Genomic DNA, 72,089 nt, shown 5'->3' with positions numbered 1-72,089 from the left:
GCCCTGGGATGTCCATGTAAAAGGGAAGGGTCTTTAAAGGGATAGAGTTTATGTTCATGACGCCACCTGTGGTATTCGGTCACAGTGACCGACGCTGCTTTATGGGGTCCGCTGGGGTGATGTTATGGCAGCTGGATGGTATACCTTCTCACAGGTGAAGTGCATCCCCAGGGCTTCCCAGTGTGTAGATAGTGGAAGGTGTGAGGCGCAGAGAAGAACGAGGACACAAGGCTGCAGTCTCTTTACCTTTACTGAAGGCTTCAGCATCTATAGTCCAGAGCACAGATCACAGGGCAGGCAGAGTCTGGCCGGTCTGAAGGCAAATCCAGAGTCCCCTTGTCCAGGCGGAAATCAGTAGCCTTCCTCTAGCGCTGCAGTGATGTAGTCCACTATGGCTTCACATAAGGGTCTCACAGATGCAGTGTTTCGTTCTCTCTGTCCCCCGTATAGGATAGGACAATACCCGTATGACTGGTGACTTGAGCCTGTTTATAGGGTCACTTAGATATCCCGGCTCTGTAGGTGTCACCGTGCCTCCTGGGTGTAAGTGCAGACAGATAACCTGCAATTAGCTGTCCTGCCGGTCTCTGAAATAAGGTGTAGAGGTCCTTACTCCCTCAGTGTTCCGGCTACCGGGATGTTGCGCCTCAGAAGGAGACAGCCTGGGCGGGGCTGGTCCCCTTTTGGTATCCTCTCCTTTGCTTCGACTTCCTTGACGCTCGCTGCAATACAATTCTGCTTTTCAATGTCTCTTTTTGGGAGCTGCAGCTCTGAGGGCATGCACAGCTCCTTTAACCTTCTGTCCTCCTCAGACTCTGGTCTGGAACTGACTGAGCTGAGCGCAGCCAGCAACTAACTTCTGTCTGGAACTGACTGACTTTCCTTACAGACTACCAGTTATATATATGTGGAGAGTGACCTAATAAATAGGAGCAGAAGCTCCCCCTGGTGATCTGGAGTGTGATTGTGTTGCATGTTTGTGATACCTGGATGCAGTTATCCTTCTTTACCTCCAAACGTAGCATCACTCTCCCTGAGAGGAAAGCAATAGCAATACCACTGCGACATTGCATAGACTGATAGAAGATTAGCCGGTAATTAATTTGTCGGCTTCTGTAAAACCACTGCAGGAGCCGACAGGATAGAAGACATGGATTACATACAGTAAATACATATAGAATAGTTAGATATATATATGTCCATTGACCAATACATTTAGTATTTTCGGGCTCCAGCGCAATTTTCTGCGCCAGAGAGAGAAAGCCAGCGACTGGGTGCTGTTTATAGATTAGGAAGGGGTTAATACCCATGGATCTTCCCAGGCTATGAATCTCAGCCCGCAGCTGTATATTCAGTCTTTACTGGCTATTAAAATTGGAGGACCCCCCCAAATATGACATGGGGTCCCCCCATAATTAATAGCCAGAAAAGGTTATGCAGCCAGCTGTGGGCTGATATTCATAGCCTAGGAAGGGACCATGGATATTGCCCCCCCATTGCTACAAACTCCAGCTCACAGCCGCCCCAGAAATGGCGCATCTGTAATATGCGCCAATTCCAGCACTTAGCCTCTCTCTTCCCACTGCCCTGTAGCAGTGGCTTATGGGGTAATATTGGGTTAATGTCACCTTTGTATTGTAAGGTGACATGAAGCCAGCTTAGTACTAGAGAGTTGTCAATAAACCACCTGTGCACTTGACCCGATCCCTTCCCACTTCATCCCAAACCTCGCCACAATCTTCATCCCAACCCTAACCCATTTCTTCAACCTATCACTAACAACTGATGTTTTCCACTCAAGCTTTAAACATGCCTCAATCACACCTATCCTCAAAAAGCCCTCTTTTGACCCATCCTCTGTATCTAGCTATCGCCCAATATCCCTTCTCCCCATGCCTCAAAACTACTGGAACAACACGTCCATCTTGAACTATCCTCCCATCTATCTTCCTGCTCCCTTTTCGACCGCTTACAATCAGGCTTCCTGTGACACCACTCCACTGAAACTGCCCTAACTAAACTAAGGCCACCAATGACCTATTAATTGCCAAGAGCCAGTGACATTACTATCTCCTCCTCCTCCTGGACCTGTCCTCTGCATTTGACACAGTGGACTATTCCCTATTACTGCATTTTTCCAACCATAGGACGCACTTTTTTTCCTCCAAATTTGGGAGGAAAGTGTGGGTGCGTCTTATGGTGGGAATGTAGCATGTGGGGAGGGGGCAGCAGCGAATGGGATCGCACTGTGATCCCACTTGCAGGAGGCAGAAAAATGTCCCTGCTGCCCAGAATCCAGCGCTGGGGAAACCATGTGGTCCCGATGATTAAAGTGCAGTGAATATTCATTAGCCACTTCCTGCCCACCTGTCAGCTGAGCAGGAAGCAGCCATTGAATAGTCCTTCACTGAAACACACATGGTTTCCCCAGCACTGGATTCCTGCAGCTGCTGGGGAGATCTGTATGTCCAGTGGAGGAGAGGGCAGCAGCAGAGGCCGGAGGAGGCAAGATGGCTGCACACCTGCCTGGCTGTGCTGGATGCTGAGGCATAAGGACCTGTGTGATGTCATGAAGAGGGCGGGCTGGAGCATCACATGATGGCACAGAGCCCTCCCTCTTCTGATGTCATCACTGATCCTTTAGACTCCCCACTAGAATCTGCAGCTTCCTCTTATGACCAGTGCTGTGGAAAGGCAACAAGAGGGAGGACTCTGTGTGTGCGGTCATGGGATGCTCCAGCTTTTCACCTCACCACTGTGGCTGGCTGGCACAATTAAAAGGTTAGTCTTTACAACACACAATAACGCACGCTGCCACTCCTGTGGTGCACTAGAACTCCCACCATGCCATAGGATCTGCAGGACATGCTGGGAGTTAAAGTTCTCCCAATGGGATCTTAAAGCAGCACTCCAGTGTTATTTTTCAGTTCTGGAGTGGTGCCTTAAATATTAGCCGTGTTCCCTCATTCTTATACTCACCCTCCAGCGTCTTCGTATAGTACTTTACAGACAGCACACTGGTCCTGCAGCTCCATCTTCTACCTGCAGCTTCCAACATAATAACATACTGTTATATATAGTAACACCACATATATTAGTATGTTATTCAATTTTACCACTTTTTTTTTTTTTTGCTTCAAATATTTTTTTCCCTATTTTCCACCTCTGAAACCTGGGTGCGTCTTATAGTCCAGTGCATCTTATAGTCTGAAAAATACGGTATTACAGACCCTCTCATCCCTTGGCATCACAGACTTGGCCCTATCCTGGATCTCGTCATACCTAAGGGTACTTTCACACTAGCGTTTTTTTAAATCCGTCACAATGCGTCGTTTTGCAGAAAAAACGCATCCTGCAAAAGTGCTTGCAGGATGCGTTTTTTCCCCATACATTTCTATTGACGACGCATTTGCGACGGATTTGCACACTTCGCATCCGTCTTGCGACGAATGCGTCGTGCTTTGGCAGACCGTCGGGAGAAAAAAACCCTACATGTAACGTTTTTTTCTCCCGACGGACCGCTTTTTCCGACCGCGCATGCGCGGCCGGAACTCCGCCCCCACCTCCCCGCACCTTACAATGGGGCAGCGGATGCGCCGGAAAAATGCAACCGCTGCCTCCATTGTGCAATGCAGCAAACGCTAGCGTCGGAATCTCTCCCCGACGCATTGCGACGGGGAGATTCCGACGCTAGTATGAAAGAAGCCTTACAGACCGGACATTCAGTGTCTCCCACTCACACACCACCTCCTCACCTCGCCCCCTATCTGTCGGAGTCCCACAAGGTTCAGTTCTAGGGCCCCTGCTCTTCTCCATCTACACCTTTGGCCTGGGACAGCTCATAGAATCTCACGGTTTTCAGTATCATCTCTATGCTGATGGCACACAGATCTACATCTCTGGACCGGATATCACCTCCCTACTAACCAGAATCCCTCAATGTCTGTCTGCTATTTCATCCTTCTCCGCTAGATTTCTAGAACTTAACATGGACAAAACAGAATTCATTATCTTTCCCCCATCTCACGCGACCCCCCCAACGAACCTATCCATTACAGTAAATGGCTGCCCACTCTCCCCAGTCCCACAAGTTCGCTGCCTCGAGGTAATCCTTGACACTGATCTCTCCTTCAAACCACATATCCAAGCCCTTTCCACTTCCTGCCGACTTCAACTCAAAAATATTTCACGAATCCTCAACCAAGAATCTGCAAAACCCCTAGTCCATGCCCTCATCATCTCTCGCCTTGACTACTTCAACCTCCTGCTCTGTGGCCTCCCCTCTAACACTCTCGCACCCCTCCAATCTATTCTAAACTCTGCTGCCCGACTAATCCACCTGTCCCCCCGCTATTCCCCGGCCTCTCCCCTCTGTCAATCCCTGCACTGGCTCCCCATTACCCAGAGTCTCCAGTTCAAAACCCTAACCATGACGTACAAAGCCATCCACAACCTGTCTCCTCCATACATCTGTGACCTCGTCTCCCGGTACTTTCCTGCACGCAACCTCCGATCCTCACAAGATCTCCTTCTCTACTCCCCTCTTATCTCCTCTTCCCACAATCGCATACAAGATTTCTCGCGCACATCACCCCTACTCTGGAACTCTCTACCACAACATATCAGACTCTCACCTACCGTGGAAACCTTCAAAAAGAACATGACCGATCTCCCCCGACAAGCCTACAACATCGAGTAACCACCGATCCACCAAACCGTTGCACGACCAGCTCTACCCTCGCCTACTGTATCCTCACCCATTCCTTGTAGATTGTGAGCCCTCGCGGGCAGGGTCCTCTCTTCTCATGTACCAGTCTTGACTTGTATTGTTTAAGATTATTGTACTTGTTTTTATTATGTACACCCCTCCTCACATGTAAAGCACTATGGAATAAATGGCGCCATAATAAATAGTAACATAGTAACATAGTTAGTAAGGCCGAAAAAAGACATTTGTCCATCCAGTTCAGCCTATATTCCATCATAATAAATCCCCAGATCTACGTCCTTCTACAGAACCTAATAATTGTATGATACAATATTGTTCTGCTCCAGGAAGACATCCAGGCCTCTCTTGAACCCCTCGACTGAGTTCGCCATCACCACCCCCTCAGCCAAGCAATTCCAGATTCTCACTGCCCTAACAGTAAAGAATCCTCTTCTATGTTGGTGGAAAAACCTTCTCTCCTCCAGACGCAAAGAATACCCCCTTGTGCCCGTCACCTTCCTTGGTATAAACAGATCCTCAGCGAGATATTTGTATTGTCCCCTTATATACTTATACATGGTTATTAGATCGCCCCTCAGTCGTCTTTTTTCTAGACTAAATAATCCTAATTTCGCTAATCTATCTGGGTATTGTAGTTCTCCCATCCCCTTTATTAATTTTGTTGCCCTCCTTTGTACTCTCTCTAGTTCCATTATATCCTTCCTGAGCACCGGTGCCCAAAACTGGACACAGTACTCCATGTGCAGTCTAACTAGGGATTTGTACAGAGGCAGTATAATGCTCTCATCATGTGTATCCAGACCTCTTTTAATGCACCCCATGATCCTGTTTGCCTTGGCAGCTGCTGCCTGGCACTGGCTGCTCCAGGTAAGTTTATCATTAACTAGGATCCCCAAGTCCTTCTCCCTGTCAGATTTACCCAGTGGTTTCCCGTTCAGTGTGTAGTGGTGATATTGATTCCTTCTTCCCATGTGTATAACCTTACATTTATTATTGTTAAACCTCATCTGCCACCTTTCAGCCCAAGTTTCCAACTTATCCAGATCCATCTGTAGCAGAATACTATCTTCTCTTGTATTAACTGCTTTACATAGTTTTGTATCATCTGCAAATATCGATATTTTACTGTGTAAACCTTCTACCAGATCATTAATGAATATGTTGAAGAGAACAGGTCCCAATACCGACCCCTGCGGTACCCCACTGGTCACAGCGACCCAGTTAGAGACTATACCATTTATAACCACCCTCTGCTTTCTATCACTAAGCCAGTTACTAACCCATTTACACACAATTTCCCCCAGACCAAGCATTCTCATTTTGTGTACCAACCTCTTGTGCGTCACGGTATCAAACGCTTTGGAAAAATCGAGATATACCACGTCCAATGACTCACCGTGGTCCAGTCTATAGCTTACCTCTTCATAAAAACTGATTAGATTGGTTTGACAGGAGCGATTTCTCATAAACCCATGCTGATATGGAGTTAAACAGTTATTCTCATTGACATAATCCAGAATAACATCCCTCAGAAACCCTTCAAATATTTTACCAACAATAGAGGTTAGACTTACTGGCCTATAATTTCCAGGTTCACTTTTAGAGCCCTTTTTGAATATTGGCACCACATTTGCTATGCGCCAGTCCTGCGGAACAGACCCCGTCGCTATAGAGTCCCTAAAAATAAGAAATAATGGTTTATCTATTACATTACTTAGTTCTCTTAGTACTCGTGGGTGTATGCCATCCGGACCCGGAGATTTATCTATTTTAATCTTATTTAGCCGGTTTCGCACCTCTTCTTGGGTTAGATTGGTGACCCTTAATATAGGGTTTTCATTGTTTCTTGGGATTTCACCTAGCATTTCATTTTCCGCCGTGAATACCGTGAAGAAGAAGGTGTTTAATATGTTAGCTTTTTCCTCGTAATCTACAACCATTCTTTCCTCACTATTTTTTAATGGGCCTACATTTTCAGTTTTTATTCTTTTACTATTGATATAGCTGAAGAACAGTTTGGGATTAGTTTTACTCTCCTTAGCAATGTGCTTCTCTGTTTCCTTTTTGGCAGCTTTAATTAGTTTTTTAGATAAAGTATTTTTCTCCCTATAGTTTTTTAGAGCTTCAATGGTGCCATCCTGCTTTAGTAGTGCAAATGCTTTCTTTTTACTGTTAATTGCCTGTCTTACTTCTTTGTTTAGCCACATTGGGTTTTTCCTATTTCTAGTCCTTTTATTCCCACAAGGTATAAACCGCTTACAGTGCCTATTTAGGATGTTCTTAAACATTTCCCATTTATTATCTGTATTCTTATTTCTGAGGATATTGTCCCAGTCTACCAGATTAAGGGCATCTCTAAGCTGGTCAAACTTTGCCTTCCTAAAGTTCAGTGTTTTTGTGACTCGGACCCTGACAAGTCCCCCTAGTGAAAGACAGGCGAAACTGTACAATATTGTGGTCGCTATTTCCTAGATGCCCGACCACCTGCAGATTTGTTATTCTGTCAGGTCTATTAGATAGTATTAGGTCTAAAAGTGCTGCTCCTCTGGTTGGATTCTGCACCAATTGTGAAAGATAATTTTTCTTGGTTATTAGCAGAAACCTGTTGCCTTTATGGGTTTCACAGGTTTCTGTTTCCCAGTTAATATCCGGGTAGTTAAAGTCCCCCATAACCAGGACCTCATTATGGGTTGCAGCTTCATCTATCTGCTTTAGAAGTAGACTTTCCATGGTTTCTGTTATATTTGGGGGTTTGTAACAGACCCCAATGAGAATTTTGTTACCATTTTTCCCTCCATGAATTTCGACCCATATGGACTCGACATCCTCATTTCCTTCGCTAATATCCTCCCTTAAAGTGGACTTTAGACAAGACTTTACATAGAGACAAACCCCTCCTCCTCTCCGATTTTTACGATCCTTTCTAAACAGACTGTAACCCTGTAAGTTAACTGCCCAGTCATAGCTTTCATCTAACCATGTCTCGGTTATTCCCACTATGTCAAAGTTACCTGTAGATATTTCTGCTTCTAGTTCTTCCATCTTGTTTGTCAGGCTTCTGGCGTTTGCGAGCATGCAGTTTAGAGGATTTTTTTTTTGTTCCAATCTCCTCGCTGTGGATTGTTTTAGAAATGTTCTTACCTCCCTTCTGAGTATGTTTTCCTGGGTCTTCTTTGTTCAAGTCTAATGTTTTTCTTCCCGTCCCCTCTTCTTCTAGTTTAACGCCCTCCTGATGAGTGTAGCGAGTCTTCTGGCGAATGTGTGTTTCCCTGGTTTGTTGAGGTGTAGTCCGTCTCTGGCGAGGAGTCCATCGTACAAGTAATTCACACCGTGGTCCAGGAATCCGAATCCTTGTTGTCTGCACCATCATCTTAGCCAGTTGTTTGCATCAAGGATCCTGTTCCATCTCCTGGTGCCATGCCCGTCTACTGGAAGGATAGAAGAAAAACCTACCTGTGCATCCAGTTCCTTTACTTTCTTCCCCAACTCTTCAAAGTCCTTGCAGATTGTCGGTAGGTCCTTCCTTACCGTGTCATTGGTGCCAACATGTATCAGAAGAAATGGGTGGACATCCTTGGAGCTGAAGAGCTTTGGTATCCTATCGGTCACATCCTTGATCATCGCACCTGGAAGGCAGCATACTTCTCTTGCAGTTATGTCCGGTCTGCAGATGGCTGCTTCTGTCCCTTTCAGTAGTGAGTCTCCCACCACCACAACTCTTCGTTGCTTTTTGGCTGTACTTTTTGCTGTCACATGTTGCTGTGTGCCCTTTTCTTTTTTGCTTGCTGGTATTGCTTCATCCTTAGGTGTGCCATCTTCATCCTCTACAAAGATTTGATATCGGTTCTTCAGTTGTGTGGTTGGTGATTTCTCCATGGTCTTCTTGCTTCTTTTGGTCACATGCTTCCACTCATCTGCTTTTGGAGGTTCTCTGACACTTTTTTCACCTTCTGTGACCAGTAGAGATGCTTCTGTTCTGTCTAGAAAGTCTTCATTCTCTTTGATGAGTTTCAAAGTTGCTATTCTTTCTTCCAGACCCCGCACCTTTTCTTCTAAAAGGGCCACTAGTCTACACTTCTGACAGGTGAAATTGGATTCTTCTTCTGGTCCATCTGTGAACATGTAGCACATGCTGCAGCTCACCATGTAGGTTGTCACATCTGCCATGTTGCTCCTAGATCCTGCTGACTTGCTGTGTGTTTTCCTTCTTGTGTAATCTACTCAGCCAAGCTCTCTTGCAATAATGTCCTACAGGCAAAAATTCTTACGGCGCTTTACGGCGCGCGGTTTGGTGATGCTTTCCAAGCAGCTGGTCCCGGCTGTACCCAACGATCTTCTAGCTTAGGGAGACTCTTCGCTTTTCCCAGAAGGCACCTGGAATATGCAAATTAGCCTCCTCAAGCAGCTTGAATCCCTGGTTTGGTGATGCTTTCCAAGCAGCTGGTCCCGGCTGTACCCAACGATCTTCTAGCTTAGGGAGACTCCTTGCTTTTCCCAGAAGGCACCTGGAATATGCAAATTAGCCTCCTCAAGCAGCTTGAATCCCTGGTTTGGTGATGCTTTCCAAGCAGCTGGTCCCGGCTGTACCCAACGATCTTCTAGCTTAGGGAGACTCCTTGCTTTTCCCAGAAGGCACCTGGAATATGCAAATTAGCCTCCTCAAGCAGCTTGAATCCCTGGTTTGGTGATGCTTTCCAAGCAGCTGGTCCCGGCTGTACCCAACGATCTTCTAGCTTAGGGAGACTCCTTGCTTTTCCCAGAAGGCACCTGGAATATGCAAATTAGCCTCCTCAAGCAGCTTGAATCCCTAGTAATAATAATCCTAGTAATAATAATAATAATATGTGGTGCGTACGGAGTATAGAGTGTGTGTGTGTGGTGCGACAGTGTTCCGCTGGTGGGACCGCGTAAGAGGCTAGTACCAGCAGCAGTTTCCATATTGAGACATCCATCACCTGGGTGTCCCAATATGGCGGTCGGTGAAATTCCGCCGCTTGGAATTCTGGGATCCGGACACATCTGGATGGAACAGGATGTGAAGAAATTACAAGGTAAGTATATATTAAGATATACTGTATATATATATATACACTGTTCAAAAAAAGTAAAGGGAACACTTAAACAACAGAATATAACTCCAAGTAAATCAAACTTCTGTGAAATCAAACTGTTCACTTAGGAAGCCACACTGATTGACAATTTCACAGGCTGTTGTGCAAATGGAATAGATAACAGATGGGAATTATTGGCAATTATCAAGACACCCTCAATAAAGGAGAGGTTCTGCAGGTGGGGACCACAGACCACATCTCAGTACCAATGCTTTCTGGCTTATGATTTGGTCACTTTTGAATGTTGGTCGTGATTTCACACTCGTGGTAGCATGAGACGGACTCTACAACCCACACAAGTGGCTCAGGTAGTGCAGCTCATCCAGGATGGCACATCAATGTGAACTGTGGCAAGAAGGTTTGCTGTGTCTGTCAGCGTAGTGTCCAGAGGCTGGAGGCGCTACCAGGAGACAGGCCAGTACACCAGGAGACGTGGAGGGGGCCATAGGAGGGCAAGAACCCAGCAGCAGGACCGCTACCTCAGCCTTTGTGCAAGGAGGAACATGAGGAGAACTGCCAGAACTCTGCAAAATAACCTCCAGCAGGCCACAAATGTGCATGTGTCTGCACAAAAGATTAGAAACCAACTCCATGAGGATGGTCTGAGTGCCCGATGTTCACAGATGGGGGTTGTACTCACAGCCCAACACCGTGCAGGACGCTTGGCATTTGCCACAGAACACCAGGATTGGCAAATTCGCCACTTGCGCCCTGTGCTCTTCACAGATGAAAGCAGGTTCACACTGAGCACATGTGACAGACGTGACAGAGTCTGGAGACGCCGTGGAGAGTGATCTGCTGCCTGCAACATTCTTCAGCATGCCAGTTTGGCAGTGTGTCAGTAATGGTGTGGGGTGGCATTTCTTTGGAGGGCCACACAGCCCTCCCTGTGCTCGCCAGAGGTAGCTTGACTGCCATTAGGTACCGAGATGAGACCCTCAGACCCCTTGTGAGACCATATGCTGGTGCAGTTGGCCCTGGGTTCCTTCTAATGCAGGACAATGCCAGACCTCAAGTGGCTGGAGTGTGTCAGCAGTTCCTGCAAGATGAAGGCATTGAAGCTATGGACTGGCCGCCCGTTCCCCAGACCTGAATCCGATTGAGCACATCTGGGAGTCTGGGACATCATGTCTCACTCCATCCACCAACGTCACATTGCACCACAGACTGTCCAGGAGTTGGTGGATGCTTTAGTCCAGGTCTGGGAGGAGATCCCTCAGGACACCATCCGCCGCCTCATCAGGAGCATGCCCAGGCATTGTAGGGAGGTCATACAGGTACGTGGAGGCCGCACACACTACTGAGCATCATTTCCTTGTCTTGAGGCATTTCCACTGAAGTTGGATCAGCCTGTAACTCCATTTTCCACTTTGATTTTGAGCATCATTCCAAATCCAGACCTCCGTGAGATATTAGTTGTGTTTTACATTGATCATTTTTAGGTTTTATTGTTCTCAACACATTCCACTATGTAATGAATAAATAATATTTCATTCAGTGATATCTAGGTTGAAGGATTTTAGTGTTCCCTTTATTTTTTTGAGCAGTGTGTATATGTATATATATGTATGTATGTATGTATATATACAGTGGGGCAAAAAAGTATTTAGTCAGTCAGCAATAGTGCAAGTTCCACCACTTAAAAAGATGAGAGGCGTCTGTAATTTACATCATAGGTAGACCTCAACTATGGGAGACAAACTGAGAAAAAAAAATCCAGAAAATCACATTGTCTGTTTTTTTATCATTTTTTTTTTTGCATATTATGGTGGAAAATAAGTATTTGGTCAGAAACAAACAATCAAGATTTCTGGCTCTCACAGACCTGTAACTTCTTCTTTAAGAGTCTCCTCTTTCCTCCACTCATTACCTGTAGTAATGGCACCTGTTTAAACTTGTTATCAGTATAAAAAGACACCTGTGCACACCCTCAAACAGTCTGACTCCAAACTCCACTATGGTGAAGACCAAAGAGCTGTCAAAGGACACCAGAAACAAAATTGTAGCCCTGCACCAGGCTGGGAAGACTGAATCTGCAATAGCCAACCAGCTTGGAGTGAAGAAATCAACAGTGGGAGCAATAATTAGAAAATGGAAAACATACAAGACCACTGATAATCTCCCTCGATCTGGGACTCCACGCAAAATCCCACCCCGTGGGGTCAGAATGATCACAAGAACGGTGAGCAAAAATCCCAGAACCACGCGGGGGGACCTAGTGAATGAACTGCAGAGAGCTGGGACCAATGTAACAAGGCCTACCATAAGTAACACACTACGCCACCATGGACTCAGATCCTGCAGTGCCAGACGTGTCCCACTGCTTAAGCCAGTACATGTCCGGGCCCGTCTGAAGTTTGCTAGAGAGCATTTGGATGATCCAGAGGAGTTTTGGGAGAATGTCCTATGGTCTGATGAAACCAAACTGGAACTGTTTGGTAGAAACACAACTTGTCGTGTTTGGAGGAAAAAGAATACTGAGTTGCATCCATCAAACACCATACCTACTGTAAAGCATGGTGGTGGAAACATCATGCTTTGGGGCTGTTTCTCTGCAAAGGGGCCAGGACGACTGATCCGGGTACATGAAAGAATGAATGGGGCCATGTATCGTGAGATTTTGACTGCAAACCTCCTTCCATCAGCAAGGGCATTGAAGATGAAACGTGGCTGGGTCTTTCAACATGACAATGATCCAAAGCACACCGCCAGGGCAACGAAGGAGTGGCTTCGTAAGAAGCATTTCAAGGTCCTGGAGTGGCCTAGCCAGTCTCCAGATCTCAACCCTATAGAAAACCTTTGGAGGGAGTTGAAAGTCCGTGTTGCCAAGCGAAAAGCCAAAAACATCACTGCTCTAGAGGAGATCTGCATGGAGGAATGGGCCAACGTACCAACAACAGTGTGTGGCAACCATGTGAAGACTTACAGAAAACGTTTGACCTCTGTCATTGCCAACAAAGGATATATTACAAAGTATTGAGATGAAATTTTGTTTCTGACCAAATACTTATTTTCCACCATAATATGCAAATAAAATGTTAAAAAAACAGACAATGTGATTTTCTGGATTTTTTTTTCTCAGTTTGTCTCCCATAGTTGAGGTCTACCTATGATGTAAATTACAGACGCCTCTCATCTTTTTAAGTGGTGGAACTTGCACTATTGCTGACTGACTAAATACTTTTTTGCCCCACTGTATATATATATATATATATATATATATATATATATATATATATATATATATATATATAAATATACACATGTATTCTACTTTTTCTATTCTAACTTGTCAGTGTGATTTTACAGTGCCCGCATATGAAAGGACACCGGTGCATAAAAATCGCACAGCTGTACGATTTCTATCTCACCCATTGACTTCTATTGTAGGATGCGATCCGTTTTTTATTACATTCGCAGCATGCTGCGATTTATTTTTTTTCCAGCCTGATCGTGCTCCGATCCGAGCTGGAAAAAAAATGCAGATGAGCGCACAATCATAGACTAACACTGGTCCGAATTTAATCTGATGTGTTATCAGATTGAATTTGTCCAATTTCATCGTAAGTGGGAATGAGCCCTAAGACCTATAAGACCCCTGTGAATCCTTCACTGCATTTATTATTACATCGCACCCACCTGCCAGAGCCTCAGGTTCTATAGGTCACTGCGCATCCTGCAATTATCAGTCCTCATCCCTGCACAGAAGGTGGCATAGTAAAGAAAAAGGAAACAGAGACCCCGAGATCCACAAGGTGTAAGAGAGAGTTATAGAAAGTTATTATTTACTAGATTGTGGCCCGATTCTAACGCATCGGGTATTCTGGAATATGCATGTCCCCGTAGTATATGGACAATGATGATTCCAGAATTCGTGGCAGACTGTGCCCGTCACTGATTGGTCGAGGCAACCTTTATGACATCATCATCGCCATGCTGTGCCCGTCGCTGATTGGTCGAGGCCGCCAGGCCTCGACCAATCAGAGATGCGGGATTTCCAGGACAGACAGACAGACAGAAAAACCCTTAGACAATTATATATATAGATTCATGTAAGCCCATCATTATTCTATCAATAATATGTATCTATGAAAATGATTCCTCATATCACAGGCCAAAGCTGGAAATAGGGAACACATATTCAAGAGATCAGTATTATAGTAGTTATATTCTTGTATATAGGAGGCAGTATTATAGTAGTTATATTCTTGTATATAGGAGGCAGTATTATAGTAGTTATATTCTTGTATATAGGAGGCAGTATTATAGTAGTTATATTCTTGTACATAGGGGCAGTATTATAGTAGTTATATTCTTGTACATAGGAGCAGTAATATAGTAGTTATAGTCTTGTACATAGGGGCAGTATTATAGTAGTTATATTCTTGTATATAGGAGGCAGTATTATAGTAGTTATATTCTTGTACATAGGGGCAGTATTATAGTAGTTATATTCTTGTGCATAGCGGCAGTATTATAGTAGTTATATTCTTGTACATAGGGGCAGTATTATAGTAGTTATATTCTTGTACATAGGGGCAGTATTATAGTAGTTATATTCTTGTGCATAGCGGCAGTATTATAGTAGTTATATTCTTGTACATAGGGAGCAGTATTATAGCAGTTATATTCTTGTATATAGGGGCAGTATTATAGTAGTTATATTCTTGTACATAGGAGCAGTATTATAGTAGTTATATTCTTGTACATAGGGGCAGTATTATAGTAGTTATATTCTTGTACATAGGGGCAGTATTATAGTAGTTATATTCTTGTACATAGGGGCAGTATTATAGTAGTTATATTCTTGTACATAGGAGCAGTATTATAGTAGTTATATTCTTGTACATAGGGGCAGTATTATAGTAGTTATATTCTTGTACATAGGGGCAGTATTATAGTAGTTATATTCTTGTACATAGGGGCAGTATTATAGTAGTTATATTCTTGTGCATAGCGGCAGTATTATAGTAGTTATATTCTTGTACATAGGGAGCAGTATTATAGCAGTTATATTCTTGTACATAGGGGAGCAGTATTATAGTAGTTATATTCTTGTATATAGGAGGCAGTATTATAGTAGTTATAGTCTTGTATATTGGAGGCAGTATTATAGTAGTTATATTCTTGTATATAGGAGCAGTATTATAGTAGTTATATTCTTGTATATAGGAGGCAGTATTATAGTAGTTATATTCTTGTACATAGGAGCAGTATTATAGTAGTTATATTCTTGTACAGGTCCTTCTCAAAAAATTAGCATATAGTGTTAAATTTCATTATTTAAAATAATGTAATGATTGCAATTAAACTTTCATATATTATAGATTCATTATCCACCAACTGAAATTTGTCAGGTCTTTTATTGTTTTAATACTGATGATTTTGGCATACAACTCCTGATAACCCAAAAAACCTGTCTCAATAAATTAGCATATCAAGAAAAGGTTCTCTAAACGACCTATTACCCTAATCTTCTGAATCAACTAATTAACTCTAAACACATGCAAAAGATACCTGAGGCTTTTATAAACTCCCTGCCTGGTTCATTACTCAAAACCCCCATCATGGGTAAGACTAGCGACCTGACAGATGTCAAGAAGGCCATCATTGACACCCTCAAGCAAGAGGGTAAGACCCAGAAAGAAATTTCTCAACAAATAGGCTGTTCCCAGAGTGCTGTATCAAGGCACCTCAATGGTAAGTCTGTTGGAAGGAGACAATGTGGCAGAAAACGCTGTACAACGAGAAGAGGAGACCGGACCCTGAGGAAGATTGTGGAGAAGGACCGATTCCAGACCTTGGGGAACCTGAGGAAGCAGTGGACTGAGTCTGGTGTGGAAACATCCAGAGCCACCGTGCACAGGCGTGTGCAGGAAATGGGCAACAGGTGCCGCATTCCCCAGGTAAAGCCACTTTTGAACCATAAACAGCGGCAGAGGCGCCTGACCTGGGCTACAGAGAAGCAGCACTGGACTGTTGCTAAGTGGTCCCAAGTAATTTTTTCTGATGAAAGCAAATTTTGCATGTCATTCGGAAATCAAGGTGCCAGAGTCTGGAGGAAGACTGGGGAGAAGGAAATGCCAAAATGCCTGAAGTCCAGTGTCAAGTACCCACAGTCAGTGATGGTGTGGGGTGCCATGTCAGCTGCTGGTGTTGGTCCACTGTGTTTCATCAAGGGCAGGGTCAATGCAGCTAGCTATCAGGAGATTTTGGAGCACTTCATGCTTCCATCGGCTGAAATGCTTTATGGAGATGAAGACTTCATTTTTCAGCACGACCTGGCACCTGCTCACAGTGCCAAAACCACTGGTAAATGGTTTACTGACCATGGTATTACTGTGCTCAATTGGCCTGCCAACTCTCCTGACCTGAACCCCATAGAGAATCTGTGGGATATTGTGAAGAGAAAGTTGAGAGACGCAAGACCCAACACTCTGGATGAGCTTAAGGCCGCTATTGAAGCATCCTGGGCCTCCATAACATCTCAGCAGTGTCACAGGCTGATTGCCTCCATGCCACGCCGCATTGAAGCAGTCATTTCTGCCAAAGGATTCCCGACCAAGTATTGAGTGCATAACTGAACATTATTATTTGTTGGTTTTTTTGTTTGTTATTAAAAAACACTTTTATTTGATTGGATGGGTGAAATATGCTAATTTATTGAGACAGGTTTTTTGGGTTATCAGGAGTTGTATGCCAAAATCATCAGTATTAAAACAATAAAAGACCTGACAAATTTCAGTTGGTGGATAATGAATCTATAATATATGAAAGTTTAACTGTAATCATTACATTATGGTAAATAATGAAATTTAACACTATATGCTAATTTTTTGAGAAGGACCTGTACATAGGGGCAGTATTATAGTAGTTATATTCTTGTACATAGGGGCAGTATTATAGTAGTTATATTCTTGTGCAAAGCAGTATTATAGTAGTTATATTCTTGTGCAAAGCAGTATTATAGTAGTTATATTCTTGTACATAGGGGCAGTAGTATAGTAGTTATATTCTTGTACATAGGGAGCAGTATTATAGTAGTTATATTCTTGTACATAGGGACAGTATTATAGTAGTTATATTCTTGTACATAGGGGCAGTATTATAGTAGTTATATTCTTGTACATAGAGGCAGTATTATAGTAGTTATATTCTTGTACATAGGGAGCAGTATTATAGTAGTTATATTCTTGTACATAGGGGCAGTATTATAGTAGTTATATTCTTGTACTTAGGGGCAGTATTATAGTAGTTATATTCTTGTACATAGGGGCAGTATTATAGTAGTTATATTCTTGTATATAGGAGGCAGTATTATAGTAGTTATATTCTGGTACATAGGACCAGTATTATAGTAGTTATATTCTTGTACATAGGGGCAGTATTATAGTAGTTATATTCTTGTACAAAGGAGCAGTATTATAGTAGTTATATTCTTGTATATAGGAGGCAGTATTATAGTAGTTATATTCTTGTATATAGGAGGCAGTATTATAGTAGTTATATTCTTGTACATAGGACCAGTATTATAGTAGTTATATTCTTGTACATAGGGGCAGTATTATAGTAGTTATATTCTTGTACATAGGGAGCAGTATTATAGTAGTTATATTCTTGTACATAGGGGGCAGTATTATAGTAGTTATATTCTTGTACATAGGGGCAGTATTATAGTAGTTATATTCTTGTACATAGAGGCAGTATTATAGTAGTTATATTCTTGTACATAGGGAGCAGTATTACAGTAGTTATATTCTTGTACATAGGAGCAGTATTATAGTAGTTATATTCTTGTACATAGGGGCAGTATTATAGTAGTTATATTCTTGTATATAGGAGGCAGTATTATAGTAGTTATATTCTTGTACATAGGACCAGTATTATAGTAGTTATATTCTTGTACATAGGGGCAGTATTATAGTAGTTATATTCTTGTACATAGGGAGCAGTATTATAGTAGTTATATTCTTGTACATAGGGGCAGTATTATAGTAGTTATATTCTTGTACATAGGGAGCAGTATTATAGTAGTTATATTCTTGTACATAGGGGGCAGTATTATAGTAGTTATATTCTTGTACATAGGGGCAGTATTATAGTAGTTATATTCTTGTACATAGAGGCAGTATTATAGTAGTTATATTCTTGTACATAGGGAGCAGTATTATAGTAGTTATATTCTTGTACATAGGGGCAGTATTATAGTAGTTATATTCTTGTACATAGGGGCAGTATTATAGTAGTTATATTCTTGTACATAGGGGCAGTATTATAGCAGTTATATTCTTGTACATAGGGGACAGTATTATAGTAGTTATATTCTTGTACATAGGGGCAGTATTATAGTAGTTATATTCTTGTATATAGAGGCAGTATTATAGTAGTTATATTCTTGTACATAGGGAGCAGTATTATAGTAGTTATATTCTTGTTTGTAGGGGCAGTATTATAGTAGTTATATTCTCGTACATAGGGGCAGTATTATAGCAGTTATATTCTTGCACATAGGGGCAGTATTATAGTAGTTATATTCTTGTACATAGGGGCAGTATTATAGTAGTTATATTCTTGTACATAGGGGCAGTATTATAGCAGTTATATTCTTGTACATAGGGGCAGGATTATAGCAGTTATATTCTTGTACATAGGGGTAGTATTATAGTGGTTATATTCTTGTACATAGGAGCAGTATTATAATAGTTATATTCTTGTACATAGGGGAAGTATTATAGTAGTTATATTCTTGTACATAGGGGCAGTATTATAGTAGTTATATTCTTGTACATAGGAGCAGTATTATAGTAGTTATATTCTTGTAAATAGGAACAGTATTATAGTAGTTATATTCCTGTACATAGGGGCAGTATTATAGTAGTTATATTCTTGTACATAGGAGCAGTATTATAGTAGTTATATTCCTGTACATAGGGGCAGTATTATAGTAGTTATATTCCTGTACATAGGGGCAGTATTATAGTAGTTATATTCTTGTACATAGGAACAGTATTATAGTAGTTATATTCCTGTACATAGGGGCAGTATTATAGTAGTTATATTCTTGTACATAGGGGCAGTATTATAGTAGTTATATTCCTGTACATAGGGGCAGTATTATAGTAGTTATATTCCTGTACATAGGGGCAGTATTATAGTAGTTATATTCTTGTACATAGGAGCAGTATTATAGTAGTTATATGCTTGTACATAGGGGCAGTATTATAGTAGTTATATTCTTGTACATTGGAGCAGTATTATAGTATTTATATTCTTGTACATAGGGACCGTATTATAGTAGTTATATTCTTGTACATAGGGGCAGTATTATAGTAGTTATATTCTTGTACATAGGAGCAGTATTATAGTAGTTATATTCTTGTACATAGGGGCAGTATTATAGTAGTTATGTTCTTGTACATAGGAGCAGTATTATAGTAGTTATGTTCTTGTACATAGGGGCAGTATTGTAGTAGTTATATTCTTGTACATAGGAGCAGTATTATAGTAGTTATGTTCTTGTACATAGGGGCAGTATTATAGTAGTTATATTCTTGTACATAGGGGCATTATTATAGTAGTTATATTCTTGTACATAGGGGCATTATTATAGTAGTTATATTCTTGTACATAGGGGCAGTATTATAGTAGTTATATTCCTGTACATAGGAGCAGTAGTATAGTAGTTATATTGTTGTACATAGGAGCAGTATTATAGTAGTTATATTCTGGTAGATAGGGAGCAGTATTATAGTAGTTATATTCTTGTACATAGGAGCAGTATTATAGTAGTTATATTCTTGTTCATAGGGGCAGTATTGTAGTAGTTATATTCTTGTACATAGGGGGCAGTATTATAGTTGTTATATTCTTGAACATAGGGGCAGCATTATAGTAGTTATATTCTTGTACATAGGGGCAGTATTATAGTAGTTATATTCTTGTACATAGGGGCAGTATTATAGTATTTATATTCTTGTACATAGGGGGCAGTATTATAGTAGTTATATTCTTGTACATAGGAGCAGTATTATAGTAGTTATATTCTTGTACATATGAGCAGTATTATAGTAGTTATATTCTTGTACATAGGAGCAGTATTATAGTAGTTATATTTTTGTACATAGGGGGCAGTATTATAGTAGTTATATTCTTGTACATAGGAGCAGTATTATAGTAGTTATATTCTTGTACATAGGAGCAGTATTATAGTAGTTATATTCTTGTACATAGGGGCAGTATTGTAGTAGTTATATTCTTGCACATAGGGGCAGTATTATAGTAGTTATATTCTTGTACATAGGAGCAGTATTATAGTAGTTATATTCTTGTACATAGGGGGCAGTATTATATTGGTTATATTCTTGTACATAGGGGCAGTATTATAGTTGTTATATTCTTGTACATAGGAGCAGTATTATAGTAGTTATATTCTTGTATATAGGAGCAGTATTATAGTAGTTATATTCTTGTACATAGGGGCAGTATTGTAGTAGTTATATTCTTGTACATAGGGGGCAGTATTATAGTTGTTATATTCTTGAACATAGGGGCAGCATTATAGTAGTTATATTCTTGTACATAGGGGCAGTATTATAGTAGTTATATTCTCGTACATAGGGGCAGTATTATAGTAGTTATATTCTTGTACATAGGGGGCAGTATTATAGTAGTTATATTCCTGTACATAGGAGGCAGTATTATAGTAGTTATATTCTTCTACATAGGAGCAGTATTATAGTAGTTATATTCTTGTACATAGGAGCAGTATTATAGTAGTTATATTTTTGAACATAGGGGGCAGTATTATAGTTGTTATATTCTTGTACATAGGAGCAGTATTATAGTAGTTATATTCTTGTACATAGGAGCAGTATTATAGTAGTTATATTCTTGTACATAGGGGCAGAATTGTAGTAGTTATATTCTTGTACATAGGGGCAGTATTATAGTAGTTATATTCTTGTACATAGGAGCAGTATTATAGTAGTTATATTCTTGTACGTAGGAGCAGTATTATAGTAGTTATATTTTTGTACATAGGGGGCAGTATTATAGTAGTTATATTCTTGTACATAGGAGCAGTATTATAGTAGTTATATTCTTGTACATAGGAGCAGTATTATAGTAGTTATATTCTTGTACATAGGGGCAGTATTGTAGTAGTTATATTCTTGTACATAGGGGCAGTATTATAGTAGTTATATTCTTGTACATAGGAGCAGTATTATAGTAGTTATATTCTTGTACATAGGGGGCAGTATTATATTGGTTATATTCTTGTACATAGGGGCAGTATTATAGTTGGTATATTCTTGTACATAGGAGTAGTATTATAGTAGTTATATTCTTGTATATAGGAGCAGTATTATAGTAGTTATATTCTTGTACATAGGGGCAGTATTATAGTAGTTATATTCTTGTACATAGGAGGCAGTATTATAGTAGCTATATTCTTGTACATAGGAGCAGTATTATAGTAGTTGTATTCTTGTACATAGGAGCAGTATTATAGTAGTTATATTCTTGTACATAGGAGCAGTATTATAGTAGTTATATTCTTGTACATTGGAGCAGTATTATAGTAGTTATATTCTTGTATATAGGAGCAGTATTATAGTAGTTATATTCTTGTACATAGGAGCAGTATTATAGTAGTTATATTCTTGTACATAGGAGCAGTATTATAGTAGTTATATTCTTGTACATAGGGGCAGTATTATAGTAGTTATATTCTTGTACATAGGGGCAGTATTATAGTAGTTATGTTCTTGTACATAGGAGCAGTATTATAGTAGTTATATTCTTGTACATTGGAGCAGTATTATAGTATTTATATTCTTGTACATAGGGGCAGTAGTATAGTATTTATATTCTTGTACATAGGAGCAGTAGTATAGTAGTTATATTCTTGTACATAGGAGCAGTATTATAGTAGTTATATTCTTGTACATAGGGGCAGTATTATAGTAGTTATGTTCTTGTACATAGGAGCAGTATTATAGTAGTTATATTCTTGTACATAGGGGCACTATTATCGTAGTTATATTCTTGTACATAGGGGCAGTATTATAGTAGTTATATTCTTGTACATTGGAGCAGTATTATAGTATTTATATTCTTGTAAATAGGGGCAGTAGTATAGTAGTTATATTCTTGTACATAGGAGCAGTAGTATAGTAGTTATATTCTTGTACATAGGAGCAGTATTATAGTAGTTATATTCTTGTACATAGGGGCAGTGTTATAGTAGTTATATTCTTGTACATAGGGGCAGTATTATAGTAGTTATATTCTTGTACATAGAGGCAGTATTATAGTAGTTATATTCTTGTACATAGGGAGCAGTATTATAGTAGTTATATTCTTGTACATAGGAGCAGTATTATAGTAGTTATATTCTTGTACATAGGGGCAGTATTATAGTAGTTATATTCTTGTATATAGGAGGCAGTATTATAGTAGTTATATTCTTGTACATAGGACCAGTATTATAGTAGTTATATTCTTGTACATAGGGGCAGTATTATAGTAGTTATATTCTTGTACATAGGGAGCAGTATTATAGTAGTTATATTCTTGTACATAGGGGCAGTATTATAGTAGTTATATTCTTGTACATAGGGAGCAGTATTATAGTAGTTATATTCTTGTACATAGGGGGCAGTATTATAGTAGTTATATTCTTGTACATAGGGGCAGTATTATAGTAGTTATATTCTTGTACATAGAGGCAGTATTATAGTAGTTATATTCTTGTACATAGGGAGCAGTATTATAGTAGTTATATTCTTGTACATAGGGGCAGTATTATAGTAGTTATATTCTTGTACATAGGGGCAGTATTATAGTAGTTATATTCTTGTACATAGGGGCAGTATTATAGCAGTTATATTCTTGTACATAGGGGACAGTATTATAGTAGTTATATTCTTGTACATAGGGGCAGTATTATAGTAGTTATATTCTTGTATATAGAGGCAGTATTATAGTAGTTATATTCTTGTACATAGGGAGCAGTATTATAGTGGTTATATTCTTGTACGTAGGGGCAGTATTATAGTAGTTATTTTCTCGTACATAGGGGCAGTATTATAACAGTTATATTCTTGCACATAGGGGCAGTATTATAGTAGTTATATTCTTGTACATAGGGGCAGTATTATAGCAGTTATATTCTTGTACATAGGGGCAGTATTATAGCAGTTATATTCTTGTACATAGGGGCAGGATTATAGCAGTTATATTCTTGTACATAGGGGTAGTATTATAGTGGTTATATTCTTGTACATAGGAGCAGTATTATAATAGTTATATTCTTGTACATAGGGGAAGTATTATAGTAGTTATATTCTTGTACATAGGGGCAGTATTATAGTAGTTATATTCTTGTACATAGGAGCAGTATTATAGTAGTTATATTCTTGTAAATAGGAACAGTATTATAGTAGTTATATTCCTGTACATAGGGGCAGTATTATAGTAGTTATATTCTTGTACATAGGAGCAGTATTATAGTAGTTATATTCCTGTACATAGGGGCAGTATTATAGTAGTTATATTCCTGTACATAGGGGCAGTATTATAGTAGTTATATTCTTGTACATAGGAACAGTATTATAGTAGTTATATTCCTGTACATAGGGGCAGTATTATAGTAGTTATATTCTTGTACATAGGGGCAGTATTATTGTAGTTATATTCCTGTACATAGGGGCAGTATTATAGTAGTTATATTCCTGTACATAGGGGCAGTATTATAGTAGTTATATTCTTGTACATAGGAGCAGTATTATAGTAGTTATATGCTTGTACATAGGGGCAGTATTATAGTAGTTATATTCTTGTACATAGGGGCAGTATTATAGTAGTTATATTCTTGTACATAGGAGCAGTATTATAGTAGTTATATTCTTGTACATAGGGGCAGTATTATAGTAGTTATGTTCTTGTACATAGGAGCAGTATTATAGTAGTTATGTTCTTGTACATAGGGGCAGTATTGTAGTAGTTATATTCTTGTACATAGGAGCAGTATTATAGTAGTTATGTTCTTGTACATAGGGGCAGTATTATAGTAGTTATATTCTTGTACATAGGGGCATTATTATAGTAGTTATATTCTTGTACATAGGGGCAGTATTATAGTAGTTATATTCCTGTACATAGGAGCAGTAGTATAGTAGTTATATTGTTGTACATAGGAGCAGTATTATAGTAGTTATATTCTGGTAGATAGGGAGCAGTATTATAGTAGTTATATTCTTGTACATAGGAGCAGTATTATAGTAGTTATATTCTTGTACATAGGGGCAGTATTGTAGTAGTTATATTCTTGTACATAGGGGGCAGTATTATAGTTGTTATATTCTTGAACATAGGGGCAGCATTATAGTAGTTATATTCTTGTACATAGGGGCAGTATTATAGTAGTTATATTCTTGTACATAGGGGCAGTATTATAGTATTTATATTCTTGTACATAGGGGGCAGTATTATAGTAGTTATATTCTTGTACATAGGAGCAGTATTATAGTAGTTATATTCTTGTACATATGAGCAGTATTATAGTAGTTATATTCTTGTACATAGGAGCAGTATTATAGTAGTTATATTTTTGTACATAGGGGGCAGTATTATAGTAGTTATATTCTTGTACATAGGAGCAGTATTATAGTAGTTATATTCTTGTACATAGGAGCAGTATTATAGTAGTTATATTCTTGTACATAGGGGCAGTATTGTAGTAGTTATATTCTTGCACATAGGGGCAGTATTATAGTAGTTATATTCTTGTACATAGGAGCAGTATTATAGTAGTTATATTCTTGTACATAGGGGGCAGTATTATATTGGTTATATTCTTGTACATAGGGGCAGTATTATAGTTGTTATATTCTTGTACATAGGAGCAGTATTATAGTAGTTATATTCTTGTATATAGGAGCAGTATTATAGTAGTTATATTCTTGTATATAGGGGCAGTATTGTAGTAGTTATATTCTTGTACATAGGGGGCAGTATTATAGTTGTTATATTCTTGAACATAGGGGCAGCATTATAGTAGTTATATTCTTGTACATAGGGCCAGTATTATAGTAGTTATATTCTCGTACATAGGGGCAGTATTATAGTAGTTATATTCTTGTACATAGGGGGCAGTATTATAGTAGTTATATTCCTGTACATAGGAGGCAGTATTATAGTAGTTATATTCTTGTACATAGGAGCAGTATTATAGTAGTTATATTCTTGTACATAGGAGCAGTATTATAGTAGTTATATTTTTGAACATAGGGGGCAGTATTATAGTTGTTATATTCTTGTACATAGGAGCAGTATTATAGTAGTTATATTCTTGTACATAGGAGCAGTATTATAGTAGTTATATTCTTGTACATAGGGGCAGTATTGTAGTAGTTATATTCTTGTACATAGGGGCAGTATTATAGTAGTTATATTCTTGTACATAGGAGCAGTATTATAGTAGTTATATTCTTGTACGTAGGAGCAGTATTATAGTAGTTATATTTTTGTACATAGGGGGCAGTATTATAGTAGTTATATTCTTGTACATAGGAGCAGTATTATAGTAGTTATATTCTTGTACATAGGAGCAGTATTATAGTAGTTATATTCTTGTACATAGGGGCAGTATTGTAGTAGTTATATTCTTGTACATAGGGGCAGTATTATAGTAGTTATATTCTTGTACATAGGAGCAGTATTATAGTAGTTATATTCTTGTACATAGGGGGCAGTATTATATTGGTTATATTCTTGTACATAGGGGCAGTATTATAGTTGGTATATTCTTGTACATAGGAGTAGTATTATAGTAGTTATATTCTTGTATATAGGAGCAGTATTATAGTAGTTATATTCTTGTACATAGGGGCAGTATTATAGTAGTTATATTCTTGTACATAGGAGGCAGTATTATAGTAGCTATATTCTTGTACATAGGAGCAGTATTATAGTAGTTGTATTCTTGTACATAGGAGCAGTATTATAGTAGTTATATTCTTGTACATAGGAGCAGTATTATAGTAGTTATATTCTTGTACATTGGAGCAGTATTATAGTAGTTATATTCTTGTATATAGGAGCAGTATTATAGTAGTTATATTCTTGTACATAGGAGCAGTATTATAGTAGTTATATTCTTGTACATAGGAGCAGTATTATAGTAGTTATATTCTTGTACATAGGGGCAGTATTATAGTAGTTATATTCTTGTACATAGGGGCAGTATTATAGTAGTTATGTTCTTGTACATAGGAGCAGTATTATAGTAGTTATATTCTTGTACATTGGAGCAGTATTATAGTATTTATATTCTTGTACATAGGGGCAGTAGTATAGTATTTATATTCTTGTACATAGGAGCAGTAGTATAGTAGTTATATTCTTGTACATAGGAGCAGTATTATAGTAGTTATATTCTTGTACATAGGGGCAGTATTATAGTAGTTATGTTCTTGTACATAGGAGCAGTATTATAGTAGTTATATTCTTGTACATAGGGGCAGTATTATCGTAGTTATATTCTTGTGCATAGGGGCAGTATTTTAGTAGTTATATTCTTGTACATTGGAGCAGTATTATAGTATTTATATTCTTGTAAATAGGGGCAGTAGTATAGTAGTTATATTCTTGTACATAGGAGCAGTAGTATAGTAGTTATATTCTTGTACATAGGAGCAGTATTATAGTAGTTATATTCTTGTACATAGGGGCAGTATTATAGTAGTTATGTTCTTGTACATAGGAGCAGTATTATAGTAGTTATATTCTTGTACATAGGGGCAGTATTATAGTAGTTATATTCTTGTACATAGGGGCAGTATTATAGTATTTATATTCTTGTACATAGGGGCAGAAGTATAGTAGTTATATTCTTGTACATAGGGGCAGTATTATAGTAGTTATGTTCTTGTACATAGGAGCAGTATTATAGTAGTTATATTCTTGTACATAGGGGCAGTATTATAGTAGTTATATTCTTGTACATAGGGGCAGTAGTATTGTAGTTATATTCTTGTACATAGGAGCAGTATTATAGTAGTTATATTCTTGTACATAGGGGCAGTATTATAGTTGTTATGTTCTTGTACATAGGAGCAGTATTATAGTAGTTATGTTCTTGTACATAGGGGCATTATTATAGTATTTATATTCTTGCACATAGGGGCAGTATTATAGTAGTTATATTCTTGTACATAGGAGCAGTATTATAGTAGTTATATTCCTGTACATAGGGGCAGTATTATATTAGTTATATTCTTGTACATAGGACCAGTATTATAGTAGTTATATTCTTGTACATAGGAGCAGTATTATAGTAGTTATATTCTTGTACATAGGGGCAGTATTATAGTAGTTATATTCTTGTACATAGGAGCAGTATTATAGTAGTTATGTTCTTGTACATAGGGGCAGTATTATAGTAGTTATATTCTTGTACATAGGGGCATTATTATAGTAGTTATATTCTTGCACATAGGGGCAGTATTATAGTAGTTATATTCTTGTACATAGGAGCAGTAGTATAGTAGTTATATTGTTGTACATAGGGGCAGTGTTATAGTAGTTATATTCTTGTACATAGGGGGCAGTATTATAGTAGTTATATTCTTGTACATAGGGGGCAGTATTATAGTAGTTATATTCCTGTACATTGGAGGCAGTATTATAGTAGTTATATTCTTGTACATAGGAGCAGTATTATAGTAGTTATATTCTTGTACATAGGAGCAGTATTATAGTTGTTATATTTTTGTACATAGGGGGCAGTATTATAGTTGTTATATTCTTGTACATAGGAGCAGTATTATAGTAGTTATATTCTTGTACATAGGAGCAGTATTATAGTAGTTATATTCTTGTACATAGGGGCAGTATTGTAGTAGTTATATTCTTGTACATAGGGGCAGTATTATAGTAGTTATATTCTTGTACATAGGAGCAGTATTATAGTAGTTATATTCTTGTACATAGGAGCAGTATTATAGTAGTTATATTTTTGTACATAGGGGGCAGTATTATAGTAGTTATATTCTTGTACATAGGAGCAGTATTATAGTAGTTATATTCTTGTACATAGGAGCAGTATTATAGTAGTTATATTCTTGTACATAGGGGCAGTATTGTAGTAGTTATATTCTTGAACATAGGGGCAGTATTATAGTAGTTATATTCTTGTACATAGGAGCAGTATTATAGTAGTTATATTCTTGTACATAGGGGACAGTATTATATTGGTTATATTCTTGTACATAGGGGCAGTATTATAGTTGGTATATTCTTGTACATAGGATTAGTATTATAGAAGTTATATTCTTGTATATAGGAGCAGTATTATAGTAGTTATATTCTTGTACATAGTGGCAGTATTATAGTAGTTATATTCTTGTACATAGGAGGCAGTATTATAGTAGCTATATTCTTGTACATAGGAGCAGTATTATAGTAGTTATATTCTTGTACATAGGAGCAGTATTATAGTAGTTATATTCTTGTACATAGGAGCAGTATTATAGTAGTTATATTCTTGTACATTGGAGCAGTATTATAGTAGTTATATTCTTGTATATAGGAGCAGTATTATAGTAGTTATATTCTTGTACATAGGAGCAGTATTATAGTAGTTATATTCTTGTACATAGGAGCAGTATTATAGTAGTTATATTCTTGTACATTGGAGCAGTATTATAGTAGTTATATTCTTGTACATAGGAGCAGTATTATAGTAGTTATATTCTTGCACATAGGGGCAGTATTGTAGTAGTTATATTCTTGTACATAGGAGCAGTATTATAGTAGTTATATTCCTGTACATAGGGGCAGTATTATAGTAGTTATATTCCTGTACATAGGGGCAGTATTATAGTAGTTATATTCTTGTACATAGGAACAGTATTATAGTAGTTATATTCCTGTACATAGGGGCAGTATTATAGTAGTTATATTCTTGTACACAGGAACAGTATTATAGTAGTTATATTCCTGTACATAGTGGCAGTATTATAGTAGTTATATTCTTGTACATAGGAGCAGTATTATAGTAGTTATATTCTTGTACATAGGAACAGTATTATAGTAGTTATATTCCTGTACATAGGGGCAGTATTATAGTAGTTATATTCTTGTACATAGGAGCAGTATTATAGTAGTTATATTCTTGTACATAGGAGCAGTATTATAGTAGTTATATGCTTGTACATAGGGGTAGTATTGTAATAGTTATATTCTTGTACATTGGAGCAGTATTATAGTATTTATATTCTTGTACATAGGGGCAGTAGTATAGTAGATATATTCTTGTACATAGGAGCAGTAGTATAGTAGTTATATTCTTGTACATAGGAGCAGTATTATGGTAGTTATATTCTTGTGCATAGGAGCAGTATTATAGTAGTTATATTCTTGTACATAGGGGCAGTATTATAGTAGTTATGTTCTTGTACATAGGAGCAGTATTATAGTAGTTATATTCTTGTACATTGGAGCAGTATTATAGTATTTATATTCTTGTACATAGGGGCAGTAGTATAGTAGTTATATTCTTGTACATAGGAGCAGTAGTATAGTAGTTATATTCTTGTACATAGGAGCAGTATTATAGTAGTTATATTCTTGTACATAGGGGCAGTATTATAGTAGTTATGTTCTTGTACATAGGAGCAGTATTATAGTAGTTATATTCTTGTACATAGGGGCAGTATTATAGTAGTTATATTCTTGTACATAGGGGCAGTATTATAGTAGTTATGTTCTTGTACATAGGAGCAGTATTATAGTAGTTATATTCTTGTACATTGGAGCAGTATTATAGTATTTATATTCTTGTACATAGGGGCAGTAGTATAGTAGTTATATTCTTGTACATAGGAGCAGTAGTATAGTAGTTATATTCTTGTACATAGGAGCAGTATTATAGTAGTTATATTCTTGTACATAGGGGCAGTATTATAGTAGTTATGTTCTTGTACATAGGAGCAGTATTATAGTAGTTATATTCTTGTACATAGGGGCAGTATTATAGTAGTTATATTCTTGTACATAGGGGCAGTATTATAGTAGTTATATTCTTGTACATTGAAGCAGTATTATAGTATTTATATTCTTGTACATAGGGGCAGTAGTATAGTAGTTATATTCTTGTACATAGGAGCAGTAGTATAGTAGTTATATTCTTGTACATAGGAGCAGTATTATAGTAGTTATATTCTTGTACATAGGGGCAGTATTATAGTAGTTATGTTCTTGTACATAGGAGCATTATTATAGTAGTTATATTCTTGTACATAGGGGCAGTATTATAGTAGTTATATTCTTGCACATAGGGGCAGTATTATAGTAGTTATATTCTTGTACATTGGAGCAGTATTATAGTATTTATATTCTTGTACATAGGGGCAGTAGTATAGTAGTTATATTCTTGTACATAGGAGCAGTAGTATAGTAGTTATAATCTTGTACATAGGAGCAGTATTATAGTATTTATATTCTTGTACATAGGGGCAGTAGTATAGTAGTTATATTCTTGTACATAGGGGCAGTATTATAGTAGTTATATTCTTGTACATAGGGGCAGTAGTATAGTAGTTATATTCTTGTACATAGGAGCAGTATTATAGTAGTGATATTCTTGTACATAGGGGCAGTATTATAGTAGTTATTTTCTTGTACATAGGAGCAGTATTATAGTAGTTATGTTCTTGTACATAGGGGCATTATTATAGTAGTTATATTCTTACACATAGGGGCAGTATTATAGTAGTTATATTCTTGTACATAGGAGCAGTATTATAGTAGTTATATTCCTGTACATAGGGGCAGTATTATATTAGTTATATTCTTGTACATAGGACCAGTATTATAGTAGTTATATTCTTGTACATAGGAGCAGCATTATTATGGTAGTTATATTCCTGTACATAGGAGCAGTATTATAGTAGTTATATTCTTGTACATAGGGGCAGTATTATAGTAGTTATATTCTTGTACATAGGAGCAGTATTATAGTAGTTATGTTCTTGTACATAGGGGCAGTATTATAGTAGTTATATTCTTGTACATAGGAGCAGTATTATAGTAGTTATGTTCTTGTACATAGGGGCAGTATTATAGTAGTTATATTCTTGTACATAGGGGCATTATTATAGTAGTTATATTCTTGCACATAGGGGCAGTATTATAGTAGTTATATTCTTGTACATAGGAGCAGTATTATAGTAGTTATATTCTGGTAGATAGGGAGCAGTATTATAGTAGTTATACTCTTGTACATAGGAGCAGTATTATAGTAGTTATATTCTTGTACATAGGGGCAGTATTGTAGTAGTTACAGTATATTCTTGTACATAGGGGGCAGTATTATAGTTGTTATATTCTTGAACATAGGGGCAGCATTATAGTAGTTATATTCTTGTACATAGGGGCAGTACTATAGTAGTTATATTCTTGTACATAGGGGCAGTGTTATAGTAGTTATATTCTTGTACATAGGGGCAGTATTATAGTAGTTATTTTCTTGTACATAGGAGCAGTATTATAGTAGTTATATTCTTGTACATAGGGGGCAGTATTATATTGGTTATATTCTTGTACATAGGGGCAGTATTATAGTTGCTATATTCTTGTACATAGGAGCAGTATTATAGTAGTTATATTCTTGTATATAGGAGCAGTATTATGGTAGTTATATTCTTGTACATAGGGGCAGTATTGTAGTAGTTATATTCTTGTACATAGGGGCAGTATTATAGTAGTTTTATTCTTGTACATAGGAGCAGTATTATAGTAGTTATGTTCTTGTACATAGGGGCAGTATTATAGTAGTTATATTCTTGTACATAGGGGCATTATTATAGTAGTTATATTCTTGCACATAGGGGCAGTATTATAGTAGTTATATTCTTGTAAATAGGACCAGTAGTATAGTAGTTATATTGTTGTACATAGGAGCAGTATTATAGTAGTTATATTCTTGCACATAGGGGCAGTATTATAGTAGTTATATTCTTGTAAATAGGAGCAGTATTATAGTAGTTATATTCTTGTAAATAGGAGCAGTATTATAGTAGTTATATTCTTGTAAATAGGAGCAGTATTATAGTAGTTATATTCCTGTACATAGGAGCAGTATTATAGTAGTTATATTCTTGTACATAGGGGCAGTATTGTAGTAGTTATATTCTTGTACATAGGGGGCAGTATTATAGTTGTTATATTCTTGAACATAGGGGCAGCATTATAGTAGTTATATTCTTGTACGTAGGGGCAGTATTATAGTAGTTATATTCTTGTACATAGGGGCAGTATTATAGTAAATATATTCTTGTACATAGGGGGCAGTATTATAGTAGTTATATTCTTGTACATAGGAGCAGTATTATAGTAGTTATATTCTTGTACATAGGAGCAGTATAATAGTAGTTATATTCTTGTACATAGGAGCAGTATTATAGTAGTTATATTTTTGTACATAGGGGGCAGTATTATAGTGGTTATATTTTTGTACATAGGAGCAGTATTATAGTAGTTATATTCTTGTACATAGGAGCAGTATTATAGTAGTTATATTCTTGTACATAGGGGCATTATTGTAGTAGTTATATTCTTGTACATAGGGGCAGTATTATAGTAGTTATATTCTTGTACATAGGAGCAGTATTATCGTAGTTATATTCTTGTACATAGGGGGCAGTATTATATTGGTTATATTCTTGTACATAGGGGCAGTATTATAGTAGTTATATTCTTGTACATAGGAGCAGTATTATAGTAGTTATATTCTTGTACATAGGAGCAGTATTATAGTAGTTATATTTTTGTACATAGGGGGCAGTATTATAGTTGTTATATTCTTGTACATAGGAGCAGTATTATAGTAGTTATATTCTTGTACATAGGAGCAGTATTATAGTAGTTATATTCTTGTACATAGGAGCAGTATTATAGTAGTTATATTTTTGTACATAGGGGCAGTATTATAGTGGTTATATTTTTGTACATAGGAGCAGTATTATAGTAGTTATATTCTTGTACATAGGAGCAGTATTATAGTAGTTATATTCTTGTACATAGGAGCAGTTTTATAGTAGTTATATTTTTGTACATAGGGGGCAGTATTATAGTAGTTATATTCTTGTACATAGGAGCAGTATTATAGTAGTTATATTCTTGTACATAGGAGCAGTATTATAGTAGTTATATTCTTGTACATAGGAGCAGTATTATAGTAGTTATATTCTTGTACATAGGGGGCAGTATTATATTGGTTATATTCTTGTACATAGGGGCAGTATTATAGTTGGTATATTCTTGTACATAGGAGTAGTATTATAGTAGTTATATTCTTGTATATAGGAGCAGTATTATAGTAGTTATATTCTTGTACATAGGGGCAGTATTATAGTAGTTATATTCTTGTACATAGGAGGCAGTATTATAGTAGCTATATTCTTGTACATAGGAGCAGTATTATTGGAGAAATCACCAACCACACAACTGAAGAACCGATATCAAATCTTTGTAGAGGATGAAGATGGCACACCTAAGAATGAAGCAATACCAGCAAGCAAAAAAGAAAAGGGCACACAGCAACAAGTGACAGCAAAAAGTACAGCCAAGAAGCAACGAAGAGTGGTGGTGGTGGGAGACTCACTACTGAGAGGCACCGAAGCAGCCATCTGCAGACCGGACATAACTGCAAGAGAAGTATGCTGCCTTCCAGGTGCGATGATCAAGGATGTGACCGATAGGATACCAAAGCTCTTCAGCTCCAAGGACGTCCACCCATTTCTTCTGATACATGTTGGCACCAATGACACGGCAAGGAAGGACCTACCGACAATCTGCAAAGACTTTGAAGAGTTGGGGAAGAAAGTAAAGGAACTGGATGCACAGGTAGTTTTTTCTTCTATCCTTCCAGTAGACGGGCATGGCACCAGGAGATGGAACAGGATCCTTGATGCAAACAACTGGCTAAGACGATGGTGCAGACAACAAGGATTTGGATTCCTGGACCACGGTGTGAATTACTGGTATGATGGACTCCTCGCCAGAGACGGACTACACCTCAACAAACCTGGGAAACACACATTCGCCAGAAGACTCGCTACACTCATCAGGAGGGCGTTAAACTAGAAGAAGAGGGGACGGGAAGAAAAACATTAGACTCGAACAAAGACGACCCAGGAAAACATACTCAGAAGGGTGGTAAGAACATTTCTAAAACAATCCACAGTGAGGAGATTGGAACAAAACAAAATCCTCTAAACTGCATGCTCGCAAACGCCAGAAGCCTGACAAACAAGATGGAAGAACTAGAAGCAGAAATATCTACAGGTAACTTTGACATAGTGGGAATAACCGAGACATGGTTAGATGAAAGCTATGACTGGGCAGTTAACTTACAGGGTTACAGTCTGTTTAGAAAGGATCGTAAAAATCGGAGAGGAGGAGGGGTTTGTCTCTATGTAAAGTCTTGTCTAAAGTCCACTTTAAGGGAGGATATTAGCGAAGGGAATGAGGATGTCGAGTCCATATGGGTTGAAATTCATGGAGGGAAAAATGGTAACAAAATTCTCATTGGGGTCTGTTACAAACCCCCAAATATAACAGAAAGCATGGAAAGTCTACTTCTAAAGCAGATAGATGAAGCTGCAACCCATAATGAGGTCCTGGTTATGGGGGACTTTAACTACCCGGATATTAACTGGGAAACAGAAACCTGTGAAACCCATAAAGGCAACAGGTTTCTGCTAATAACCAAGAAAAATTATCTTTCACAATTGGTGCAGAATCCAACCAGAGGAGCAGCACTTTTAGACCTAATACTATCTAATAGACCTGACAGAATAACAAATCTGCAGGTGGTCGGGCATTTAGGAAATAGCGACCACAATATTGTGCAGTTTCACCTGTCTTTCACTAGGGGGACTTGTCAGGGAGTCACAAAAACATTGAACTTTAGGAAGGCAAAGTTTGAACAGCTTAGAGATGCCCTTAATCTGGTAGACTGGGACAATATCCTCAGAAATAAGAATACAGATAATAAATGGGAAATGTTTAAGAACATCCTAAATAGGCAGTGTAAGCGGTTTATACCTTGTGGGAATAAAAGGACTAGAAATAGGAAAAACCCAATGTGGCTAAACAAAGAAGTAAGACAGGCAATTAACAGTAAAAAGAAAGCATTTGCACTACTAAAGCAGGATGGCACCATTGAAGCTCTAAAAAACTATAGGGAGAAAAATACTTTATCTAAAAAACTAATTAAAGCTGCCAAAAACGAAACAGAGAAGCACATTGCTAAGGAGAGTAAAACTAATCCCAAACTGTTCTTCAACTATATCAATAGTAAAAGAATAAAAACTGAAAATGTAGGCCCCTTAAAAAATAGTGAGGAAAGAATGGTTGTAGATGACGAGGAAAAAGCTAACATATTAAACACCTTCTTCTCCACGGTATTCACGGTGGAAAATGAAATGCTAGGTGAAATCCCAAGAAACAATGAAAACCCTATATTAAGGGTCACCAATCTAACCCAAGAAGAGGTGCGAAACCGGCTAAATAAGATTAAAATAGATAAATCTCCGGGTCCGGATGGCATACACCCACGAGTACTAAGAGAACTAAGTAATGTAATAGATAAACCATTATTTCTTATTTTTAGTGACTCTATAGCGACAGGGTCTGTTCCGCAGGACTGGCGCATAGCAAATGTGGTGCCAATATTCAAAAAGGGCTCTAAAAGTGAACCTGGAAATTATAGGCCAGTAAGTCTAACCTCTATTGTTGGTAAAATATTTGAAGGGTTTCTGAGGGATGTTATTCTGGATTATCTCAATGAGAATAACTGTTTAACTCCATATCAGCATGGGTTTATGAGAAATCGCTCCTGTCAAACCAATCTAATCAGTTTTTATGAAGAGGTAAGCTATAGACTGGACCACGGTGAGTCATTGGACGTGGTATATCTCGATTTTTCCAAAGCGTTTGATACCGTGCCGCACAAGAGGTTGGTACACAAAATGAGAATGCTTGGTCTGGGGGAAAATGTGTGTAAATGGGTTAGTAACTGGCTTAGTGATAGAAAGCAGAGGGTGGTTATAAATGGTATAGTCTCTAACTGGGTCGCTGTGACCAGTGGGGTACCGCAGGGGTCAGTATTGGGACCTGTTCTCTTCAACATATTCATTAATGATCTGGTAGAAGGTTTACACAGTAAAATATCGATATTTGCAGATGATACAAAACTATGTAAAGCAGTTAATACAAGAGAAGATAGTATTCTGCTACAGATGGATCTGGATAAGTTGGAAACTTGGGCTGAAAGGTGGCAGATGAGGTTTAACAATGATAAATGTAAGGTTATACACATGGGAAGAGGGAATCAATATCACCATTACACACTGAACGGGAAACCACTGGGTAAATCTGACAGGGAGAAGGACTTGGGGATCCTAGTTAATGATAAACTTACCTGGAGCAGCCAGTGCCAGGCAGCAGCTGCCAAGGCAAACAGGATCATGGGGTGCATTAAAAGAGGTCTGGATACACATGATGAGAGCATTATACTGCCTCTGTACAAATCCCTAGTTAGACCGCACATGGAGTACTGTGTCCAGTTCTGGGCACCGGTGCTCAGGAAGGATATAATGGAACTAGAGAGAGTACAAAGGAGGGCAACATAATTAATAAAGGGGATGGGAGAACTACAATACCCAGATAGATTAGCGAAATTAGGATTATTTAGTCTAGAAAAAAGACGACTGAGGGGCGATCTAATAACCATGTATAAGTATATAAGGGGACAATACAAATATCTCGCTGAGGATCTGTTTATACCAAGGAAGGTGACGGGCACAAGGGGGCATTCTTTGAGTCTGGAGGAGAGAAGGTTTTTCCACCAACATAGAAGAGGATTCTTTACTGTTAGGGCAGTGAGAATCTGGAATTGCTTGCCTGAGGAGGTGGTGATGGCGAACTCAGTCGAGGGGTTCAAGAGAGGCCTGGATGTCTTCCTGGAGCAGAACAATATTGTATCATACAATTATTAGGTTCTGTAGAAGGACGTAGATCTGGGTATTTATTATGATGGAATATAGGCTGAACTGGATGGACAAATGTCTTTTTTCGGCCTTACTAACTATGTTACTATGTTACTATGTATATTATAGTAGTTATATTCTTGTACATAGGAGCAGTATTATAGTAGTTATATTCTTGTACATAGGAGCATTATTATAGTAGTTATATTCTTGTACATTGGAGCAGTATTATAGTAGTTATATTCTTGTATATAGGAGCAGTATTATAGTAGTTATATTATTGTACATAGGAGCAGTATTATAGTAGTTATATTCTTGTACATAGGAGCAGTATTATAGTAGTTATATTCTTGTACATTGGAGCAGTATTATAGTAGTTATATTCTTGTACATAGGAGCAGTATTATAGTAGTTATATTCTTGCACATAGGGGCAGTATTGTAGTAGTTATATTCTTGTACATAGGAGCAGTATTATAGTAGTTATATTCCTGTACATAGGGGCAGTATTATAGTAGTTATATTCCTGTACATAGGGGCAGTATTATAGTAGTTATATTCTTGTACATAGGAACAGTATTATAGTAGTTATATTCCTGTACATAGGGGCAGTATTATAGTAGTTATATTCTTGTACACAGGAACAGTATTATAGTAGTTATATTCCTGTACATAGGGGCAGTATTATAGTAGTTATATTCTTGTACATAGGAGCAGTATTATAGTAGTTATATTCTTGTACATAGGAACAGTATTATAGTAGTTATATTCCTGTACATAGGGGCAGTATTATAGTAGTTATATTCTTGTACATAGGAGCAGTATTATAGTAGTTATATTCTTGTACATAGGGGCAGTATTATAGTAGTTATGTTCTTGTACATAGGAGCAGTATTATAGTAGTTATGTTCTTGTACATAGGGGCATTATTATAGTAGTTATATTCTTGCACATAGGGGCAGTATTATAGTAGTTATATTCTTGTACATAGGAGCAGTATTATAGTAGTTATATTCCTGTACATAGGGGCAGTATTATATTAGTTATATTCTTGTACATAGGACCAGTATTATAGTAGTTATATTCTTGTACATAGGAGCAGTATTATAGTAGTTATATTCCTGTGCATAGGAGCAGTATTATAGTAGTTATATTCTTGTACATAGGGGCAGTATTATAGTAGTTATATTCTTGTACATAGGAGCAGTATTATAGTAGTTATGTTCTTGTACATAGGGGCAGTATTATAGTAGTTATATTCTTGTACATAGGAGCAGTATTATAGTAGTTATGTTCTTGCACATAGGGGCAGTATTGTAGTAGTTATATTCTTGTACATAGGAGCAGTATTATAGTAGATATATTCCTGTACATAGGGGCAGTATTATAGTAGTTATATTCCTGTACATAGGGGCAGTATTATAGTAGTTATATTCTTGTACATAGGAACAGTATTATAGTAGTTATATTCCTGTACATAGGGGCAGTATTATAGTAGTTATATTCTTGTACACAGGAACAGTATTATAGTAGTTATATTCCTGTACATAGGGGCAGTATTATAGTAGTTATATTCTTGTACATAGGAGCAGTATTATAGTAGTTATATTCTTGTACATAGGAACAGTATTATAGTAGTTATATTCCTGTACATAGGGGCAGTATTACAGTAGTTATATTCTTGTACATAGGAGCAGTATTATAGTAGTTATATTCTTGTACATAGGAGCAGTATTATAGTAGTTATATGCTTGTACATAGGGGCAGTATTATAGTAGTTATATTCTTGTACATTGGAGCAGTATTATAGTATTTATATTCTTGTACATAGGGGCAGTAGTATAGTAGATATATTCTTGTACACAGGAGCAGTAGTATAGTAGTTATATTCTTGTACATAGGAGCAGTATTATAGTAGTTATATTCTTGTACATAGGAGCAGTATTATAGTAGTTATATTCTTGTACATAGGGGCAGTATTATAGTAGTTATATTCTTGTACATAGGGGCAGTATTATAGTAGTTATGTTCTTGTACATAGGAGCAGTATTATAGTAGTTATATTCTTGTACATTGGAGCAGTATTATAGTATTTATATTCTTGTACATAGGGGCAGTAGTATAGTAGTTATATTCTTGTACATAGGAGCAGTAGTATAGTAGTTATATTCTTGTACATAGGAGCAGTATTATAGTAGTTATATTCTTGTACATAGGGGCAGTATTATAGTAGTTATGTTCTTGTACATAAGAGCAGTATTATAGTAGTTATATTCTTGTACATAGGGGCAGTATTATAGTAGTTATATTCTTGTACATAGGGGCAGTATTATAGTAGTTATATTCTTGTACATTGGATCAGTATTATAGTATTTATATTCTTGTACATAGGGGCAGTAGTATAGTAGTTATATTCTTGTACATAGGAGCAGTAGTATAGTAGTTATATTCTTGTACATAGGAGCAGTATTATAGTAGTTATATTCTTGTAAATAGGGGCAGTATTATAGTAGTTATGTTCTTGTACATAGGAGCATTATTATAGTAGTTATATTCTTGTACATAGGGGCAGTATTATAGTAGTTATATTCTTGCACATAGGGGCAGTATTATAGTAGTTATATTCTTGTACATTGGAGCAGTATTATAGTATTTATATCCTTGTACATAGGGGCAGTAGTATAGTAGTTATATTCTTGTACATAGGAGCAGTAGTATAGTAGTTATAATCTTGTACATAGGAGCAGTATTATAGTATTTATATTCTTGTACATAGGGGCAGTAGTATAGTAGTTATATTCTTGTACATTGGAAGCAGTATTATAGTAGCTATATTCTTGTACATAGGAGCAGTATTATAGTAGTTATATTCTTGTACATAGGAGCAGTATTATAGTAGTTATATTCTTGTACATTGGAGCAGTATTATAGTAGTTATATTCTTGTATATAGGAGCAGTATTATAGTAGTTATATTCTTGTACATAGGAGCAGTATTATAGTAGTTATATTCTTGTACATAGGAGCAGTATTATAGTAGTTATATTCTTGTACATTGGAGCAGTATTATAGTAGTTATATTCTTGTACATAGGAGCAGTATTATAGTAGTTATATTCTTGCACATAGGGGCAGTATTGTAGTAGTTATATTCTTGTACATAGGAGCAGTATTATAGTAGTTATATTCCTGTACATAGGGGCAGTATTATAGTAGTTATATTCCTGTACATAGGGGCAGTATTATAGTAGTTATATTCTTGTACAAAGGAACAGTATTATAGTAGTTATATTCCTGTACATAGGGGCAGTATTATAGTAGTTATATTCTTGTACACAGGAACAGTATTATAGTAGTTATATTCCTGTACATAGGGGCAGTATTATAGTAGTTATATTCTTGTACATAGGAGCAGTATTATAGTAGTTATATTCTTGTACATAGGAACAGTATTATAGTAGTTATATTCCTGTACATAGGGGCAGTATTATAGTAGTTATATTCTTGTACATAGGAGCAGTATTATAGTAGTTATATTCTTGTACATAGGAGCAGTATTATAGTAGTTATATGCTTGTACATAGGGGTAGTATTATAATAGTTATATTCTTGTACATTGGAGCAGTATTATAGTATTTATATTCTTGTACATAGGGGCAGTAGTATAGTAGATATATTCTTGTACATAGGAGCAGTAGTATAGTAGTTATATTCTTGTACATAGGAGCAGTATTATGGTAGTTATATTCTTGTGCATAGGAGCAGTATTATAGTAGTTATATTCTTGTACATAGGGGCAGTATTATAGTAGTTATATTCTTGTACATAGGGGCAGTATTATAGTAGTTATGTTCTTGTACATAGGAGCAGTATTATAGTAGTTATATTCTTGTACATTGGAGCAGTATTATAGTATTTATATTCTTGTACATAGGGGCAGTAGTATAGTAGTTATATTCTTGTACATAGGAGCAGTAGTATAGTAGTTATATTCTTGTACATAGGAGCAGTATTATAGTAGTTATATTCTTGTACATAGGGGCAGTATTATAGTAGTTATGTTCTTGTACATAGGAGCAGTATTATAGTAGTTATATTCTTGTACATAGGGGCAGTATTATAGTAGTTATATTCTTGTACATAGGGGCAGTATTATAGTAGTTATATTCTTGTACATTGGAGCAGTATTATAGTATTTATATTCTTGTACATAGGGGCAGTAGTATAGTAGTTATATTCTTGTACATAGGAGCAGTAGTATAGTAGTTATATTCTTGTACATAGGAGCAGTATTATAGTTGTTATATTTTTGTACATAGGGGCAGTATTATAGTAGTTATGTTCTTGTACATAGGAGCATTATTATAGTAGTTATATTCTTGTACATAGGGGCAGTATTATAGTAGTTATATTATTGCACATATGGGCAGTATTATAGTAGTTATATTCTTGTACATTGGAGCAGTATTATAGTATTTATATTCTTGTACATAGGGGCAGTAGTATAGTAGTTATATTCTTGTACATAGGAGCAGTAGTATAGTAGTTATAATCTTGTACATAGGAGCAGTATTATAGTATTTATATTCTTGTACATAGGGGCAGTAGTATAGTAGTTATATTCTTGTACATAGGGGCAGTATTATAGTAGTTATATTCTTGTACATAGGGGCAGTAGTATAGTAGTTATATTCTTGTACATAGGAGCAGTATTATAGTAGTTATATTCTTGTACATAGGGGCAGTATTATAGTAGTTATGTTCTTGTACATAGGAGCAGTATTATAGTAATTATGTTCTTGTACATAGGGGCATTATTATAGTAGTTATATTCTTGCACATAGGGGCAGTATTATAGTAGTTATATTCTTGTACATAGGAGCAGTATTATAGTAGTTATATTCCTGTACATAGGGGCAGTATTATATTAGTTATATTCTTGTACATAGGACCAGTATTATAGTAGTTATATTCTTGTACATAGGAGCAGTATTATAGTAGTTATATTCCTGTGCATAGGAGCAGTATTATAGTAGTTATATTCTTGTACATAGGGGCAGTATTATAGTAGTTATATTCTTGTACATAGGAGCAGTATTATAGTAGTTATGTTCTTGTACATAGGGGCAGTATTATAGTAGTTATATTCTTGTACATAGGAGCAGTATTATAGTAGTTATGTTCTTGTACATAGGGGCAGTATTATAGTAGTTATATTCTTGTACATAGGGGCATTATTATAGTAGTTATATTCTTGCACATAGGGGCAGTATTATAGTAGTTATATTCTTGTACATAGGAACAGTAGTATAGTAGTTATATTGTTGTACATAGGAGCAGCATTATAGTAGTTATATTCTGGTAGATAGGGAGCAGTATTATAGTAGTTATACTCTTGTACATAGGAGCAGTATTATAGTAGTTATATTCTTGTACATAAGGGCAGTATTGTAGTAGTTATATTCTTGTACATAGGGGGCAGTATTATAGTTGTTATATTCTTGAACATAGGGGCAGCATTATAGTAGTTATATTCTTGTACATAGGGGCAGTAATATAGTAGTTATATTCTTGTACATAGGGGCAGTGTTATAGTAGTTATATTCTTGTACATAGGGGGCAGAATTATAGTAGTTATATTCTTGTACATAGGAGCAGTATTATAGTAGTTATATTCTTGTACATAGGAGCAGTATTATAGTAGTTATATTCTTGTACATAGGAGCAGTATTATAGTAGTTATATTTTTGTACATAGGGGGCAGTATTATAGTAGTTATATTCTTGTACATAGGAGCAGTATTATAGTAGTTATATTCTTGTACATAGGGGGCAGTATTATAGTAGTTATATTCTTGTACATAAGGGCAGTATTGTAGTAGTTATATTCTTGTACATAGGGGCAGTATTATAGTAGTTATTTTCTTGTACATAGGAGCAGTATTATAGTAGTTATTTTCTTGTACATAGGAGCAGTATTATAGTAGTTATATTCTTGTACATAGGGGCAGTATTATAGTTGCTATATTCTTGTACATAGGAGCAGTATTATAGTAGTTATATTCTTGTATATAGGAGCAGTATTATGGTAGTTATATTCTTGTACATAGGGGCAGTATTGTAGTAGTTATATCCTTGTACATAGGGGCAGTAATATAGTAGTTTTATTCTTGTACATAGGAGCAGTATTATAGTAGTTATGTTCTTGTACATAGGGGCAGTATTATAGTAGTTATATTCTTGTACATAGGGGCATTATTATAGTAGTTATATTCTTGCACATAGGGGCAGTATTATAGTAGTTATATTCTTGTAAATAGGAGCAGTAGTATAGTAGTTATATTGTTGTACATAGGAGCAGTATTATAGTAGTTATATTCTGGTAGATAGGGAGCAGTATTATAGTAGTTATATTCTTGTACATAGGAGCAGTATTATAGTAGTTATATTCTTGTACATAGGGGCAGTATTGTAGTAGTTATATTCTTGTACATAGGGGGCAGTATTATAGTTGTTATATTCTTGAACATAGGGGCAGCATTATAGTAGTTATATTCTTGTACGTAGGGGCAGTATTATAGTAGTTATATTCTTGTACATAGGGACAGTATTATAGTAAATATATTCTTGTACATAGGGGGCAGTATTATAGTAGTTATATTCTTGTACATAGGAGCAGTATTATAGTAGTTATATTCTTGTACATAGGAGCAGTATAATAGTAGTTATATTCTTGTACATAGGAGCAGTATTATAGTAGTTATATTTTTGTACATAGGGGGCAGTATTATAGTGGTTATATTTTTGTACATAGGAGCAGTATTATAGTAGTTATATTCTTGTACATAGGAGCAGTATTATAGTAGTTATATTCTTGTACATAGGGGCATTATTGTAGTAGTTATATTCTTGTACATAGGGGCAGTATTATAGTAGTTATATTCTTGTACATAGGAGCAGTATTATCGTAGTTATATTCTTGTACATAGGGGGCAGTATTATATTGGTTATATTCTTGTACATAGGGGCAGTATTATAGTAGTTATATTCTTGTACATAGGAGCAGTATTATAGTAGTTATATTCTTGTACATAGGAGCAGTATTATAGTAGTTATATTTTTGTACATAGGGGGCAGTATTATAGTTGTTATATTCTTGTACATAGGAGCAGTATTATAGTAGTTATATTCTTGTACATAGGAGCAGTATTATAGTAGTTATATTCTTGTACATAGGAGCAGTATTATAGTAGTTATATTTTTGTACATAGGGGGCAGTATTATAGTGGTTATATTTTTGTACATAGGAGCAGTATTATAGTAGTTATGTTCTTGTACATAGGAGCAGTATTATATTAGTTATCTTCTTGTACATAGGAGCAGTATTATAGTAGTTATATTTTTGTACATAGGGGGCAGTATTATAGTAGTTATATTCTTGTACATAGGAGCAGTATTATAGTAGTTATATTTTTGTACATAGGAGCAGTATTATAGTAGTTATACTCTTGTACATAGGGGCAGTCTTGTAGTAGTTATATTCTTGTACATAGGGGCAGTATTATAGTAGTTATATTCTTGTACATAGGAGCAGTATTATAGTAGTTATATTCTTGTACATAGGGGGCAGTATTATAGTGGTTATATTCTTGTACATAGGGGCAGTATTATAGTTGGTATATTATCTTGTACATAGGAGTAGTATTATAGTAGTTATATTCTTGTATATAGGAGCAGTATTATAGTAGTTATATTCTTGTACATAGGGGCAGTATTATAGTAGTTATATTCTTGTACATAGGAGGCAGTATTATAGTAGCTATATTCTTGTACATAGGAGCAGTATTATAGTAGTTATATTCTTGTACATAGGAGCAGTATTATAGTAGTTATATTCTTGTACATAGGAGCATTATTATAGTAGTTATATTCTTGTACATTGGAGCAGTATTATAGTAGTTATATTCTTGTATATAGGAGCAGTATTATAGTAGTTATATTCTTGTACATAGTAGCAGTATTATAGTAGTTATATTCTTGTACATAGGAGCAGTATTATAGTAGTTATATTCTTGTACATTGGAGCAGTATTATAGTAGTTATATTCTTGTACATAGGAGCAGTATTATAGTAGTTATATTCTTGCACATAGGGGCAGTATTGTAGTAGTTATATTCTTGTACATAGGAGCAGTATTATAGTAGTTATATTCCTGTACATAGGGGCAGTATTATAGTAGTTATATTCCTGTACATAGGGGCAGTATAATAGTAGTTATATTCTTGTACATAGGAACAGTATTATAGTAGTTATATTCCTGTACATAGGGGCAGTATTGTAGTAGTTATATTCTTGTACACAGGAACAGTATTATAGTAGTTATATTCCTGTACATAGGGGCAGTATTATAGTAGTTATATTCTTGTACATAGGAGCAGTATTATAGTAGTTATATTCTTGTACATAGGAACAGTATTATATTAGTTATATTCCTGTACATAGGGGCAGTATTATAGTAGTTATATTCTTGTACATAGGAGCAGTATTATAGTAGTTATATTCTTGTACATAGGAGCAGTATTATAGTAGTTATATTCTTGTACATAGGGGCAGTAGTATAGTAGATATATTCTTGTACATAGGAGCAGTAGTATAGTAGTTATATTCTTGTACATAGGAGCAGTATTATAGTAGTTATATTCTTGTATATAGGAGCAGTATTATAGTAGTTATATTCTTGTACATAGGGGCAGTATTATAGTAGTTATATTCTTGTACATAGGGGCAGTATTATAGTAGTTATGTTCTTGTACATAGGAGCAGTATTATAGTAGTTATATTCTTGTACATTGGAGCAGTATTATAGTATTTATATTCTTGTACATAGGGGCAGTAGTATAGTAGTTATATTCTTGTACATAGGAGCAGTAGTATAGTAGTTATATTCTTGTACATAGGAGCAGTATTATAGTAGTTATATTCTTGTACATAGGGGCAGTATTATAGTAGTTATATTCTTGTACATAGGGGCAGTATTATAGTAGTTATATTCTTGTACATTGGAGCAGTATTATAGTATTTATATTCTTGTACATAGGGGCAGTAGTATAGTAGTTATATTCTTGTACATAGGAGCAGTAGTATAGTAGTTATATTCTTGTACATAGGAGCAGTATTATAGTAGTTATATTCTTGTACATAGGGACAGTATTATAGTAGTTATGTTCTTGTACATAGGAGCATTATTATAGTAGTTATATTCTTGTACATAGGGGCAGTATTATAGTAGTTATATTCTTGCACATAGGAGCAGTATTATAGTAGTTATATTCTTGTACATTGGAGCAGTATTATAGTATTTATATTCTTGTACATAGGGGCAGTAGTATAGTAGTTATATTCTTGTACATAGGAGCAGTAGTATAGTAGTTATAATCTTGTACATAGGAGCAGTATTATAGTATTTATATTCTTGTACATAGGGGCAGTAGTATAGTAGTTATATTCTTGTACATAGGGGCAGTATTATAGTAGTTATATTCTTGTACATAGGGGCAGTAGTATAGTAGTTATATTCTTGTACATAGGAGCAGTATTATAGTAGTTATATTCTTGTACATAGGAGCAGTATTATAGTAGTTATGTTCTTTTACATAGGAACAGTATTATAGTAGTTATGTTCTTGTACATAGGGGCATTATTATAGTAGTTATATTCTTGCACATAGGGGCAGTATTATAGTAGTTATATTCTTGTGCATAGGAGCAGTATTATAGTAGTTATATTCCTGTACATAGGGGCAGTATTATATTAGTTATATTCTTGTACATAGGACCAGTATTATAGTAGTTATATTCTTGTACATAGGAGCAGTATTATAGTAGTTATATTCCTGTACATAGGAGCAGTATTATAGTAGTTATATTCTTGTACATAGGGGCAGTATTATAGTAGTTATATTCTTGTACATAGGAGCAGTATTATAGTAGTTATATTCTTGTACATAGGGGCAGTATTGTAGTAGTTATATTCTTGTACATAGGAGCAGTATTATAGTAGTTATGTTCTTGTACATAGGGGCAGTATTATAGTAGTTATATTCTTGTACATAGGGGCATTATTATAGTAGTTATATTCTTGCACATAGGGGCAGTATTATAGTAGTTATATTCTTGTACATAGGAGCAGTAGTATAGTAGTTATATTGTTGTACATAGGAGCAGTATTATAGTAGTTATATTCTGGTAGATAGGGAGCAGTATTATAGTAGTTATACTCTTGTACATAGGAGCAGTATTATAGTAGTTATATTCTTGTACATAGGGGCAGTATTATAGTAGTTATGTTCTTGTACATAGGAGCATTATTATAGTAGTTATATTCTTGTACATAGGGGCAGTATTATAGTAGTTATATTCTTGCACATAGGAGCAGTATTATAGTAGTTATATTCTTGTACATTGGAGCAGTATTATAGTATTTATATTCTTGTACATAGGGGCAGTAGTATAGTAGTTATATTCTTGTACATAGGAGCAGTAGTATAGTAGTTATAATCTTGTACATAGGAGCAGTATTATAGTATTTATATTCTTGTACATAGGGGCAGTAGTATAGTAGTTATATTCTTGTACATAGGGGCAGTATTATAGTAGTTATATTCTTGTACATAGGGGCAGTAGTATAGTAGTTATATTCTTGTACATAGGAGCAGTATTATAGTAGTTATATTCTTGTACATAGGGGCAGTATTATAGTAGTTATGTTCTTTTACATAGGAACAGTATTATAGTAGTTATGTTCTTGTACATAGGGGCATTATTATAGTAGTTATATTCTTGCACATAGGGGCAGTATTATAGTAGTTATATTCTTGTGCATAGGAGCAGTATTATAGTAGTTATATTCCTGTACATAGGGGCAGTATTATATTAGTTATATTCTTGTACATAGGACCAGTATTATAGTAGTTATATTGTTGTACATAGGAGCAGTATTATAGTAGTTATATTCCTGTACATTGGAGCAGTATTATAGTAGTTATATTCTTGTACATAGGGGCAGTATTATAGTAGTTATATTCTTGTACATAGGAGCAGTATTATAGTAGTTATATTCTTGTACATAGGAGCAGTATTATAGTAGTTATATTCTGGTAGATAGGGAGCAGTATTATAGTAGTTATACTCTTGTACATAGGAGCAGTATTATAGTAGTTATATTCTTGTACATAGGGGCAGTATTGTAGTAGTTATATTCTTGTACATAGGGGGCAGTATTATAGTTGTTATATTCTTGAACATAGGGGCAGCATTATAGTAGTTATATTCTTGTACATAGGGGCAGTAATATAGTAGTTATATTCTTGTACATAGGGGCAGTGTTATAGTAGTTATATTCTTGTACATAGGGGGCAGTATTATAGTAGTTATATTCTTGTACATAGGAGCAGTATTATAGTAGTTATATTCTTGTACATAGTAGCAGTATTATAGTAGTTATATTCTTGTACATAGGAGCAGTATTATAGTAGTTATATTTTTGTACTTAGGGGGCAGTATTATAGTAGTTATATTCTTGTACATAGGAGCAGTATTATAGTAGTTATATTCTTGTACATAGGGGGCAGTATTATAGTAGTTATATTCTTGTACATAGGGGCAGTATTGTAGTAGTTATATTCTTGTACATAGGGGCAGTATTATAGTAGTTATTTTCTTGTACATAGGAGCAGTATTATAGTAGTTATATTCTTGTACATAGGGGGCAGTATTATATTGGTTATATTCTTGTACATAGGGGCAGTATTATAGTTGCTATATTCTTGTACTTAGGAGCAGTATTATAGTAGTTATATTCTTGTATATAGGAGCAGTATTATGGTAGTTATATTCTTGTACATAGGGGCAGTATTGTAGTAGTTATATTCTTGTACATAGGGGCAGTATTATAGTAGTTATATTCTTGTACATAGGAGCAGTATTATAGTAGTTATGTTCTTGTACATAGGGGCAGTATTATAGTAGTTATATTTTTGTACATAGGGGCATTATTATAGTAGTTATATTCTTGCACATAGGGGCAGTATTATAGTAGTTATATTCTTGTAAATAGGAGCAGTAGTATAGTAGTTATATTGTTGTACATAGGAGCAGTATTATAGTAGTTATATTCTGGTAGAAAGGGAGCAGTATTATAGTAGTTATATTCTTGTACATAGGAGCAGTATTATAGTAGTTATATTCTTGTACATAGGGGCAGTATTGTAGTAGTTATATTCTTGTACATAGGGGGCAGTATTATAGTTGTTAAATTCTTGAACATAGGGGCAGCATTATAGTAGTTATATTCTTGTACGTAGGGGCAGTATTATAGTAGTTATATTCTTGTACATAGGGGCAGTATTATAGTAAATATATTCTTGTACATAGGGGGCAGTATTATAGTTGTTATATTCTTGAACATAGGGGCAGCATTATAGTAGTTATATTCTTGTACATAGGGGCAGTAATATAGTAGTTATATTCTTGTACATAGGGGCAGTGTTATAGTAGTTATATTCTTGTACATAGGGGGCAGTATTATAGTAGTTATATTCTTGTACATAGGAGCAGTATTATAGTAGTTATATTCTTGTACATAGTAGCAGTATTATAGTAGTTATATTCTTGTACATAGGAGCAGTATTATAGTAGTTATATTTTTGTACTTAGGGGGCAGTATTATAGTAGTTATATTCTTGTACATAGGAGCAGTATTATAGTAGTTATATTCTTGTACATAGGGGGCAGTATTATAGTAGTTATATTCTTGTACATAGGGGCAGTATTGTAGTAGTTATATTCTTGTACATAGGGGCAGTATTATAGTAGTTATTTTCTTGTACATAGGAGCAGTATTATAGTAGTTATATTCTTGTACATAGGGGGCAGTATTATATTGGTTATATTCTTGTACATAGGGGCAGTATTATAGTTGCTATATTCTTGTACTTAGGAGCAGTATTATAGTAGTTATATTCTTGTATATAGGAGCAGTATTATGGTAGTTATATTCTTGTACATAGGGGCAGTATTGTAGTAGTTATATTCTTGTACATAGGGGCAGTATTATAGTAGTTATATTCTTGTACATAGGAGCAGTATTATAGTAGTTATGTTCTTGTACATAGGGGCAGTATTATAGTAGTTATATTTTTGTACATAGGGGCATTATTATAGTAGTTATATTCTTGCACATAGGGGCAGTATTATAGTAGTTATATTCTTGTAAATAGGAGCAGTAGTATAGTAGTTATATTGTTGTACATAGGAGCAGTATTATAGTAGTTATATTCTGGTAGAAAGGGAGCAGTATTATAGTAGTTATATTCTTGTACATAGGAGCAGTATTATAGTAGTTATATTCTTGTACATAGGGGCAGTATTGTAGTAGTTATATTCTTGTACATAGGGGGCAGTATTATAGTTGTTATATTCTTGAACATAGGGGCAGCATTATAGTAGTTATATTCTTGTACGTAGGGGCAGTATTATAGTAGTTATATTCTTGTACATAGGGGCAGTATTATAGTAAATATATTCTTGTACATAGGGGGCAGTATTATAGTAGTTATATTCTTGTACATAGGAGCAGTATTATAGTAGTTATATTCTTGTACATAGGAGCAGTATTATAGTAGTTATATTCTTGTACATAGGAGCAGTATTATAGTAGTTATATTTTTGTACATAGGGGGCAGTATTATAGTGGTTATATTTTTGTACATAGGAGCAGTATTATAGTAGTTATATTCTTGTACATAGGAGCAGTATTATAGTAGTTATATTCTTGTACATAGGGGCAGTATTGTAGTAGTTATATTCTTGTACATAGGGGCAGTATTATAGTAGTTATCTTCTTGTACATAGGAGCAGTATTATCGTAGTTATATTCTTGTACATAGGGGGCAGTATTATATTGGTTATATTCTTGTACATAGGGGCAGTATTATAGTAGTTATATTCTTGTACATAGGAGCAGTATTATAGTAGTTATATTCTTGTACATAGGAGCAGTATTATAGTAGTTATATTTTTGTACATAGGGGGCAGTATTATAGTTGTTATATTCTTGTACATAGGAGCAGTATTATAGTAGTTATATTCTTGTACATAGGAGCAGTATTATAGTAGTTATATTCTTGTACATAGGAGCAGTATTATAGTAGTTATATTCTTGTACATAGGAGCAGTATTATAGTAGTTATATTCTTGTACATAGGAGCAGTATTATAGTAGTTATATTTTTGTACATAGGGGGCAGTATTATAGTGGTTATATTTTTGTACATAGGAGCAGTATTATAGTAGTTATATTCTTGTATATAGGAGCAGTATTATGGTAGTTATATTCTTGTACATAGGGGCAGTATTGTAGTAGTTATATTCTTGTACATAGGGGCAGTATTATAGTAGTTATATTCTTGTACATAGGAGCAGTATTATAGTAGTTATGTTCTTGTACATAGGGGCAGTATTATAGTAGTTATATTCTTGTACATAGGGGCATTATTATAGTAGTTATATTCTTGCACATAGGGGCAGTATTATAGTAGTTATATTCTTGTAAATAGGAGCAGTAGTATAGTAGTTATATTGTTGTACATAGGAGCAGTATTATAGTAGTTATATTCTGGTAGAAAGGGAGCAGTATTATAGTAGTTATATTCTTGTACATAGGAGCAGTATTATAGTAGTTATATTCTTGTACATAGGGGCAGTATTGTAGTAGTTATATTCTTGTACATAGGGGGCAGTATTATAGTTGCTATATTCTTGAACATAGGGGCAGCATTATAGTAGTTATATTCTTGTAGGTAGGGGCAGTATTATAGTAGTTATATTCTTGTACATAGGGGCAGTATTATAGTAAATATATTCTTGTACATAGGGGGCAGTATTATAGTAGTTATATTCTTGTACATAGGAGCAGTATTATAGTAGTTATATTCTTGTACATAGGAGCAGTATTATAGTAGTTATATTCTTGTACATAGGAGCAGTATTATAGTAGTTATATTTTTGTACATAGGGGGCAGTATTATAGTGGTTATATTTTTGTACATAGGAGCAGTATTATAGTAGTTATATTCTTGTACATAGGAGCAGTATTATAGTAGTTATATTCTTGTACATAGGGGCAGTATTGTAGTAGTTATATTCTTGTACATAGGGGCAGTATTATAGTAGTTATCTTCTTGTACATAGGAGCAGTATTATCGTAGTTATATTCTTGTACATAGGGGGCAGTATTATATTGGTTATATTCTTGTACATAGGGGCAGTATTATAGTAGTTATATTCTTGTACATAGGAGCAGTATTATAGTAGTTATATTCTTGTACATAGGAGCAGTATTATAGTAGTTATATTTTTGTACATAGGGGGCAGTATTATAGTTGTTATATTCTTGTACATACGAGCAGTATTATAGTAGTTATATTCTTGTACATAGGAGCAGTATTATAGTAGTTATATTCTTGTACATAGGAGCAGTATTATAGTAGTTATATTTTTGTACATAGGGGGCAGTATTATAGTTGTTATATTCTTGTACATAGGAGCAGTATTATAGTAGTTATATTCTTGTACATAGGAGCAGTATTATAGTAGTTATATTCTTGTACATAGGAACAGTATTATAGTAGTTATATTTTTGTACATAGGGGGCAGTATTATAGTTGTTATATTCTTGTACATAGGAGCAGTATTATATTAGTTATATTCTTGTACATAGGAGCAGTATTATAGTAGTTATATTCTTGTACATAGGAGCAGTATTATAGTAGTTATATTTTTGTACATAGGGGGCAGTATTATAGTTGTTATATTCTTGTACATAGGAGCAGTATTATAGTAGTTATATTCTTGTACATAGGAGCAGTATTATAGTAGTTATATTCTTGTACATAGGGGCAGTATTGTAGTAGTTATATTCTTGCACATTGGGGCAGTATTATAGTAGTTATATTCTTGTACATAGGAGCAGTATTATAGTAGTTATATTCTTGTACATAGGAGCAGTATTATAGTAGTTATATTTTTGTACATAGGTGCAGTATTATAGTAGTTATATTCTTGTACATAGGAGCAGTATTATAGTAGTTATATTCTTGTACATAGGAGCAGTATTATAGTAGTTATATTCTTGTACATAGGGGCAGTATTATAGTAGTTATATTCTTGTACATAGGAGCAGTATTATAGTAGTTATATTCTTGTACATAGGGGGCAGTATTATATTGGTTATATTCTTGTACATAAGGGCAGTATTATAGTAGTTATATTCTTGTACATAGGAGCAGTATTATAGTAGTTATGTTCTTGTACATAGGGTCAGTATTATAGTAGTTATATTCTTGTACATAGGGGCATTGTTATAGTAGTTATATTCTTGCACATAGGGCAGTATTATAGTAGTTATATTCTTGTACATAGGAGCAGTAGTATAGTAGTTATATTGTTGTACATAGGAGCAGTATTATAGTAGTTATATTCTGGTGGATAGGGAGCAGTATTATAGTAGTTATATTCTTGTACATAGGAGCAGTATTATAGTAGTTATATTCTTGTACATAGGGGCAGTATTGTAGTAGTTATATTCTTGTACATAGGGGGCAGTATTATAGTTGTTATATTCTTGAACATAGGGGCAGCATTATAGTAGTTATATTCTTGTACATAGGGGCAGTATTATAGTAGTTATATTCTTGTACATAGGAGCAGTATTATAGTAGTTATATTCTTGTACATAGGGGGCAGTATTATATTGGTTATATTCTTGTACATAGGGGCAGTATTATAGTTGGTATATTCTTGTACATAGGAGCAGTATTATAGTAGTTATATTCTTGTATATAGGAGCAGTATTATAGTAGTTATATTCTTGTACATAGGGGCAGTATTATAGTAGTTATATTCTTGTACATAGGGGCAGTATTATAGTAGTTATATTCTTGTACATAGGAGCAGTATTATAGTAGTTATATTCTTGTACATAGGGGGCAGTATTATATTGGTTATATTCTTGTACATAGGGGCAGTATTATAGTTGGTATATTCTTGTACATAGGAGCAGTATTATAGTAGTTATATTCTTGTATATAGGAGCAGTATTATAGTAGTTATATTCTTGTACATAGGGGCAGTATTATAGTAGTTATATTCTTGTACATAGGGGCAGTCTTATAGTAGTTATATTCTTGTACATAGGAGGCAGTATTATAGTAGCTATTTTCTTGTACATAGGAGCAGTATTATAGTAGTTATATTCTTGTACATAGGAGCAGTATTATAGTAGTTATATTCTTGTACATAGGGGCAGTAGTGTAGTAGTTATATTCTTGTTCATAGGAGCAGTATTATAGTAGTTATATTCTTGTACATAGGGGGCAGTATTATATTGGTTATATTCTTGTACATAGGGGGCAGTATTATAGTTGTTATATTCTTGAACATAGGGGCAGCATTATAGTAGTTATATTCTTGTACATAGGGGCAGTATTATAGTAGTTATATTCTTGTACATAGGAGCAGTATTATAGTAGTTATATTCTTGTACATAGGGGGCAGTATTATATTGGTTATATTCTTGCACATAGGGGCAGTATTATAGTAGTTATATTCTTGTACATAGGAGCAGTATTAGCAGTATTATAGTAGTTATATTCTTGTACATAGGGGGCAGTATTATATTGGTTATATTCTTGTACATAGGGGCAGTATTATAGTAGTTATATTCTTGTACATAGGGGCAGTATTATAGTAGTTATATTCTTGTACATAGGAGCAGTATTATAGTAGTTATATTCTTGTACATAGGGGGCAGTATTATATTGGTTATATTCTTGTACATAGGGGCAGTATTATAGTTGGTATATTCTTGTACATAGGAGCAGTATTATAGTAGTTATATTCTTGTATATAGGAGCAGTATTATAGTAGTTATATTCTTGTACATTGGGGCAGTATTATAGTAGTTATATTCTTGTACATAGGGGCAGTATTATAGTAGTTATATTCTTGTACATAGGAGCAGTATTATAGTAGTTATATTCTTGTACATAGGGGGCAGTATTATATTGGTTATATTCTTGTACATAGGGGCAGTATTATAGTTGGTATATTCTTGTACATAGGAGCAGTATTATAGTAGTTATATTCTTGTATATAGGAGCAGTATTATAGTAGTTATATTTTTGTACATTGGGGCAGTATTATAGTAGTTATATTCTTGTACATAGGGGCAGTATTATAGTAGTTATATTCTTGTACATAGGAGGCAGTATTATAGTAGCTATATTCTTGTACATAGGAGCAGTATTATAGTAGTTATATTCTTGTACATAGGAGCAGTATTATAGTAGTTATATTCTTGTACATAGGAGCAGTATTATATTAGTTATATTCTTGTACATTGGAGCAGTATTATAGTAGTTATATTCTTGTATATAGGAGCAGTATTATAGTAGTTATATTCTTGTACATAGGAGCAGTATTATAGTAGTTATATTCTTGTACATAGGAGCAGTATTATAGTAGTTATATTTTTGTACATAGGAGCAGTATTATAGTAGTTATATTCTTGTACATAGGGGCAGTATTATAGTAGTTATATTCTTGTACATAGGGGCAGTATTGTAGTAGTTATATTCTTGTACATAGGAGCAGTATTATAGTAGTTATATTCTTGTACATAGGGGCAGTATTATAGTAGTTATATTCTTGTACATAGGGGCAGTATTATAGTAGTTATATTCTTGTACATAGGAGCAGTATTATAGTAGTTATATTCTTGTACATTGGAGCAGTATTATAGTAGTTATATTCTTGTACATAGGAGCAGTATTATAGTAGTTATATTCTTGTACATAGGAGCAGTATTATAGTAGTTATATTCTTGTACATAGGAGCAGTATTATAGTAGTTATATTCTTGTATATAGGAGCAGTATTATAGTAGTTATATTCTTGTACATAGGAGGCAGTATTATAGTAGCTATATTCTTGTACATAGGAGCAGTATTATAGTAGTTATATTCTTGTACATAGGAGCAGTATTATAGTAGTTATATTCTTGTACATAGGAGCAGTATTATATTAGTTATATTCTTGTACATTGGAGCAGTATTATAGTAGTTATATTCTTGTATATAGGAGCAGTATTATAGTAGTTATATTCTTGTACATAGGAGCAGTATTATAGTAGTTATATTCTTGTACATAGGAGCAGTATTATAGTAGTTATATTTTTGTACATAGGAGCAGTATTATAGTAGTTATATTCTTGTACATAGGAGCAGTATTATAGTAGTTATATTCCTGTACATAGGGGCAGTATTGTAGTAATTATATTCTTGTACATAGGAGCAGTATTATAGTAGTTATATTCTTGTACATAGGGGCAGTATTATAGTAGTTATATTCTTGTACATAGGGGCAGTATTATAGTAGTTATATTCTTGTACATAGGAGCAGTATTATAGTAGTTATATTCTTGTACATTGGAGCAGTATTATAGTAGTTATATTCTTGTACATAGGAGCAGTATTATAGTAGTTATATTCTTGTACATAGGAGCAGTATTATAGTAGTTATATTCTTGTACATAGGAGCAGTATTATAGTAGTTATATTCTTGTATATAGGAGCAGTATTATAGTAGTTATATTCTTGTACATAGGAGCAGTATTATAGTAGTTATATTCCTAGATCTATTAGTAATACATATGAAGTGTAGTCCTGTACTGATATCTGAATGTATTATGGTTGTTATTCACTATGTTCTCCGTAACTCTATACTAGAAGAGAATAGCGCTGACATTCAGACACAAGGGTTCAAAGTAACAATAAATGTCAGAGAGCCGAGTGCATGAAATGATTGCACAGCATTAATTGTCGCCTCCGGTTTCTCCTCTCAGCTGTTGTGGCAGAATAGTGATGATAATTTACTATACTGTAATCAGTTCTCGCTTATGATGTTTTATTGACTTTTATTGTAATTTTTCATGTATTTTCTATTCTTCTTAATATTATTGGCTCCCGATGGTTTAGAGGGTCTTGTAACTATGAAGTTCTGAGTCCAGATTCATCGCAGATTTTTACTTCTCATTTTGGGACTTCTTGATTTGAGATAAAGTTATTAAATGTTTTGTACTTTTTTCAGGTTTTTAAAGATTTTTACCTAAATGTGGTTTTCCCAGATTTCTTCGACAAGTTCATGAGATTCAGATAAACATACCAGCACTTGGCTCAGCTGTTCTCCAATCCCCCATCAGAGAAGGATTCTATTTTCACCAGATATTTTGATCCAAGTTTGAGACATTTTGCAAAACACAGTGTATAATAGTGTCATATACTGTAGTGTTCAAATAATACTGTACAAAATATTACTGTTATACAATGTCCAAATAATTAGCAGCACAGTATCAAGATATACTGTGTCCAAATATTAATTGTTCAGCACACAAATAATACCATCATACAATGTCCAAATAACTATCTACTGCCCATATAATACTAGCATACTGTCACGTCACCTCCTCCTGCCGACGCCCCTGTCGCTCCTTCCCCTGATCCCCGGTATACTCCTGGAGTGTGCGCGCATCACCCGATGTCTTCGTGTTTCACCCCCGGCTACTGGGTCTTGTCGGGTGCGCATGCGCACCTCGCACTCCAGCCTCAGCAGCGCACGCGCATTTCCTCAGTCTGGCCTGCGGTCGCTCCATTCCTCCACTCTATGATCCAGGAGGATCCTGTCTCGGAAGTCCTGCTGCACGCACCCTATTTCAGGTAGCCTCTCCTCCTGCTCTATGCCTGACTGTCAATTGTGTTTCACGTTTTATCCAGGCTCCACACTTCTCTGCGCTCTCTTGTCTACCTTCCTGTCAGTATTGCTTCATGCTCTACCCTGTATCTTGAGCCATCCTTCCCTGTGTCCTCCTTGTCTTCCCTCCTAGTGCCGTCCATCTCAGCCTGCTCCTTGCCGTCTCCGTGTCTCCAGTCCCTCCTGAGTGTTCGTCCTCCTTCGGCAGCCTTCCCTGTGGTTCCCAGTCCCGGCCATCTGTTCCTAGTCCGTCCTTGTTTGTGTCTCCTACCTCCTGTCCCCAGGTATCAGCTTCCGCGGCAATAGTCTCCCTTGGGCCTGCCCCTGACACTCCCTGTATTGGGGGTGGCCCACTAGGTCAGCTCACCCTTTCGAGGTTCGTTGTTGCGGTCCTGCGGGTTCACCTTAGGAGTTCCACAATCTCACAGTACAGTCAGGCCATGGACCCCGATGGTACCACGTCCCCAACCCAAAAGGAACTGATGTTCCTTCGGGAGAATCAGACAAGGATCATGTCCTTATTGAAAACCATGGAGTCCCGCCTCTCGGCCATTCAGGCTTCCGATCCAGGGAATGCTTAGCAGCTGGCTGGTCTCCAACAGGAACTCACCCAGCAGCGTGATACTCAAGCCCACATCCTAAATTTTATGGCATCTGTGGATGATCATCTTCCTGCCCTCCAGTCCTCTACCTCTGTTGCTGCCAGGCCTCAGCCCCTCATCAGCAGCCTCGCCTGGCAAAACCTCCTCGGTATAGTGGGGTTCACAAATTGTGTTGAGGGTTCCTAAACCAATGCTAACTACACTTTGAGCTGCTGCCTATGCAGTACCCCACTGACCAAGCTAAGGTGGCTTTTGTGGTCTCTCATTTAGAGTGAGAGGCCTTAGCCTGGGTAAACCCCCTCTGGGAAAGTGATGATCCTCTTGTCTCTCAACTTTCTACCTTTCTTGATACTTTTTGTAAGATATTCAACGAACCGGGTCGCTTGGCTTCTACCACCGAGTCACTCTTTAACCTTCATCAGGGTACACTCTCTGTGGGTCAATATGCCATCCAATTCCGTACCCTGTCGTCCGAATTAGGTTGGAACAATGAAGCTTTGGTTGGAGCCTTTTGGCGAGGACTCTCAGCCTGAATCAAGGGCGAACTGATGGGTCGGGACCCTCCGACTTTTTTTGAGGATCTGATCTCCCTGGCAACCCACATTGATTTACGCTTCCAAGAGTGTTCCCAAGAGTCTGCTAGAGAGAGAGGAGATTTCCCCATCTCGCCTCGGCTACCCGGAGTCCCTCCCGCTCATGCCCTGTGACAATTTCTGCTGCTCCTGCTCCGGAACCCATGCAAGTGGATCGACTGAAGCCTGTGGAGCAGCGCCGGAGAGAGAGACTCACACATGGTCTCTGCTTCCATTGTGGGAGTGCATCCCATTTTCTGCGTTCCTGTCCCTTGAGGCCGGGAAACGCCTCCACCTAGGACAGGTAAGAGAGGTCTCCCTAGGTGTCTCTGAATCTACTCAACCCCTAACTCTTTCTGTTCTTTTGCATCTGGGTTCTAAGCGTTTTTCTGAATTAGCTTATATAGATTCTGGGGCGGCCGGAAACTTCATCCAACTCGAGATGGTTAGGAGACTACAGATCCCTGTCAGATCCCTGGAGACTCCTCGGCAGATAGCTTCAGTCGACGGCCAACCCCTGCGGGCGTCCGTTACTCTGGTCACCGAGGTACTGGAACTACAGATCGGAATCCTGCACCGAGAGACGATAGTCTTCTACGTGCTGCCCTCGTCCCACACAATTCTTCTTGGACTTCCTTGGTTGAGGACTCATGAACCTTTTCTTGATTGGCGGTATGGTGCAATATTGAATTGGGGACTTGCTTGTTTCCCTTTCTGCCGAAGAATTCTTCTCAACCAATTTCGGTGTCCCCCGACTTACCATCTACCTATTGGTCTTTAGTGGATGTCTTCAATAAAAGGCAGAGATCCTGCCCAAGCATCATCCATATGACTGCTCGATCGATCCTGTTCCAGGCTCCACTCCGCCCAGAGTTCGAATTTACCCGTTGTCCCCCACCAAGACTCAAGCTATGTCCGAATATGTCCAGGAGAATTTAGCCAAAGGCTTTATTCGCAAGTCCTCCTCTCCTGCAGGCGCAGGTTTTTTCTTCATCAAGAAGAAGGATGGGTCCCTCCGTCCCTGCATAGAGTACCGGGGCCTCAACAATCTCATGATTAAAAACAAGTACCTGCTTCTTCTCATTCCGGAGCTGTTCGACCGTCTCAGGGGAGCGCGAATCTTCACTAAATTGGATCTTTGCTGGGCCTACAATCTTATCCATCCCGGAGATGAGTGGATTACTGCCTTTAACACCCGCGATGGCCACTATGAGTATTTGGTCATGCCCTTCGGTTTGTGTAACGCTCCCGCAGTGTTCCAGGAGTTTGTGAATGATGTTTTCCGCCTGGACTCCTGAACAACATATATTTTCTGACAGAGGGGTCCAGTTCACTTCGCGGTTCTGGTGAGCCCTATGCAAGCTTTTGAATGTAACACTGGACTTCTCCTCTGCCTGTCAGTATTGACTCGTGCTCTACCCTGTTTCCTGCGCCATCCTTCCCTGTGTCCTCCTTGTCTTCCTTCCTAGTGCTGTCCGTCTCAGCCTGCTCCTTGCCGTCTCCGTGTCTCCAGTCCCTCCTGAGTGTTCGTCCTCCGTCATCCTCTTTCTGATATTCGGCAGCCTTCCCTGTGGTTCCCAGTCCCGGCCATCTGTTCCTAGTCCGTCCTTACTTGTGTCTCCTACCTCCTGTCCCCGGGTATCAGCTTCCGCGGCAATAGTCTCCCTTGGGCCTGCCCCTGACGCTCCCTGTATTGGGGGTGGCCCACTAGGTCAGCTCACCCTTGGGAGGTTCGTTGTTGCGGTCCTGCGGGTTCACCTTAGGAGTTCCACAATCTCACAGTACAGTCAGGCCATGGACCCCGATGGTACCACGTCCCCAACCCAAAAGGAACTGATGTTCCTTCGGGAGAATCAGACAAGGATCATGTCCTTATTGAAAACCATGGAGTCCCGCCTCTCGGCCATTCAGGCTTCCGATCCAGGGAATGCTTAGCAGCTGGCTGGTCTCCAACAGGAACTCACCCAGCAGCGTGATACTCAAGCCCACATCCTAAATTTTATGGCATCTGTGGATGATCATCTTCCTCCTGTCCCCGGGTATCAGCTTCCGCGGCAATAGTCTCCCTTGGGCCTGCCCCTGACGCTCCCTGTATTGGGGGTGGCCCACTAGGTCAGCTCACCCTTGGGAGGTTCATTGTCGCAGTCCTGCGGGTTCCACAAGTCTCACACATACAATGACCAAGCAATTTTATAGCAGTATTATATTGATAATCTATATTATCTGGACATTGTATGACAGTAATATTTTTGTTCAGCAGTATTATTATTTGGACGCTACAGTATTTCGGTGCTGAATACATATTTGGACATTGTATAGCAGTATAATTTGGGCTCAGTAAGGGTGGGCCATATATGGGGATAAACATGGGTGGGCCATGTATATGGATACACCTAAATAAAATGGAAATGGTTGGCGATATCAGCTTCCTGTTTGTGGCACATTAGTATATGGGAGGGGGAAAACTTTTCAAGAAGGGTGGTGACCATGGTGACCATTTTGTAGTCGGCCATTTTGGATCCAACTTTATATATGGCCAACCAGGCGTATCCATATGAATGGCCCACCCTGTATAGCTATACCTTACTAATAAAGTATGCAAATAATTCTGCTGTGTGGTCTAGTATCCAAATAATAATGTACAGAACTATTACGGTCATACTGCGTCCAAATATTAATTGTCCAGTACACAAATTATACAGTGTCCAAGTATGTACTGCCCAACATGAAGCTATACTAGCATATATGTATTCATGCACAGTATGTTATGTTGACATTGTATGATGGCATTATTTCGCACAGTATTATTATTTGAACACCACAGTATATGACAGTATTATTTGGGTACTGAAAATATATTTGGACATTGTATAGCATTATTATTTTCATCATTTCACTGTATTGAAATAATACTGCTATACAATGTCCAAATATTTTTTCAGTACCCAAATAATCCTGTCATATACTATAGTGTTCAAATAATATTGTCATAGAATGTACAAATTAGGAGTACAGTACCTAAATAATATTGTCAATGTTGAAATACTATTGTCCTTCATATGTGGGGTGTGAGGCAGTGACCGGTTTTATACTCGAGGGTCGCTATGTGTCCCCAGGATGTGCAAAGATTGTGAACAGAGTCAGAATAGGCGGCTTCACAGGAGCGCCAAGCTGGTGAGTATTTTAGTGCAGATAGCTTTTAAAGCTGGTGCCTGATTTAAATTCACGCACCCCATTCAATATAGAGACACAGCATAAGCCCTGTGCACTGGTTTATCCTGAAAGGGGACCCCATACTATCTACACACATACCTGCACAACCCAGAACGATTTTTTCGCCATGGGCTTTTATTTTTTAAATGGATTAAAGGATGGTAGTGGTGCGGTCTATTTCCTTCCTCGGCCCCAGGTTTTCCATGTGCCCTTTGGCCACAGGTTTGCAGCAGAGGGTGGGGGTGTGTCAGTTTGAGTCTTTCAAGCAGGCAGAGCAGATGGCTCTGCAGAGCACTACCTGCGTGAGGCAACACAGCGCCAAGCGGAGCCAAAAGGCCTGGCACCCTCAGCGTACACTGCGGTGCAGTCGCCCACGGTAACCGGTCACGGACGGTCTTTGTTTTCCCCAGCTGCGATCCGGACGATCTGAGTTACTTTCCTGTTTTGTGAGTACACTTTTTTATTAAAAGAGACTTTATTTTGAACCTTCCCTGAGTCACTGCCTCATCCCTGCACAGTGTGTGTACCGCTGCACCACAAGGGTCTTCGCGTGTTTTGGGGCAGGGCGGGGTCCTGGTATGATTCTAGGGCAGTTTAGAACATTTTGGGGAATTGCCTGTTTCAGAACAGGGGGGCATATGTCTAAAATGTTGAAGAGGCTAGAAAATTTTAGCAAAGTGCAGTCAGTCCAATAAAAAACATATGAGAAGAGGAGAAAAAACTAATAGCGACGATATTGGCTAAGATCAGTCTTTTTCTTTACAAATAAATTCATCTTCTGATTAGAAGATCTCGTCTTCTGATCTGTTCCCTCCATGCCTCATCCTTCAGGTCGCTTTGCTTTGATCTTGATATAGCGGTCGAGCAATGTTTGCAAAGTAACGGTATTAATAATTTATTATGTCTCTAAAACTAACACATAACACGCTCTTCTCAATACCCGGAGGACTCTGGGGTGCAGTCAGCATCGGCTGCCCCCCGAGGGATCGCCCATCCTGCACAACTCACCTCCACACAGATATGACTAACTTATCAGGACAGAAAGTTACAGTGCGCTGAGAAAGGAAAAGAAAGCGGTGAGAAGAGGCGGCATCCGACATAGTAGGCACATAGGGCACTGATGACTGTACGAGGTGTGACTGCAATGTATGGTAAGTGCAAAGAGCTATTGATCTATGCAGCGCACTATGTAATTACAGGGCAGGGGCTCCCATAGACATGATGGTGCACAGCACAACCGGTATATAAACATATGTATAGCTGGAAGGTCAAACTCCACCACCGCAGCACTGTGCAAATAAATAATACTAATCTACAAGGTAGAAGAGACACGCTCTCATCCATTAAATTACAGGATTTCATATATTCTTTAACTTTAGTGGAATTTTCCCTATGTTTAATGATAACTAACATACAGTATTACTACATATAACTACTATAATACTGCCCCTATGTACAAGAATATACTATAATACTGCTCCTATGTACAAGAATATAACTACTATAATACTGCTCCCTATGTACAAAGAATATAACTACTATAATACTGCTCCTATGTACAAGAATATAACTACTATAATACTGCTCCTATGTACAAGAATATAACTACTATAATACTGCTCCTATGTACAAGAATATAACTACTATAATACTGCTCCCTATGTACAAAGAATATAACTACTATAATACTGCTCCTATGTACAAGAATATAACTACTATAATACTGCTCCTATGTACAAGAATATAACTACTATAATACTGCTCCTATGTACAAGAATATAACTACTATAATACTGCTCCTATGTACAAGAATATAACTACTATAATACTGTCCCCTATGTACAAGAATATAACTACTATAATACTGCTCCCTATGTACAAAGAATATAACTACTATAATACTGCCCCCTATGTACAAGAATATAACTACTATAATACTGCCTCTATGTACAAGAATATATCTACTATAATACTGCCCCTATGTACAAGAATATAACTACTATAATACTGCTCCTATGTACAAGAATATAACTACTATAATACTGCTCCTATGTACAAGAATATAACTACTATAATACTGCTCCCTATGTACAAGAATATAACAACTATAATACAGCTCCTATGTACAAGAATATAACTACTATAATAAAGCGCTGCGGAATATGTTGGCGCTATATAAATAAAATTATTATTTATTATTATTATTATTACTATAATACTGCCCCTATGTACAAGAATATAACTACTATAATACTGCCCCTATGTACAAGAATATAACTACTATAATACTGCTCCCTATGTACAAGAATATAACTACTATAATACTGCTCCTATGTACAAGAATATAACTACTATAATACTGCTCCCTATGTACAAGAATATAACTACTATAATACTGCTCCCTATGTACAAAGAATATAACTACTATAATACTGCTCCTATGTACAAGAATATAACTACTATAATACTGCTCCTATGTACAAGAATATAACTACTATAATACTGCTTCTATGTACAAAGAATATAACTACTATAATACTGCTCCTATGTACAAGAATATAACTACTATAATACTGCTCCTATGTACAAGAATATAACTACTATAATACTGCTCCCTATGTACAAAGAATATAACTACTATAATACTGCCTCTATGTACAAGAATATAACTACTATAATACTGCTCCCTATGTACAAGAATATAACTACTATAATAAAGCGCTGCGGAATATGTTGGCGCTATATAAATAAAATTATTATTTATTATTATTATTATTATTACTATAATACTGCCCCTATGTACAAGAATATAACTACTATAATACTGCTCCTATGTACAAGAATATAACTACTATAATACTGCTCCCTATGTACAAGAATATAACTACTATAATACTGCTCCCTATGTACAAAGAATATAACTACTATAATACTGCTCCTATGTACAAGAATATAACTACTATAATACTGCCCCTATGTGCAGAATATAACTACTATAATACTGCTCCCTATCTACAAAGAATATAGCTACTATAATACTGGTCCTATGTACAATTATATACCGACTATAATAATGCCTACTATGTAAAAGAATATAACTACTATAATACTGCTCCTATGTACAAGAATATACTGTAACTACTATAATACTGCTCTCTATGTACAAAGAATACAACTACTATACTACTGGTCCTATGTACAATAATATACCGACTATAATAATGCCTCCTATGTACAAGAATATAACTACTATAATACTGCCCCTATGTACAAGAATATAACTACTATAATACTGCCCCTATGTACAAGAATATAACTACTATAATACTGCTCCTATGTACAAGAATATAACTACTATAATACTGCCCCTATGTACAAGAATCTAACTACTATAATACTGCCCCTATGTATAAGAATATAACTACTATATTACTGCCCCTATGTACAAGAATATAACTACTATAATACTGCTCCCTATGTGCAAGAATATAACTACTATAATACTGCTCCCTATGTACAAAGAATATAACTACTATAATACTGGTCCTATGTACAATAATATACCGACTATAATAATGCCTTCTATGTACAAGAATATAACTACTATAATACTGCCCCTATGTGCAGAATATAACTACGATAATACTGCTCCCTATCTGCAAAGAATATAACTACTATAATACTGGTCCTATGTACAATAATATACCGACTATAATAATGCCTCCTATGCACAAGAATATAACTACTATAATACTGCCCCTATGTACAAGAATATATCTACTATAATACCGCCCCTATGTACAAGAATATAACTACTATATTACTGCCCCTATGTACAAGAATATAACTACTATAATACTGCTCCCTATGTGCAAGAATATAACTACTATAATACTGCTCCCTATGTACAAAGAATATAACTACTATAATACTGGTCCTATGTACAATAATATACCGACTATAATAATGCCTTCTATGTACAAGAATATAACTACTATAATACTGCCCCTATATGCAGAATATAACTACTATAATACTGCTCCCTATCTACAAAGAATATAACTACTATATTACTGCCCCTATGTACAAGAATATAACTACTATAATACTGCCTCCTATGTACAAGAATATAACTACTATAATACTGCCCCTATGTACAAGAATATAACTACTATAACACATCTCCTATGTACAAGAATATAACTACTATAATACTGCCACTATGTACAAGAATATAACTACTATAATACTGCCCCTATGTACAAGAATATAACTACTATAATACTGCTCCTATGTACAAGAATATAACTACTATAATACTGCCCCTATGTACAAGAATATAACTACTATAATACTGCTCCTATGTACAAGAATATAACTACTATAATACTGCCCCTATGTGCAAGAATATAACTACTATAATACTGCTCCTATGTACAAGAATATAACTGCTATAATACTGCACCTATGTACAAGAATATAACTTCTATAATACTGCTCCTATGTACAAGAATATAACTACTATAATACTGCCCCTATGTACAAGAATATAACTACTATAATACTGCTCCTATGTACAAGAATATAACTACTATAATACTGCTCCTATGTACAAGAATATAACTACTATAATACTGCCCCTATGTACAAGAATATAAGTACTATAATACTGCCCCTATGTAAAAGAATATAACTACTATAATACTGCACCTATGTACAAGAATATAACTACTATAATACTGCTCCTATGTACAAGAATATAACAACACGGTGGGCCATTTATATGGATGCACCTAAATAAAATGGGAATGGTTGGTGATATCAACTTCCTGTTTGTGGCACATTAGTATATGAGAGGGGTAAACTTTTCAAGATGGGTGGTGACCATGTTGGCCATTTTGAAGTCGACCATTTTGGATCCAACTTTATTTTTTCCAATGTGAAGAGGGTCATGTGATGCATCAATCTTATTGAGAATTTCACAAGAAAAACAATGGTGTGCTTGGTTTTAACGTAACTTTATTCTTTCATGAGTTATTTACAACTTTATGACAACTTATAAAATGTGTTCAAAGTGCTGCCCATTGTGTGGATTGTCAATGCAACTCTCTTCTCCCTCTTTTGGGAGAAGAAGAGTGTGGAGGATGGTGGAGGATGGTGGACAGAAGAATGTGGAGGATGGGGGATAGAAGAGTGTGGAGGACAGAAGAGTGGAGAATGAAAGACAAAAGAATGTAGAAGATGGTGGACAGAAGAGTGTGGTGAATGAGGGACAGAAGAATGTGGAGGACATATGATTAGTGGATGGGACAGAAGAGGGTGGAGGATGGGAGACAGAAGAGGGTTAGGGACAGAAGAGGGTGGAGGACTGGGGACAGATGAGGGTAAGGGACAGCCGAGGGAGGGGGACTGAAGAGTCTGGAGGGTGGGGGACAGACGATGGTGAGAAGAGTGTGGAGGATGGGTACAGAAGAGTGGAGAGGACGGGGGACAGAAGAGTGGAGAGGACGGGGACAGAAGAGTGGAGAGGACGGGGGACAGAAGAGTGGGGAGGACAGGGGACAGAAGAGAGTGGAGAACGGGGGACAGAAGAGTAGGGAGGATGGGGACAGAAGAGTGGGGAGGACAGGGGACAAAAGAGTGTGGAGGACTTGGGATAGAAGAGTGAGGAGAATGGGGGACAGAAGAGTGTGGAGGTTGGGGGACAGAAGAGTATGGAGGACAGAATAGTGTGGAGGACTTGGGACAGAAGAGTGTGGAGGACGGGGGACAGAAGAGTGGAGGACAGGAGACCGAAGAGTGCGGAGGACAGGGGACAGAGGAGTGTGGAGGATGGGGACAGAAAAGGGTGGGGGACAGAAGAGTGTAGAGGACGGGGGACAGAAGAATGTAGAGGACGGGGGACAGAAGAGTGGAGGACAGGGGACAGAAGAGTGGAGGACGGGGGACAGAAGAGTGTGGAGGATGGGTGACAGAAAAGGGTGGGGGACAGAAGAGTGTAGAGGACGGGGGACAGAAGAATGTGGAGGACGGGGGACAGAAGAGTGGAGGACAGGGGACAGAAGAGTGGAGGACAGGGGGCAGAAGAGTGTGGAGGACGGGGGAAAGAAGAGTGTGGAGGACGGGGGGCAGAAGAGTGGAGGACAGGGGACAGAAGAGTGGAGGACAGGGGACAGAAGAGTGGAGGACGGGGGACAGAAGAGTGTGGAGGACAGGGGACAGAAGAGAGTGGAGGACGGGGGACAGAAGAGTGTGGAGGTCGGGGGACAGAAGAGTGGAGGACAGGGGACAGAAGAGTGGAGGACGGGGGACAGAAGAGTGTGGAGGATGGGTGACAGAAAAGGGTGGGGACAGAAGAGTGTAGAGGACGGGGGACAGAAGAATGTGGAGGACGGGGGACAGGGGACAGAAGAGTGTGGAGGACGGGGGACAGAAGAGTGTGGAGGACGGGGACAGAGGAGTGTGGAGGACGGGGGACAGAAGAATGTGGAGGACGGGGGACAGAAGAGTGGAGGACAGGGGACAGAAGAGTGGAGGACGGGGGACAGAAGAGTGTGGAGGATGGGTGACAGAAAAGGGTGGGGGACAGAAGAGTGTGGGGGATGAAGACAGAGGAATCTAGACAAGACAGAGGTGTCTAAAGAGGACAGAGGTGTGTGACCTGCAAACTTTCCCTCACGTTTTAGATAACATTGTCTCTATTGACTGTGACATCTAAGGGGTAAACCATGCAGACTGTAGCAACAATCCGATTTTGGCCACTGCGGTGGGATTTCAGCTTCTGAGCTTTGCCGGTGCCATTCTTGCACCAAACATTTATGTCACGGTGTAAAGTACTTCCTGTATAATAACACAATAAAGCCCTAAGACACTTTGAATGGGAATAACAACGATATAATGGGAGATTTATGCATTTTTGGATGGGTTTGTGGCATAAATTAGTGTTTCGGTGAAGACGTTACCAAGTGGGTTGAGACGTAGTAGACACTTGAAATTGTTTTGCAGGACTCAGAACTCGGCTTCACTTTCCGCGTAATGTTTGAGTCTACAGTATACAGATTGATAGCTCCAAATAATGTACTTGAGCTTCATAAACACAGACATCTCCTTACACTAATAAAGCAGTGGAAAATTCACTCCTCTGTATACACTCTCATTATCATCACATCTTCAAATAAAACAGTCCCACACTTGCCCACCATGGCTCCATGCAAAGCCCACAAAGCACCACCACCACCAGGACCGAGAGACACTTGCAGGGATGTTTGAAACAGTTTATACAGAGCTCCTGAGTATACAGTGACTTGGAAATCACTTGTCAACTGGAACATCTTGAAAGATGCAATTAGACGACGGCACCAGGAATGCCGCCTCTAGACTGGAGTCGTTCTCATCATGTCCGGGGTCTGAGCACAAAAATGTAAATACATACGAAAGGGCGTCTGACGACATAGCTTCCATTTCGTAAACAATTATCGGAAGTTTGCTTCGTCAGATGTCAGGTACATGCGGAATACATCAACTTGTAAAGAGAAAAAACCAAAATAGAGATGTTTGCCACCAAGAGGAAGTCAATGGTCATTATTATTGCCACGTTATCAATTGTCACGGTCATACAGAAGGTTGGTCCTAATGGATGTGACAAGATGTAGAGACAAGATTAGTATATGAAGTCTTAAAATCCTTTAGAACAGTTGGTGGGAGTAGTCAGTATGGCGGTCATTTCAAAAAAGACAAGCCCTGTGCTGTGGAAGCCACCAGCTCCTGATCCTCCGAAAAAGTGGACCCAATTTGACAACAGAATGTCCTTCGTTATCATTTATCAGCCTTAAGTATCATAATCTCTCAATCACACTCAATCATTATGTAGCATTATCATATGTCAAGCTCATACAGAGAATCAGACATTCTTACACTTTTCACATCTTAAAATTGACCTCCTGGTACATGATCCAAGGTGAAGTGCAGTAGTGTTGTTACTTCCTGTCACAGGGTCCTTCTCCGATACCAAACAATCAACAGAGCAAGAGAATAGTGAACAATTCCAAAAGCTTTACTTAGGCAAAAACACGAAAGATCCCTATATAATCCACCACACAAACGATAAGATAGTCCAGAAGCCGAATGCAGTTCAGTAACCGGATAAATGTCCAAGGAGATGAGAGTCCAATAATCCAGCAGACAGAGCATAAAAAATGGTCCATATGCTTCCCCTTCTCTCTGACGTGCTGTGTTCACATCATCATTCCACACAAGACTGGTCTGTGTCTCACCTCCCTGATATTTACAAGTCCCCCTCCTCATTCACAGGTTAAGGGTGTGGGTCGCAGGGGCTCATTGTTTCAACAAGCTAGTTCAATATGTCATTTGCAGCGCCCCAGAGACCTGGTCGTTGCAGTAGTGTTGCTTTGCCACTAAGGGGAGTGATGGTACGTCTGATGGCACTAAAGGAGTTCATCTGACCAGGTATCACAAGCACACATTATACTTCACATTCCGGCCCCTAGGGGGAGCAAAAGGTTTCATTTATTAGGCCACTCCTCACACTGGTAAAACTAGGGGTTGGATAGGAAGTTAGAGAGAAGCTGGCTGGGTTTTGCCCAGGCAACATCCCGTGGCAGGGGGTGTTGCGGGGAAGATTCAGGGGGGGGGCCCTGTCAGGTGTGGGAACCTGGCAGTGACTTAGCGACAAGGACAGATTGTTACAGAGCCGCGCCTGCACTACCTTGCGGCGGCATCTAAAGAAAAGACACAAAGTGAAGGATATTGTGGACAGTGAGAAACGAGATCAAGCACAAAGGAGAGCCAGTAGGAGTCGTGCCCCGAGAACGGCAACATCCTACTGAGGCGCGTAACCACTGACCGGAACACCAAGGAAGTAACTGACTCTATGCCTTACTTCAAATACCGCAGGACAGTTAATTATAGGTTGGCTGTCTACCATATATCACCTAAGCAGACATAGGGGGCACGCGTGGAGAGGGGCGTCTTTAGGGTACCAGAATAGCTCCGAGCCTTTCCGTCAAATGGGTGCATCCTAGCCATAACAAACATGGTTGACGGAGAATAGAAAGAACGAGAAACAATGAGAACAGAAGTTGTGAGGACTATCCCGAATGCTCAGCAGGGAAGCACTACAACACACAGGCGCTAGTGGTAGGCAACGATTTCCACCTGCAAAGGGAACTCTGGATGTGCCTTCGGACCGGCCGGTCTCAGACAGCCCTGTTAACAGTGCTCTGGATTGAGGATCCCGAAGTCTTCAGTAAAAGGTAAAGAGACTGCAACCCTGTGTCCTCGTTATTGACTGCACCTCACACCATCGCCACCTACACTGTGGGAAGCCCTGGGGACATACTTCACCTGTGGGAAGGTATACCATCTAGCTGCCATCACATCACCCCAGTGGACCCCAAGCAGCGTCGGTCGACCTGACCAAATACCACAGGTGGCGTCACGAATCCTTAGCTGACTTTCATCATCCCTTTTATTGGACGCCCCTTAGCAGGGTCACGGACCGGGTCCAGCCACCGTGACAACCCCAGAACTGAGCCAGAGAGGACCGGTATCGAGTAACCCGCGGCCCTGCATCTGAGGGTGCTCCATCATTAGCATATTAGCAAACAACATTATTCACTGACCCTGTGGAGAGATAACAGTACAGGACTGTGGGGGCTGATATCAGATGGCAAATAACTCATCCTACAAGAGAACACTATGATAATCAGTAAAATATAAATATACACAAAATGATACCCACATAACATATCGCACCATCACAACCTCTCCCCCCTCATAAGTGAGCACGCTATGAGGTCTACACAGACCTCTGGCCTGCTCACTTTAGTCCACATTGCTCAGTAGTTTATAGCTCCTTGTACAGTGGCAGGGGTTGCAATAATCATGATGAGCACTTGTCTATAAATTCCCGGGTCCTGGCTT

The sequence above is a fragment of the Ranitomeya imitator genome, chromosome 1 (assembly GCF_032444005.1).
Source record: "Ranitomeya imitator isolate aRanImi1 chromosome 1, aRanImi1.pri, whole genome shotgun sequence".
Lineage (NCBI taxonomy): Eukaryota > Metazoa > Chordata > Amphibia > Anura > Dendrobatidae > Ranitomeya > Ranitomeya imitator.
The sequence above is the reverse complement of the archived record's forward strand: the minus strand, read 5'-3'. Positions refer to the sequence as shown.